This window comes from Eurytemora carolleeae, unplaced genomic scaffold (genome assembly GCF_000591075.1).
Source record: "Eurytemora carolleeae unplaced genomic scaffold, Eaff_2.0 scaffold473, whole genome shotgun sequence".
Taxonomy (NCBI): Eukaryota; Metazoa; Arthropoda; class Copepoda; order Calanoida; family Temoridae; genus Eurytemora; species Eurytemora carolleeae.
In genome coordinates, this window is record NW_019396633.1 from 70,360 (window position 1) to 142,448 (window position 72,089).

General features: G+C 31.3%; 5 protein-coding genes across 5 annotated transcripts in view; 1 reads left to right on the top strand and 4 right to left on the bottom strand.

Moving 5' to 3' along the window:
• Nucleotides 1–2,509: 2,509 nt before the first annotated feature.
• On the bottom strand, nt 2,510–8,560 carry LOC111706630 (uncharacterized). Its single transcript, XM_023479541.1, has 2 exons — nt 8,470–8,560; nt 2,510–3,587 (listed from the first exon to the last, which is right to left on the bottom strand). Exons 1-2 carry the CDS (start codon nt 8,488–8,490, stop codon nt 2,796–2,798), a joined length of 813 nt encoding a protein of 270 aa, XP_023335309.1. The 5' UTR covers nt 8,491–8,560; the 3' UTR covers nt 2,510–2,795.
• A 7,143-nt stretch (nt 8,561–15,703) lies between these two features.
• LOC111706631 (regulator of G-protein signaling rgs-2) lies at nt 15,704–20,534 on the bottom strand. The gene is made up of 7 exons (XM_023479542.1): nt 20,411–20,534; nt 19,226–19,283; nt 17,928–18,005; nt 17,359–17,417; nt 16,244–16,306; nt 16,145–16,185; nt 15,704–15,813 (listed from the first exon to the last, which is right to left on the bottom strand). The coding sequence occupies exons 1-6, from the start codon at nt 20,455–20,457 to the stop codon at nt 16,146–16,148; spliced, it is 345 nt and encodes a 114-aa protein (XP_023335310.1). The 5' UTR covers nt 20,458–20,534; the 3' UTR covers nt 15,704–15,813; nt 16,145.
• A 9,282-nt stretch (nt 20,535–29,816) lies between these two features.
• Nucleotides 29,817–34,758, bottom strand: LOC111706622 (uncharacterized). The gene is made up of 6 exons (XM_023479535.1): nt 34,621–34,758; nt 34,498–34,518; nt 33,679–33,745; nt 33,126–33,202; nt 31,585–31,776; nt 29,817–29,904 (listed from the first exon to the last, which is right to left on the bottom strand). The coding sequence occupies exons 1-6, from the start codon at nt 34,692–34,694 to the stop codon at nt 29,817–29,819; spliced, it is 519 nt and encodes a 172-aa protein (XP_023335303.1). The 5' UTR covers nt 34,695–34,758.
• An 848-nt stretch (nt 34,759–35,606) lies between these two features.
• LOC111706625 (uncharacterized) lies at nt 35,607–42,330 on the bottom strand. The gene is made up of 8 exons (XM_023479538.1): nt 42,225–42,330; nt 41,878–41,951; nt 41,438–41,523; nt 40,946–40,999; nt 39,560–39,631; nt 36,753–36,865; nt 36,306–36,378; nt 35,607–35,745 (listed from the first exon to the last, which is right to left on the bottom strand). Exons 1-8 carry the CDS (start codon nt 42,323–42,325, stop codon nt 35,617–35,619), a joined length of 702 nt encoding a protein of 233 aa, XP_023335306.1. The 5' UTR covers nt 42,326–42,330; the 3' UTR covers nt 35,607–35,616.
• Nucleotides 42,331–66,257: 23,927 nt separating this feature from the next.
• LOC111706623 (histamine H1 receptor) overlaps nt 66,258–72,089 on the top strand; it is a 22,177-nt gene continuing 16,345 nt past the window's right edge. The window contains exons 1-4 of the mRNA XM_023479536.1: nt 66,258–66,326; nt 66,555–66,671; nt 69,071–69,146; nt 70,451–70,498. Of these exons, the coding sequence (XP_023335304.1) occupies nt 66,267–66,326; nt 66,555–66,671; nt 69,071–69,146; nt 70,451–70,498 (301 nt within the window). The 5' untranslated portion in view covers nt 66,258–66,266. The remainder of the gene's footprint in view (nt 66,327–66,554; nt 66,672–69,070; nt 69,147–70,450; nt 70,499–72,089) is intronic.

Sequence of the window (72,089 nt, forward strand, 5' to 3'; positions counted from 1 at the left end):
GAAACTCCTTTACGTAATAATTGAGTTTACTTCTACCAACTAATCCATCTTTGTCTGTAACTCCGGACGAAAGACCGTTCTTTGATTGCATTGTTCCTATTTCTCTTTTAACAAATAGCAAATTGTAAAGTTTCAATTATTTTGAATGATTATTTTGGATAACACGTACGTGCATTATGTTTTTATATTGTTTGCAAAGTGCTAAACTTAACATAAGAATTAAAACTAAGAGAGCTAAAGAAATTGTAACACATTACTTTTCTTTCTTAAAATTATAATCTCTGTGGGTGTTTTTTCTCGAAATTTTTTTATTTCACGGGCAAGCGTTGATAAACAGCGTGACTGACAATGACTATTAATAATAAATAACCTGGGGAACACCAGGCAATTTAGCTAGTTTCAAATATATTTAGTAGGAATCAGAATTAGGGATGGATAGTTTTCACTTTTTTTGAAAAACGGTCGTTTCGTTTTTTTAATGTCAAAGAAAAAACTAAAACGAAACGGTCGTTTTCTCAAAAACGATAGTTTTTAATAACTATCTCGGACGTTTTTGGAAAGGTATCAATTTTGCACAATCAACCCGTTATCCGTTTTGCTTTTAGTTTTAAGCTTTAGCTAACTGTCTAGACTCAGTACTTACACCACACAATACCTCTTAATTCTTAAAATAGTCAATTTGAAATATCTACTGAAACAAACTAACAACCTTTTTAAAGCAAAATGCATTATTTGATCAGGAACCCTTTGGATCAAATATAATCAGGTCAGTTCACTCGACCAATAAAAACAACGAATTAGACAACATTCATAAACTTTTCTCACCTTAAAACAAAACTAATTAAATATCGACAAAATCATATTTATTAGAGAAATTATGTTTTCAGGAACGGTTTTTTTAAAGAAACTATCGTATCGTTGTTTCGTTTCTTGTTTTTCAAAAGTTCAAAACGAATAGTTCGTTCGTTGTGACCCATCGTTCTTTGATCGTTTTGAAAATGATTTAACAACCCTCATGCAGAGAACTATAACAGAGATTATCTAAGATATCTCGGTCAAACCCTGTCACAAATAGTTTAAGCTAGACCTAAAAACTTGTTATCAGTTTAAAATAGTAATTACAAAAAAGTAAATACTGGTTCTAAAGTTAAAACTTTAAATCATGACCACTGGATTACCGTTCGCCTCATTGCTCTCAATGACTATATCTCTTTCAGATATCCGGACATAAACTTGAAATTAGTTTTCCTACATATTAGAAAATGTGAGTTTTAATCTTGATTCATGGATTCAAATAAAACCACGGACTCGGGTCAACTTTTCCTTAATCTCATTCGGTTTCAAGAACTTTATAAAGATTAATTATGTTATAGAGATAAAACAGATAGGGGGATAGATAGACAGATAGATAGATAGATAGATAGATAGATAGATAGATAGATAGATAGATAGAGAGATAGAGAGATAGAGAGATAGAGAGATAGAGAGGTGAATAGAGAGGTGATTAGAGAGGTGATTAGAGAGGTGAATAGAGAGGTGAATAGAGAGGTGAAAAGAGAGGTACATAGAGAGGTGAATTTGTAGAATAGGTAAATGATAGTTAAAAGCGCGGAGGCGAATAGATAGTTAAATATGTTGAATAGGTGAAGAGATAGGTAAATATGTTGAATAGGTAAATGGATAGGTAAAAGCGCGGGATGAAATTCGATTGCATTTAATTTTTTTAATCATAAAACAAAACCAAAATTTGTGTTTTGAACAGCTGTGAGGAAAAAACTGTAGTTTGATCTAGAACCAGATTTATAATGAATAGAGAACCATAGTTGAACTAAGTTGACTTGGTTGAACCACTTCTCTTTAGGTTGACCTGGCGCACTAAGTAGTCTACCCGGTTCAACCATTTCTCTTGTGCGCCAATTCAACCATGTCTCGGTTACAACCGATAAAAACTACAAAATCTTAAATTTCTAAATAAAAAGATGCATAAAGATCAATCATGTTTCACTGTAATTGTGCATATCAAGGATTAAATTATTGATCTTGGTACAGATTTCATTTTCAGTTAATCTTCAAGATCCAGAATTGATTCTAGAACGCTTCTCTCAGAATCTTGAATAGTGCGAATGAATAGTTTTATCATGTCAATCTTTTTCCAGTGTGTGTTCCAACAACTGCAATCCTTGTATATTATTTCCTTTAAACATGTATTCGTTTGTTTTTAATAGTCATAGTTCTGAACAGTGCTGGTGCCCCTTTGATACAGGATGTCTCAATAAATATGGGAATTTAGTGAAAAATTTGAAAGAAATAGCGTTGTATTTTCTTATTTCAAACTTTATAAAATAATCATGTCTGCTTGAATTTATTTTATGAAAACGATGAAAGACTTCAATAGCGTGTCTGTTTAACTGTCTCTGCAAAATGTTTTACACAGTATGCAATTGAAACTAAATTTCATTCTGAACCAAAACAATCCACCCATATTTTTGAATACAACAATTGGCAATTCTAAATTTATCTCCATAATTTATTTTGTAAGAATATTTAAATTTATACAGAACGAATATGTGATACAAGAAGGTACAACACCTCTAACAAACCCAAATTAAAAGTACTAAAAACTAATCATTTCAAAGCGTGTACAAATCCACTCAACATACTGAAATATGACCTTTTTCTGTACTTTTAAAAATCAAGCACGACTTGAATTTCAAAATTGTGTGAACATAGATTTTATCATAAAGCTTAAGAGGTTTTAATATCTCTAATAATTGTGGTCGAATTTAATGCAGAATTTAAATTTGAAGCTCGGCTATTTGAAGTCCGGGGACGGCAGGTACAGGTGTAAGATTAAACAGCTGTAGGTCAGCAGGGTCCTGTGTTCCCAGAGCTGGTTCCTGGAGACCGACAGGTAGACCTGGAACTGCTGGAACGGGTTCCAAGAATAGAATGTTCTCCGGTGTCTGGTTTAATGCATCTCTCAGATCAATTTCTGGGAAATCATTCTTAACAAAGAGGTCATCACCAAGAGGTTTGTTGATGGAATATTCTTGTTCAATATCTAAGAATGGTTCTTCAAGAAAAGATTGCTCAACAAAATCTTCAACAGGAGCTTGAACTTCCTCTGAAAATCCTTCGTTTACTCCGTCAAAGACTTCTCCGTCCTCTCCTTGTGCAACATTAGCTGTTGCATCTAACTCTGGGATATTTTCGTCCTGTACAGGTGGTAGCACAAGATCAGAACTGCTCATTTTAACAGGAAACATTTCTTCTGCTTTTACCGTACTTATCTTTTGTTGTACCGGCATCTGAACCGGTACATATCCCAGCTGTTGAACCGGTTTCTGTACATAGGCCTGGTGATGTACTCTGCCAGAGTTGTATTGAAGTCCTGCAGCCTTGTAATTGTGATGAGAAGGATACCTGGAGTACCCGGATACTCTCACGTAACCTCCAGGGGACCCTGAGCTGTATCCATGATGGGACCCGGAGATATAGGCTGAACCTTGATGAGCATATCGTCTGTAGAATGAATTGTAGGTTGGAGAAGCAAGCACTGAACAGCTAGCACAGCCTAATACGAGAATCTGAAATATTAAACTTAAAAGCTTACACAAAAAAAAATGTATCCAAAATGTTTTTTCTACCACCCCTGTGGAAATCTCCTTAACAAGCAAGTCATTAAAGTAAGAGGTCTATTTTTTTATGACTAAGCCTTGACCAGTTGGAACAGAGGGATATATATCACACTCCCTTATCTCAACACTAAGGGCAAAACCTATAGGGGGGCGTATTTATTTCTAAATGTTTTCAAAAATTAAAATTAACATAGAATGTACTCTTAAACTGAACGTAAAAATTAACTCTCGCATTAAATTTTGTTGATCCCTGCACACAAACTTGTTTTAACTAATAATTTATAAACAACCTAAACACGGTTCTAAAAATTTTATATTTCCGTGCCAAAAAATGCGTTCAATTTAGCTTTTTAAGAGACTCTTGTTCAAACTTGTATGCACAAGTTTAAATATGTATAGCAGCTACAGACCATAAACCATAGATTAATAATAAAATAGATAGAACACAAGGTTTTTTCTTTTAAAGATTTAGGGGTTTTTCGTTCACAATAACCCTAAGTCAGAAGCCCAAAGAAGTTCCGCTCAGGCAGCGCCTGCTCTATCTCTGTCTTGTTATTAAAAGCTGCCTGCGCTGAACTATTTTGGGCTTCTGCCTCTTAGGGTTATTGTGTACGAAAAATCCCTAAATCTTGAAAATACGACATCTAGTGTTCTATTTATGTTATTAATCTATGTCATGAACCAAGAAAATTCGCAATCTGACCATTAACTTGTCTGGTATGTTGACCTTTTAAAATGTTTGATAATTCCACAGATTACAGGCGGCAAATAAATACCAAGCCAACTAAAACTAAAGTTGTATATTTCAGAGAGCTCAGAATACAAAAAGTTGTGTTTTGGACTTGAACTCCACCTTTTCTTAACTTTCAGATGTATCTAAGCTTTATTCGATTTTCCGCATGGTATTCATACCCTGCAGGAATTAAAGAGATTAAGCATTGATTCTCAAATTGGAAGTGCCCATGGTGGATATAGAGATCAAGTGATCGTGGTTATGATTAGCCAACACAAAAGTTAGCAATTAGGGGTTTAATAAATAGAATAACTGTGATTTAAAATTTCTTTATCATAAAATATCCCTTTATTGACAAAAATCCCTGTATAAACAAAAAGCTCTCTATAAAAATCCCTTTATATAGACAAAAATCCCTTGACGAAAAAAAATTTCAAACAAAATTCCTTTAATTAACAAACATCCCTTTATTGAAAAAATTCCCTTGATACACAAAAAATCTAATATTGACAACATTTTTTAGAAAAAAATCCCTTCATTGACAAAATCTCTTTATTGACAAAAATCCATTTGTAAACAAAAATTCTAATATTGACAACATTTTTTAGAAAAAAAACAAAAATCACTTTACTAAGAAAAATCTCATTATTGACAAAAATCCCTCTATAAACAAGAATTCTAATATTGAAAACCATTTTTAGAAGAAACAAAAATTACTTTATTGACAAAAATTCCTTTACAAAATCCCTTAAAACACAAAAATCTCTTAATTGTCAATAATCCTTTTATAATCAAAAATCCCTTTATCATCAAGGATCCTAGCATCTTATACGATTACCCCTCACTCCCCATCTTTAACCAATCTTATCTATTACAAAACCAATGTTTGGTGACCTTTAACACTCCCCTCCACCTTCCCGCGTATACTCTAGTGTATATTCATGCATAAGGCACTATACTCAGCATGGTTCTGGTTTAAATGTCAGTATCATGGTTTATGTTTTGCCCAAGTTTGGATTAGTGCAGGGTGTGCGGGGTAAACAGTAAAGTCATTCAACACATTTTTATATAAAATTTCGTAGTTTTCAATTTAGCTTGAATTTAGATAAATCTCGACCATTTTCTTTCACGTTTTTACTCCGAAAATCTGCAAACGACTTCAAATTTATCCGACATACCCCAAACAGACAGGGTTACCCATAAAGGATGGGACTTTAGAGCCGACTGTAAGGAATTTATTCAGTCTTTATTTTATTCAAGGTTCCTTGTAGCTCTAATGGTAGTTCCAAATCAATAAGTAAGCACAGTTCACCATTCAAAGTCTATATTAAAACTTTAAATCGTCATTAATTCCCCATCCTTTGCGGGAAACCATGTTTATTGATCCTTGCTTCTCTGATAAAGATTTAAAGTTTAATTATAATATGATTTTTATATAGATACACCCTATAATTTAAAGTCTTGGCATGAATTTATCTGATTTTATTAAATAACTTTAGCGTTCCTTGATATGAGTGGGATACAGGTTTAAGGGGAGAACTCAATATATGCTTGGGGAGGGAGTAGGTGGGAGGGATACTTTGGAGTAGGTAGAAGGGATACTTGGGAGTAGGTGGGAGGGATACTTGGGAGTAGGTGGGAGGGATACTTGGGAGTAGGTGGGAGGGATACTTGGGAGTAGGTGGGANAGACATTGAGTAGGTGGGAGGAATACTTGGGAGTAGGTGAGAGGAATACTTGGGAGTGGGTTTGGTAAAAATAAGAATAAAATAAAAGGCAAGAATATTACGAAAAATATTTATAAAAAAGTATTTTTGAAAAATTCACTGAGGTTAAAAATATTTTTAATTTTAAATTGCAAGTTTAATGGAATAGAAGCTAATTTATAAAAAGATTACAGGTCTAAGATAACCAGAGCCGTCCAACAAATTAATAAATTTTTCAAAACCTACAGAAATGAACCTAATTGACCGTTACCACACTTCAGATACCTTTTAATATTGAACATTCCACACAGCTAGGGTTGCGACTAAAAAGCATTATTAAGGCTTTGCTTTTTATCTTTGGTTAACCATAAATAAACTTTGGTTAACCATAAATAAACTTTTGATAACCATAAATAAACTTTAGTTAACCATAAATAAACTGTTGTTAACTATAAATAAACTTTAGTTAACCATAAATAAACTTTTGTTAACCGTAAACAAACTATAGTAAACCAGAAATAATTTATTGAATAACCATAAATAAACTTTAGTTAACCATAAATAAACTTTGGATAACCCTAAATAAACTTTAGTAAACCATAAATAAACTTTGGTTAACCATAAATAAACTTTAGTTAACTATAAATAAACTTTGGTTAACCATAAATAAACATTAGTTAACCATGAATAAACTTTGGTTAACCATAAACAAACTTTAGAAAACCATAAATAATCTTTGGTTAACCATAAATAAACTTTTGATAACCATAAATAAACTTTAGTTAACCATAAATAAACTGTTGTTAACTATAAATAGACTTTAGTGAACCATAAATAAACTTTTGTTAACCGTAAAAAAACTTTAGTAAACCATAAATAATTTATTGGATAACCATAAATAAACTTTAGTTAACCATAAATAAACTTTGGATAACCCTAAATAAACTTTAGTAAACCATAAATAAAATTAGGTTAACCATAAATAAACTTTAGTTAACTATAAATAAACTTTGGTTAACCATAAATAAACTTTAGTTAACCATAAATAAACTTTGGTTAACCATAAATAAACTTTAGTCAACCATAAATAAACTTTGGTTAACCATAAACAAACTTTAGAAAACCATAAATAATCTTTGGTTAACCATAAATAAACTTTTGTTAACTATAAATAAACTTTGGATAACCATAAACAAACTTTAGAAAACCATAAATAATCTTTGGTTAACCATAAATAAACTTTTGTTAACTATAAATAAACTTTGGATAGCCATAAACAAACTTTAGAAAACCATAAATAATCTTTGGTTAACCATAAATAAACTTTTGTTAACTATAAATAAACTTTGGATAACCATAAATAAACTTTAGTTAACCATAAATAAACTTTAGTTAACCATAAATAAACTTTAGTTAACCATAAATAAACTTTGGTTAACCATAAATAAACTTTAGTTAACTATAAATAAACTAAACTTGACGCCTTAATTAAATGGATAGAGTGGAACAAACGATTCAAAAACTTTTAAAGTGAAAATTAATTTTATGAAACGTTTGTGTACTTTTCTTTCAATGACTGTTTCAAGAGCAACTAAGCTTTGAAACAAAGCAGAAGTCAAAAAATAATGTTGATTTCAATTTTATTTTCATTTCAAATAAAAAAAAATGTTTCGAAAATATCCTACATTTTTTGGAGAAAATCCGGGAACCAATCAAAACTTTATAGCACATGTGTTAACATCGAATTTAACGTTATAGCACGATGATTACTTTAAAGCACCTTCATTATGAAATTCACGATGAAGTGAGTAATAATGATAAAGTACACAATAGTTTCATTAAATTTTAATTCCATGCAGGCTCTTATGATAAACAGAAACTTAGATAAGGCAATATGTAAAATTGAATAAACATTTCATGATTCATGAATTTATAAGTAAAATTCAAAAGTATGATTCTAATTTTTTGTGTATACTAAAAAATGTATACCAAACACAGAACATAAGTTTTTAGAAAGGTTGTGTTATATAAAAACAAGCTATGATAGGTGCATCAAGTCTTAAACCATCTATTTTTATCAAAAAAAACTGTTAACAAACAGTTGCCTTGTGCAAAGACGTGTTTTTTTACCAAAACATATTTTTTTCAAGGAATGAAATTTTTTCACACAAATGAAATAACTAATATTTTGTTGATCGAGGATTTTCATTGAAAAAGTTATTTTAGTTTTTATCCTTTTAAGTTTATTTTAGTGCAAGTCAAGTTATTCTAACTCGAGATCTGAGAAAGGGGGGCCTAAGGTGCCTACAGCCTGGGGGGGGGAGGGTTAACCATTTTTAAAAATAAAATATGATAAGGATGCCCCTGAAAGAAAATAAATAAAGTCCCCTACCACTGCTGTGCTCCAGTTCATGGTATCGTCTGTATTCAACTATATCACAACGCGCAGCGCGCGCAACAATTCTTCAACGATGAGACTTTGGATATTCTGAATATACTCGTTAAGCGCTCATAGGTTACGCACCTTACCAATCCTACGCATGACGCAACTCTGAAATTACGCAATATACGCATTATCTCCAGATAAATTACTTTAATTAACTCATAGCAACCCCAAAGTCATTCAACACATTTTTATATAAAATTTCGAACATCTGTTTATATTATTTCCAATTCTGGAATAAATATCTTGATCCATTTTATTTGAATCTAAATTTAATTTGTAAATCGGCAAATGTGGGTTTACATTTAACCTTATAAAGTACAGTCTAGAAGGGGTCGTCCCCCCCCCTCCCAGGAAAAAGGCTTGAAAGAAAAGATATACGGTTACAATGCATGTTCATAGCCTAATTTTTCAAAGTCCACTCATTTAAAATATACTGCTAACTTTAATAGTTAGGGTGCTATGATGGAGGTTTGCAAAAAAAATGTAAAAAAAGGTCGGAAAAATGTAAATATACATTTTTATGTTTTTGACAAATATTAGGCTGTGACACATGTATTTGCATCCATTTTTTAAGGAAAATTTTAATTTTTGATCTTTTATCACAAAATAAAGTAAAGGCTATTTTTATATTTTTTTGGACGGACCGGTCTTTCTACTGTCCAGTATCCTACACTATGCATATGCATTCATTTTTTAAATCTTGTTTGTGCAAATACCCAACGCCTTAGGAAACTGTTTTTTTAACACACTTTCGATTCCTATATTATTTTTCAAATAGCTTTCTGAAAAAAAAATATCATTATAAAGTCAATTAAAAACTCATAAAATAAGAAACATTAAAATCGTAAGTTTATTCTCATGTTTTATCTATTTATCTCCTAAAATAACATTCATCACATGATTCAGGCTAACGCACTGTCTATGTATCTAAATATTTTAACTTTTTAGGGGGGGGATTCCAACCTCCCCCCCCTTGTGTTTTTGCCCTTGTTTAGATAGGGGAGTATGCTGCGCGTATGTATGGTGCATGGTTCTAGTTTTACTTTTCAGGGTTAGTTCATTAAAAAATATGCCTCTAACTTTTATGAAAAGGGATTATGGAGGGCTTTAAAAAATGTGTCAAAAATTTTAAAAATATATATTTTTGTTTTTGCAAAATATTAAGATGTGACAATTTTTAGTACACCCATTTTTCAAGCTGTAGCTAAATTTATAAAAAAAATTAGATTTTTTTTTTCTAAAACTCTGACCCACCGTTTGACCCTACCCTACGCATAAAAAAATTGGCTATATATGTGCCCAGATGCCGAATTTAAAGAATTTGAGCCGATTTTTGGCGGATTATTATTTTGAATTTCTGCTTTGTAACCGGATAAGTTTCATACTTGTAACCGGATAAGTCTCATACTTGTAACCGGATAAGTTTCATACTTGTAACCGGATAAGTTTCATACTTGTAACCGGATAAGTCTCATACTTGTAACCGGATAAGTCTCATACTTGTAACCGGATAAGTCTCAAATCCATGATAGAAGAGCTGTACGTGATCACAAAGTCGAATCAGTAATGTCGCATAAATTTGACCTCCTCCTTTTGTCTAATTCATTATGAAAAATTTCACTTTTACTTTTGAACTCTGGATCAGCGTAGTGAACAGATACAAATCTTTTGAACTCTGGATCAGCGTAGTGAACAGATACAAATGTGAACAGATACAAATCTTTTGAACTCTGGATCAGTGTAGTGAACACATACAAATCTTTTGAACTCTGGATCAGCGTAGTGAACAGATACAAATCTTTTGAGCTCTGGATCAACGTAGTGAAGAGATACAAATCTTTGAACCATGGATCAACGTAGTGAACAGATACAAATCTTTGAACCATGGATCAACGTTGTGAACAGATACAAATGTGAACAGATACAAATATTTTGAACTCTGGATCAGCGAAGTGAACAGATACAAATCTTTTGAACTCTGGATACGCGTAGTGAACAGATACAAATGTGAACAGATACAAATCTTTTGAACTCTATCAACGTAGTGAACAGATACAAATCTTTGAACCATGGATCAACGTAGTGAACAGATACAAATGTGAACAGATACAAATATTTTGAAATCTGGATCAGCGAAGTTAACAGATACAAATCTTTTGAACTCTGGATCAGCGTAGTGAACAGATACAAATGTGAACAGATACAAATCTTTTGAACTCTAGATCAGCGTAATGAACAAATACAAATCTTTTAAACTCTGGATCAGCGTAGTGAACAGATACAAATCTTTTGAACCCTGGATCAGCGTAGTGAACAGATACAAATCTTTTNTCGCAAAGTTGTATCAGTGATGTCCTATATACTAGACAAGCTACGAGGTCGCAAAGTTGTATCAGTGATGTCCTATATACTAGACAAGCTACGAGGTCGCAAAGTTGTATCAGTGATGTCCTATATACTAGACAAGCTACGAGGTCGCAAAGTTGTATCAGTGATGTCCTATATACTAGACAAGCTACGAGGTCGCAAAGTTGTATCAGTGATGTCCTATATACTAGACAAGCTACGAGGTCGCAAAGTTGTATCAGTGATGTCCTATATACTAGACAAGCTACGAGGTCGCAAAGTTGTATCAGTGATGTCCTATATACTAGACAAGCTACGAGGTCGCAAAGTTGTATCAGTGATGTCCTATATACTAGACAAGCTACGAGGTCGCAAAGTTGTATCAGTGATGTCCTATATACTAGACAAGCTACGAGGTCGCAAAGTTGTATCAGTGATGTCCTATATACTAGACAAGCTACGAGGTCGCAAAGTTGTATCAGTGATGTCCTATATACTAGACAAGCTACGAGGTCGCAAAGTTGTATCAGTGATGTCCTATATACTAGACAAGCTACGAGGTCGCAAAGTTGTATCAGTGATGTCCTATATACTAGACAAGCTACGAGGTCGCAAAGTTGTATCAGTGATGTCCTATATACTAGACAAGCTACGAGGTCGCAAAGTTGTATCAGTGATGTCCTATATACTAGACAAGCTACGAGGTCGCAAAGTTGTATCAGTGATGTCCTATATACTAGACAAGCTACGAGGTCGCAAAGTTGTATCAGTGATGTCCTATATACTAGACAAGCTACGAGGTCGCAAAGTTGTATCAGTGATGTCCTATATACTAGACAAGCTACGAGGTCGCAAAGTTGTATCAGTGATGTCCTATATACTAGACAAGCTACGAGGTCGCAAAGTTGTATCAGTGATGTCCTATATACTAGACAAGCTACGAGGTCGCAAAGTTGTATCAGTGATGTCGCATATAATAGACAAGCTACGAGGTCACAAAGTTGTATCAGTGATGTAGATTTGTGCAAGTTGTGCATAAAATAAGCAGAAAACATAGAATGTTAATGTTTAAATATGTCAAACGAGTTAAAATTCAGTGTTAGAAGTTGTAAACTTCATTCCAAACTTAAATTAAAAATATTTTTTTATGCGGGTTTATAGGTATGAATTTGCAAAATCGTAACTCCTCTTGTATATGAAAGAAGCAATATCATTAGGGGTTTAAATAGAGTATTTGTGAGTATATAGTTGAAATTATAATTGACATAAATCAATTTATTAAAACAAAATTGAAAAACAAAATTTTTTTAGAAACATTTAGACAAATAACCAAACACATTATAAAACGGGAAGACAAGAAGATAAATAAATAAATTTTAAAAAACAGAATTGTAAAATATATTAAATTGCTTTAGGATTAAACTCTTACATGTTTTTAGTCGAAAGAACAAAAATGTGTTGAATGTATAATGTGTAAGCGGAAAATGAAAGAGAATCAAGAATAGTACAGGGTGTCCCACGAAACATGAAAGAGAACCAAGAATAGTACAGGGTGTCCCACGAAACATGAAAGAGAACCAAGAATAGTACAGGGTGTCCCACGAAACATGAAAGTTGTTGAATAGTTTAAAATGTCTTCATCCAAAATTAATTAAGTTGTTTAATACCAAAGAGAATTATAGGAATATTTAATGATAGTCATATTAACCCATTAGTGACGAGACCATTAACTATTAGTGAAGTTGTTTTAGAAGGATCTTGTCATAACAAAACTTGATTGTACTCATGAAAAAACGATATTCAATTAAATTTTAAAACTTTTTTTAACAGGGTGACCGTAAAGCATGAAAATCTAATTATCTAATTATCGTCAAAGCTTTAATTTTCATGTTTTAGTTATTTATATCTTTAAAAGAAGTTTCCAAAACTGTCGTTAAATTTTTTCTAGCAAAAAAATTGACAATTTTATAGATTTAAAACTAAATTACAGGGTGTTCTTTTGGTTTTCTTCCAAATTCAAAATCTTTTTTTTGGGGTTTTTTAAAATTGAAAACTTTAAAAAAAAACAATTTTGAAGTTACGTCAAATATAAAGTTTTGAAAACAGGGAATCCTAAGGAAAGCGCAGGAAAAGACAGGACGACATTTAGTTTAAGAATAAAGTCTTTCATATCTATTACAGTATAGGGAAGAAGACATACCAAATGATTTACCAACTGGCATGTTTCGTGGGACACCCTGTATATAATTAAGATGAATATAAAGGATGGTAAACAAAAAAGAGAACCAAGGATAATATATAATAAAGAAGAATATAAAGGATGGTCAATAAAATTGAAAACAAAGTATAATATATAATAAAGATGAATATAATGGATGGTCAATAAAAATGAAAACAAAGGATAATATATAATAAAGATGAATATAATGGATGGTCAATATAAATGAGAACCAATGATATTATGCAATAAAGAAGAATAAAAAGGATGATAAATATAAATGAGAACCAAGGATAATATATAATAAAGAAGAATATAAAGGATGGTCAATAAAATTGAAAACAAAGGATAATATATAATAAAGATGAATATAATGGATGGTCAATAAAAATGAGAACCAAGGATAATATATAATAAAGATGAATATAAAGGATGGTCAATATAAATGAGAACCAATGATAATAAATAATAAAGAAGAATATAAAGGATGGTCAGTATAAATGAGAACCAAGGATAATATATAATAAAGATGAATATAAAGGATGGTCAATATAAATGAGAACCAAGGATAATATATAATTAAGAAGAATATAAAGGATGATCAATATAAATGAGAACCAAGGATAATATATAATAAATAAGAATATAAAAGATGGTCAATATAAAAGAGAACCAAGGATAATATATAATAAAGATGGATATAAAGGATAGTCAATATAAATGAGAACCAAGGATAATATGTAATATAGAAGAATATAGAGGATGGTTAATAAAAATGAAAGAGAACCCAGGATAATATATAATAAAGATGAATATAAAGGATGGTCAATATAAATGAGAACCAATGATATTATGCAATAAAGAAGAATATAAAGGATAATCAATATAAATGAGAACCAAGGATAATATATAATCAAGAAAAAATATAATGGATTGTCAATATAAATGAGAACCAAGGATAATGTGTAATAAAGATGAATATAAAGTATGGTCAATATAAATGAGAACCAAGGATAATATATAATATAGAAAAATATAAAGGATGGTCAATATAAATGAGAACCAAAGATATTATATGATAAAGAAGAATATTAAGGGTGGTCAATATAAATGAGAGCCAAGGAGAATATATAATAAATAAGAATATAAAGGATGGTCAATATAAATGAGAACCAAAGATATTATATGATAAAGAAGAATATTAAGGGAGAACCAAGAATATAAGATAAAAAAGAGAACTGAGGAGAATTCTAAACACATATATCGAATGGCTTTGTGTTTAAAAAATGCTGAACTGTCAAAAGATGATTCGTGAACACGTTCCTTCCATTTAGTTTTTCATGCTCGGGTTTCAATTATTAAAATATCAGTAAATTATTTGTTTAGGTCAGATAGGATTAAAGGATGTAACAAACAATATTTAAAACTTAAGGGACTGAGCGCCATTTCTCATAATTTTAAATAAGGCATTTCCGGTTCGCAAATGACTTTAAACCCTTTGTTTCCGCCAAAAAAAAATATCAATGAATTGATTAATTTTAATGTTGGTTTTGTGAGGAAACAATCGGTATTCAAAACTTTTTTAGGATTAGATAACAAAATATAATTTTCATGGGTTTAAGATAAAAATACTAGCATGAATCTGTCATGCAGCACATGCACTTGAAAGGCATTGAGTTTTCGCCACAAAATTGGATTTTATAATCTCTATATCTTCGTAACCCAATGTTGCAGACCTCAGATATTTCAAACTATAAATTCTGTTTGATCAAATAGTCAAAGTTTGAAAAATCAAAGGTTTACACCATCAGGTTACAGAGATGTAGGGATTAGAAAGTTTGAGTTTGTGAAAGAGACTCAATTCCTTTGAACCAACGATTCAAAGGTAGAAAAGGAAGGATATTTAAATCGGTGGTAAATGGTGGCCAGTTCAAATTCATATAATTTGGTCCCAGGCCTTATAAAAATGCTTATAATGTTAATAAAAAATGAAATATTTAAATTATATTTGAGTGACTTCCTGTAGCGCGGACCTGATTTAAAAATGTCAAGGTTTATATTGGTTTTAAAATGCTTTTATGCAAATAAAAATTTTAATCAAATTGTGAAGATCGATTTCAATATCTACTTACAGAAAACTAATACTCAACCCTGTAAAGGCTGGGGGGTCTGTTACTATGTATAGCCCTAGAAAAAGGCCTTAGAGGATATATATAGGGTTGAAATGCTTGTGCATAGCCAACATCTCTCGGTTCACGCACAACCAGTGTACATTTTTGAATCTCCGAGCTGGGCCAAACTTTGAGGTCCTAGTTTAGACTGTACCGCCAATTTACAATTACTAAAGCGGCAGACCTGCATGGGTTGGCAACTGCAGAACTTTAACTTTAAAGAAAATTAAACCGAGAATTAATGCAAGGTTTTATCTAAATACAATATTATTCTGTTTCCAAATTGATCTAAAAAACTATTTTTGGATTTCTACAGCACAAGCCAAGCACAAAAATAACAAGAGATCCAGTTTCATTCTCCCCAACATTGTGAAGCGACAATAGATATTCACGGTTTTAGTTAAATAAATAAAGAAAAAAGTTTACAAAGTTCATATACAATATATAATATTTATATTTACATATATTTATTAACAATAAAAATTGTAAATAACTGTCACATTAATTTTAATTGAATCCCACAAACATTTTCTCGTACATTCTTTAACCCTTTATCTGAGGTGAATGTAGTGGATACAATTATGTTATGCCATTAATTTAGTTATTCCTCCCTTTAATCCAATTTTGTATCACTCCCTTTAATCCAATTTTGTATCACTCCCTTTAATTCAATTTTGTATCCCTCCCTTTAATCCAATTTTGTATCCCTCCCTTTAATCCAATTTTGTATCACTCCCTTTAATCCAATTTTGTATCACTCCCTTTAATGAAATCCAATTTTGTATCCCTCCCTTTAATCCAATTTTGTATCCCTCCCTTTAATGAAATCAATTTTTTATCACTCCCTTTAATGAAATCAATTTTGTGTCACGCTTTCATTCTCTTCCTTAGCTTTTAAAACTGTTATAGAGCGGAGAAATCAAAAACCTACAAAAAAATATAAAAATTTAAAATTTGAGAATAAAAAATAATTCAATAAAATCACCTTGGATATGAATCCCTGTGCATGAGACTATATATTTTCCCCTGCGCTTCATCAAAAATATCCCTTCAATACAAATATAAATTTTATTAAGTTTAAAGTTTAAAGGTACTCTCCGGCCGAAATTTTCTTTAGGCGTTTAATTGATGGTGTATTTTTCGACCTACGTAAATCCACTATACTACACATCCGACCTACCAGCACGTGGTTTTACAACTGCTATGTGGACTTGTGGCCGCAGCGCCCGGCCGCCTAGCATGTCCTAGCCGCGGCGCTCGGCCCCTTAGCCTGTCATAGCCGCAGCGCTCGGCCCAGAAATCGTTTTTACCCCACCTAACCTTCAAATAATACAAAAATACACAGCTGGCGTAGGTCCAATATTGCAGTAGGTCGGAAAGTTAGTATGTCAGAAGTTCAGTAGGGGGGATGTTGCGTATAGACGATGTAACAATACCGTTTAATTTAAAGAGGCCTTTCATTCAAATAGTTACATTTAATTAAATTTTAATTTAAATTATTAAATAGTTACATGTAGATGTCTCCGATTAACAAATAATAACTATTTATTTCATTATCAAACATCGATATATATTTTTTCATGAAAAATTAAGTTTCATTTTCTTTAAATCCGAAAGTCACCTTTTTAGAGAAAACACCATCTCAATCATTTTTGCGTATGCAAAAGTTTAGAGTTACAGGGTGTCCCACGAAATATGGCAGTTGGTGAACAGATAAAAATGTCTTCTTCCATAATTTGTTAAGTAGTTTGATACCAAAGATGATGATAAGAAATACTAAATGGCAGTAATATTTATAGTAAATTTGATTTCAAACAAATATATATTGGAGTAAAAGATTTGTTTAACGAAATAAACTGAAAAAATTCTTACATAACTAATACAGTATCATGGAAAAAGACATTCACAAACTGTCATGTTTCGTGGGACACTCTGTACCATTGAGAAACGTCCTTCTGTGCAACTTTACATTGGAGGATTACTTGAAAATCCCACATTTTGTACAAATCCTTCAAGGCCCTATTTAAGGAAGACGTATCTATCACAAAGATATGGATAAAATCGAGTTTGAGGCAATTGTTCAGTTATTTTATTTTATACCTGTTTGGAGAACTCCTGTTATTATTTAACTGTTCTTTAACTCGAGAATCCAGGCTTACCTAAACAAAAAAATGCTTGTCAGTCACATCTTTATTAAAATTTTGTCAAAAGAAATTAAAGAATTTAATTTTTTTTGTTGCTAATCAATTGCTAATTTCACCATACAGCCATGTTTTTTACATTGTTTATGGACCTTTGAGTCAGAAACAAGGTTGTGTAAAGTAAGGTTAGAAACTGTTTTTAAAGATTACAGACGGGGAAAATCCTTCCCCCCTGTCACGTCATCTTCCGCCAATAATCAGCTAGTTACGTCAAGAGGGTTAGAGAGTTTTGTGTGGCCATTGATATGAAGACTAGATTTCTAGTACATTGGAGCGCATACAACCTTTACAACCTTGGCCAGAATAAAGCTTAACATCCAGAACACTATTGTAAAAGTCACATTTCCAAACGGAGGTCAATTGAAATGAGATTCTGATTTAATTGGGACCGTAGAGAATTGGAGGCAATTCAGCTGAAACCATTTTTTTGGGACACCCTGTAAATATATATATATATATAGTATCTACCTCATGCGTTGAACTGCTGGTGAGAAACTTGTTAAAAATATCCTCCACAAAGGATTTAAACCTCTCCTCCTCCACAACCTAGGGCAGGGGCATATCTATTTTTGTTTTACATTTTTTTTACTTGTTTATTGTACTTTTTTCTTGTACATGTTGTTTAACATTTTTTTTACTTGTTTATTGTACTTTTTCTTGTACATTTTGTTTTAAATGTTTTGTAATTGCTTCTTGTACATATTTTCTAACACGTTTTGTACTTGTTTATTGTACCATATACAGTACTTGTTTATCGTTATTTTTTCTTGTAAATGTTGTTTAACATGCAAAGCACTTGTTTATTGTACTTTTTTGTACATGTTGTTTAGTTCTTGTACAGTTCTTGTTTATTTTACTTGTTTCCTGTACATATTGTTTAACGTGTGTTTTACTTGTTTATTGTACTTTTTTCTTGTACATGTTGTTTAACATGTTTTGTACTTGTTTATTGCACTTTTTTCTTGTACATGTTGTTTAACATGCTTTGTACTTGTTTATTGTACTTTTTCTTGTACTTTTCGATTTACTTGTTTTGTACTTGTTTATTGTATTTTTTCTTGTATACATTTTGTTTTACATGTTTTGTACTTACTTCTTGTACATATTTTTAACATGTTTTACTTGTTTCCTGTACTTTTTCTTGCATAGGATGTTTAACATGTACAGTTCATTTTTATTTTACTTGTTTCCTGTACATTTTGATTAACATGTACAGTACTTGTTTATTGCACTAATTTAACATGTAAAGTACATGTTTATTGCACTTGTTTCCTACGCATGTTGTTTAAAATGTTTTTTTATGTGTTTCTTGTACATCTTTTTTTACAGATTTTGTACTTGTTTATTGTACTTTTTATTTGTACATGTTGTTTTAGAAAATTTGTACTTGTTTCCTTACAGATTGTTTAAAATATTGGGTATTTTTTTCTTTTACTTATTTTTCTACATGTTTTGTACATGTTTATTGTACTTGCTTCTTGTACATGTTGTTTAACATTTAAAGTACTTGTTTGTGTACTTCTTCCTGTGCAGATTGGTTTTACATGTTCTTCTACTTGTTTCCTGTACATCTTGCTTAACATGTTCTAGTGCTTGTTTCCTGTATATGTTTTGTTTTTGTTTCTGGTACAGGCTGTTTTAGATGGTTTGAACATGTTTTTCTTAAATATTTTTGTACATTTTTTGCACAATTCTTTAATAACATCCTTTATCAATTGTAAAAGTTCCAAAATGAGGAAGCATTTCATATCCATTATATCGCTTACCTTCTTTAGTCTCTCACAAGCAATCCAAAACATAAGGTTCTCATCACTATGCTCCTGCCTAGACAAGGTTGCATGGAGTCAAGATTTAAATCGTTCATGATCATGGTCATATTCAAGGTTGGGGTCATGGTCAAGATTGAGGTCATGTTCAAGGTTTAGGTCATGGTTATGGTTATGGTTAAGGTCATAATCAAGGTTGAGGTCATGGTCAAGGTCATGGTCAAAGTTGAGGACATGGTCACGGTGATGGTCATGGGCAAGGTTGGGTTCATAGTAAAACTTGAGGTCATGGTCAAGGTTAAGGTCATGGTCAAGGAAATAGTCAAGGTTAAGGTCATGGTCAAAAAAACGACCACGGTTGAGGTCATGGTCATGGGCAAGCTTAAGGTCACGGTCAAGGTTAAAGTCATGTTCAAGAATGATGTCATGGTTTAAGGTCATGTTCGAAGTTGAGGTCATGGTCTAAGTCATTGTCAAGCACATGGTCAAGTTTAAGCTCATGGTCAAGTTTAAAGTCATGTTCAAGTTTAAGTTCGTGGTCAAGTTTAAGGTCATGTTAAAGGTTAAGTTCATGGTCAAGTTTGAGTTCATGTTGAAGGTTAAGTTCATGGTCAAGTTTGAGTTCATGTTAAAGGTTAAGTTCATGATCAATTTTGAGTTCATGTTCAAGTTTAAGGTCATCGTCAAGTTTGAGTTCATGTGAAAGATTAAGTTTATGGTTAAGTTTGAGTTCATGTGAAAGATTAAGTTCACGTTAAAGGTTAAGTTCATGTTAAAGGTTAAGTTCATGTTAAAGGTTAAGTTCATGGTCAAGTTTGAGTTCATGGTCAAGATTGAGTTCATGGTCAAGTTTGAGTTCATGGTAAAGTTTAAGGTCATGGTGAAGTTTGAGTTCATTGTCAAGTTTGAGTTCATGGTCAAGCTTTAGTTCGTGGTCAAGTTTGAGTTCATGGTCAAGGTTGAGTTCATCATCAAGTTTAAGGTCATTGTTAAGCTTTAGTTCGTGGTCAAGTTTGAGTTCATGATCAAGGTTAAGTTCATGGTCAAGTTTGAGTGCATGGTCAAGCTTAAGTTCATGGTCAAGTTTGAGTTCAAGGTAAAGGTTGATGTCATGGTCAAGCTTGAGTTAATGGTTAAGGTAAAGGTCCCTGTCATGATTGAAATCAATGTTGAAATAAAGCTTACTTAAGAAACTGTAGGAAGAGTCGTATCCCTGGAGAACTGGAGAGCATGGTTTGGAAACCTACTCCAGGATCAGACCAACTCTGGACCTCTTCTAAACTACGGAACTTTTGTATTATTAATCTTTGCAGAGTCGCAAATTGATTGAATTCATTTTTCTTCTACAGTGTTCGAAATAAACTGATTTCAACCAATGAGAGATCGTTTAAATTTGGCTGTTTTTCACGGATTATGGGATCGATTGAAATTAAAAATTTCCACTGTAAAGAAACGTTGAAAATAACCGCTTTTTATACAAAATTTCTGACCTTTTGAAAATAAAAATTGATACTTTTTAAGAGTGACAATTATTTGTAAACTTTCGTTGACGATAATAGAACAAAACAGAAATTGTCTTTAACTTATGTAATTTTCGATTAATATATAATAAAGCACTTCGTTCATATATATATGTACTAGAATGTTAGTTATAGCTGGCCAAAAATCTTTAAAAAATCGATTTTTCTCAAAATCCTTTTTTTAATTCCACGGGCAACACCGGGCACTCCAGCTAGTAATACATAAAGAGGGTTAAACTACAGGTTACTCACACAAGGTGATAGACTGTAAGCGACATGAAACTTTTTAAATATGAAGGTATTTGTTCTTCCATGTAGTATTAAACTGAGATGGAATTTAAAGAATTTGAGCCGCGGTTTAAATCCGCCAAAACCCGGTTTAAATTAAGCGGTGGCTTAAATCTTGAAACATTTGATATAATTTTAAGTGGAACCAACCATATTTAAGCCCCGGCTTAAATATAAACCGCCGCTCAAATTCTTTAAATTCGGCCACTGGTTTATATAATATAATTGGGCAAATAAAGAAAGTTGAAGCGAATCTTGAAATCATGTAAACAGCAAATTCTATGGGAAGTTGCCGCTTGGGAAATTGCACATTTGGGAAGTTGACACTTGGGAAATTGTCACTTGGGAAGTTGACACTTGGGAAATTGTACATTTGGGAAGTTGACACTTGAGAAATTATCACTTGGTAAGTCACCCTTGGCAAAATGCATTTGGGAAAATACCTAAAACCAAGGTTGTATTGCAAGGAAAGTTAATTGCAGTTGCGTATTCTCTGCGTACATATTGAAACCAGTTCTCTCTGGGCTGAATTTGTAAACAAGAATAGATGCATCAGTGTTCGTTTAGTATCCGAGGAGGTTAAAGCGTTAAATTTTAATAATTTTGATAATTCACATAATAGTTTCCTATGACCAGAATACTTCATTGATTTTTACGTGAAAGATGGATCCCATTGTCAGGCTTCAACATCCGTCTTGTGACAGAGACAGTTCACATCGTACACCTCTGCAATAACTTTCCTTGCATTATAACCTTGCCTAAAACCATCTTGAATGCAAGGAAACAGAAAGTATAATCCCCATACATTCGTCTTAAAATTGCATTCTGTGTGGGTAACCCTCTATAATATATTATTATTGTTAGTATATTCAAACGATAAAGCATGTGTTAACTTATTATTTATAAAAGATAAATAAAGATAAATAAAGATAAATATAGATAAATCTAAAATCTAATATCTAAAGTTATGGTTTCTTTTCAAATATAGAAAATGCCCAACATTGATACAAATATTATTTCATGTTCAGGGATGAACGAATTAACGAAATATTTCAAAAGGAACGAAATTTACAAATAATGAACAAACAAATTCGATCGTTCATATAAAGAAGAAAATGATCGATCGTTTTATCAAAACGTACTAAAAAACGTTTAGTTAAAAAAAGAACAAAAAAAAGAAAATGAACGATTGCTCAGCTAACAAACAAATTTAAATTTTATTGAACGACTGTAAAAAAAACCTGAACAAATTGAAAAACGCCGAACGTGCCCATTTCTAATCATGCTGATAACCCAGCAAACAGGGAGTTTTGCTTTTTACTGAATAAAGAATTTGGAGGAAATTCTCGGGAACTGTTCCCCAAATTCCTTAGAATACTTCTAGAGAAATTCCCAAGAAATTCTTTTACAATAAGTCTCCAAAGATAGGGAATTTCCTCATTTTTGTTTCCTGGATCAGAGTAATTACTTACTGATAACGTTATTATTGCTAGTTTCGTGTTCAACATGAANTGATTCAAATAGTCGTTTGTAATTGATCAATATTGATAAACTATTTATCCGTCAATTTAAAGAAATCGAGTTTATTTCTGTAACGGATTCTACGAAATTAGGTTGCTAACGAAAACAAGCGTAAGACGTACATCTACATACTCGCTTTATCTTATAATTATGATTAATAATAATTATTTTTGCATCATTCATAAATAATACATAAGGATCTTTTCCATCGGTCCAATATAAGTATAATTTTTTTTAGTTCTACCTACGGTGGCATTTTTGTACATGACAGTTAGTTTAAAACCTCTTCTTCCATAATATATTAAGTTGTTTGTTATCCAAAGAGAATAATAATAAATATTTAATGGCATCCATATTATGGTAAAATTGATTTCTAAGTAAAATATATTTGAGTAAAGTTTTTTTAACTAAAGAAACTGCAAAAAGTCTTTAATATCTAATACAGTATACATGGAAGAAGACATTCGAAACTATTCACAAACTGTTATGTTTCGTGGGATATTAAAAAGTAATAGGTTATCCACCATCGTTCGAATTAATTATCTTGTATTATTCTAAAATCATATTTTCTGTTATCATATTGATTCAAAAATACGTTCATCATCAAGTTTAAGGTCATTGTTAAGCTTAATTGGATACAAACAAACAGACAGACAAGCCAAATTTATATATTGATAAAGGTTTAAAGGGCGTGACCGGCAATGTATGGTAGTTGAACTGAGAATGCAATATCGTGCGAGACATTTCTTTGGATTCATTTGAGCCATATAAAACGTTTTGATGATGTATAATCGCTGAGTTTAAGCTAGAAAACGAAGATATATCTTCCAAATTACATATAAGATAAAGGTATAAAGGGTTAAATGTCGGACAGTCCCTTTTAGAGTTATGTTTACAGCTTTTTAACATTCTTCACTGTTGAGTTTAAGATTATTCAAAGTATTCCTATTCCAAGAGTTTTTGCTCAGCATTGAACATCTTTTCTCTAGTATCTCAAAACTTTTTCTTCACAAATATAAAACTCATATTTTTCCGAAATATGTAATATTCTATTTACAAACAATGTCTAATACAAACACTACAGTGTTGAAACAATGCAACGCTCTAGAAACATTATGGTTCCAAATTCTAAATTCTAGCAAAAATTGCGTTGAAATTTTGCAAAATTGTTATTAACAAAAATTTAAAAAAAACGCAAAATAGCGCGTTTTTCTAACAGAATTTATCAAATTTTACTCGATTAATTGCTCTGTAGTTTTGAAACCTTATTTAGAACACACTTTCTACGGATTATGTGAAATGCGATTTTTTTCAATTTTTGTTAAAAATTTAGGAATTGTAAGTACGTAAAGTCAACAAGTTTGTCTTTTCAGATGAGAATGACAATATGATGCCTTGTGGTTCTTGAGGAGTTAACTCTGCAAAATAAAATTTTTTTATTTATCTATTTTTAATTTAAAGAGACTGTAAGCTTAATTTAAAGTGTCCCTCCATGCAAAGATGGCACTCAAACAACCGTACGATTAACATTTTTGTCTGATAAAATATGAATTAGAAGTCAATGTTTTTAAAAACGGAATATTGTTTAATGTGACATTTCTGCTACAGAAAAACCTCTAGGAATTATCAGAATTATGCACTTTTAAACTATGAAACGAAAATAACTATAATTTGATTGGTCAGATAAAGGTTGTGAATCAAGCGTTTTTACCTTTGCATAGATGGCCACTTGAAATTACGCTTACAGTCCCTTTAAATGTATTTATAAAAAGATGGTTTATGTATAAAAACGCTAAATTATTTATTTTTCCTGGAGTTGACTGATGATTTGGCCGGTTTAAGGATTGTTGCTTTGCGTGCATTGTCCTGAAGATAAATATTTACATCAAAAATGTTTTAAAAAATCATTTCTAAATTGTTTCATCCCAATCCTTGTATTTGAAGCTATAGAATTCTGTTGGATATCAAAAAATAGAGATTAGAAAAACTGAATTTACAGTGGAAAAGACTTAACTCCTTTGATTCCAAAAAAATATTTTTTTTTAATTTCAAATTTTATAAATAATTATGCACAGAGGCCGTTCCTTCCATAAACTACATCGGTCGACAACTTGACGTCTCCTATTTTGGTCGTGAAATGTACGGAGAAATATCTATCTATCAGATAAAAATTTAGCACGAGACATCTAGCGGCCAACATATCATCCCCAAAGTACGTGAAATACACGACCACTTTCTATGGAGAGAATGGGCTCAGGTGTGAAAAACTAAATTTTAATTCACAAATACCGTCCTGTACTCCATATCCATACAAAGGTTCATTTGAAACATTAAAGGAACCGTAGACGTAACATTAAGACTCCCTTATAACAGTATACCCTTTAATATTTGTACTGACCAATGTTTTTTTCTTCTTATTTTTCCACGGAAACGTTTGTAAGAACTGTTCTTGTAAGAACTGTTCTTGTCAAAACAGTTCTTTAATATGGGTGAAGCGTTCCATTGAGGGTTTCTTAGAATTTCGCTTACAGTCCCTTTAATATCGGTACAACGTTCCATTGAGGGTTTCTTAGAATTACGCTTACAGTCCCTTTAATACGGGTACAGCGTTCCATTGAGGGTTTCTTAGAATTACGCTTACAGTCCCTTTAATACGGGTACAGCGTTCCATTGAGGGTTTCTTAGAATTACGCTTACAGTCCCTTTAATACGGGTACAGCGTTCCATTGAGGGTTTCTTAGAATTTCGCTTACAGTCCCTTTAATATGGGTACAGCATTCCATTGAGGGTTTCTTAGAATTACGCTTACAGTCCCTTTAATACTGGTACAGCGTTCCATTGAGGGTTTCTTAGAATTACGCTTACAGTCCCTTTATGGTTGCCCAAACAAACGGTATAGTTTTACCAAAATATATTTATCTGTATTTTTAGATTTTATAAAAATCCATTGAATAGAGTAAGGACTGTTATTTGTTATAATATAAAAATACGAAAGAATCTATTATTTATGAAAGAAAGGTTAGAGAAAAGGTTAAAAAAACAATCTATCTAATTTTTTTCTTCAAAAAGAATTTATTTTGCAACGTTTCTATTTGATCTCAATATTTTTTATTAAGAAACAAAAAGCTTTTATTTATTTTTATAGAGAAAAGGTTTATTTGTTATTCTGCTGTTTGTTCTCCCACTATCTTCAAATTGTTAATAATTTACATGCATATTATTAAATCAAGAATTTTGAATTTGTAACGCTTTTTGTGGTTAAACAAAAAAAATTTTCTTTTATATCTTTATGCTTATTTTCAATAACAGTTTTTCCAAATAAAAAAATCACATTAAAACGATTTATTTATCCTTTGGTTGACATCCTTTTCCTTTTTTTAAACATTCCTTTTTATTTTTCATTATTTTTACAATCTGAGACGTTTATCATATTTCAAAATTGAATGCTCTTTAAAGGGAGGTTTCGCGAAAAATGAAAGGGGGTATAGGCTTAATGCGATAAAAAAGCGCATTTGATCGCTGCTAATCTTACTTCTATCTGTTGCGTAAGGAGAAAATTTTAAAAACGACTCATGCTGAAGATTGTAGTGCCATACAAATTCAGAAAGATGCAACATTCAACTGCCCATGCCCATCCCTATCTGTAACTAAAGGATCTGTACCTGGGTACTAGTGGATTCAGATTCAATGTATGAGTCATCCTCCCAGATTTCAGAATGCATGCACCCCATTATTCACATTTTCTAACTCTTATAACACAATATAGGATTACATACTTAATCACAAATGATAAGATCATAAAGACGACCTTAAACTTGACATTTTCAAGGTTAATTTAAGTGTTTAGTCTTTTAATTGTTTTTTTAATGATTCCACAATAAATTTACCTAGTATAAGTTTCCGAACAGTCGTTTCTAAAGTCGCATTATTTATGTTTTGGTAAAGATAACTAATGGGGGTGGGGAGGTGGTAGAAATTGGATTTATGATCAACACCTGTATATTTTGAACATAGGTCTTAATTAATCATTATTAAACTGAACACTTCTTTATTTGAACCCAGCAATAGCCCGTTTATGCCAAAGAGAGTCGCTGCATTCATTATTTAAGAGGGGACACAAGTCTAGAAGGCTAACTGCCATTGATCTTACCATTTAGAATGCAAATATATATATGTGATCTATAATTTAAACTACTTTTTGTATTCAATAACCAGAAAATATGCTTGATTAAATAGTGAAACTAAAAAACCTTCAACAAAAGATAATAGATTTTACAATTTTGCATTTTACAGAGATTTTTTGCACTGACGCTTTTGAACTTAAAAGAGGATTTGCACATTTTCTGTTTTCCTTAAATAAACATTTAGGTTTTGAAAATTTAGCAAATATTTTTGCATATTTTAATTCATTGGTTTAAGGGCTTGTCAAAAAGTATTATTCATGCACTTTATTTTTTTTGCAAATTATTAAAGTAGAGCCCATGTATTAACTTTTATAGATTTGTATCACAATAAGAGACTAGTTTGGGTAAAAGAGATGTCAGCCTGAATCGCTTCAGTAGTTTTTGGAAGATATGTACACAAAACTTAGCCAAAGTAAACTTGTTTCCTTCTTCATTAATATTCAATAATCTGTTTAAAAAAAAGACTTTATTAAAGCAGGTAGACGATCGACCTAATACAACCTGGGGATCGTCATGTTTTAGATCGTCAGTACAGTCTCAACCTTCGTGGGTAGCCCTGTAGATCGATATCAAAATGACTGAATGATTTAAATTGATTTCTTATCAAAACTAAATAGAACATTAAACACTAAACATGCACTATTTACAATCATAATGATTTCACTTTACACTTCCGTTTTCTACTTACACTTCCTTTTTTACATTACAATTCCGTTTTTACTTTACACTTCTGTTTTTACTTAACATTTCCATTTTTCCTTTACACTTCCGGATTATATTTACATTTCCGTTTTCCCTTTACACTTCCGTTTTCTACTTACACTTCCGTTTATATTTACACTTCCGTTTTCACTTTACACTTCGGTTTTTACTTTATATTTCGTTTTCACTTTACGCTCCAGTTTTTACTTTATATTTCGTTTTCACTTTACACTTCCGTTTTCACTTAATATTTCGTTTTCAATTTACACTTCCGTGTTATCCACATAACACTTTCATTCATATGTTTATTCTTGTTATACAGATATGAATAGACATAGATAAAATATAGTATATAGACATGCATGCTTCACATTCATACAAGATGATTTTTTGGCTTTCTTAGGAGTTACTTTTACAATTAAGTAATTAAACCTGAAAGGATAATTGAAAATACTGAATTTCCTTTTGAATTTTTTTAGTCATCTGACTAAACACTTTTATATGACACACAATCTTACGCGACTACATTTTTGACACTGAAATTGTCCTTTTTATTCTCAATGAAAAAATAAAAGATCTGTCTTGTTTTCCCTTGTTTCTTTAAACTATAAAAGTCGGTAATATAGTCTTGTAAAAAGAAAATAAAGAAAATTCTGAAGGCATTTTGATTTATATTTCACAGTTTGGAATTAGCAAAATGTATATTCCGCTTAAAGGGACTGTAAAGGAAAAATTAAAAGGGTATAGGCTGAAAGCTAATCACTTTAGCTCTCGATCGCGACCCATGAAAGTTATATCTGATGTTCCTATCTCTAGAAACTGATATACAACTTTGTCAAATTTATACGAAAATTAATTTAAATACAATTTTGTATGAAAGTAGTGGGTTTAGATAGATCAAATTCAGCAAGTAAGCAACCAATCTTTCATTTTTCCTTTACAGTCCCTTTAAGAGAAACCGAATTAATACAACTTGGGTGTTAAGAAACATTTAATTATTCATATTTGACTTATTCTTTATTTATTCCATTTCTGGTAGAAAAAATAAACTTCTAGTATTACTATTATTCATCTGAACAATTATGTAGAAGATATTTTCGTTTTTCTAGATTTAAATGTGTTAAATTTTGATAAATCTTACATGATTTCCTGTGGTAGAAATGCGGAGAAACCACAATTGAAAATAATCATTAGTATACAACAAAAATAACGATTTTTAAACATTAATATCTAAATCATTCTTAATCAGACAAAGCTTTTAAAGACACCGTTGTGTTTTTTTTCATTTGGAAATGTGCTTTCAGTTCAATCTAGATATATACTTGGCTTGGGTGTGTATGTCCTGTGTTTCCAATAAAGGTCTAAACGGCAGAACAGTTTGGACCCAAATTTTTTGTTTGGGACCTCACATGACCCCGGGGATGGTATATTGATGTTTTGAATTTCAAAAAATTGTATTTTTGAAAAAATATTAATATATCTTGGTATTTTTCTTGTTTTTGTATTTTTTTGTTTTTTATTAGAAGATGTTCAAAGAAACCACAATAAAAGTTTAAACAGAAGAGGGACTCAACACACCGTAAAGCTTATAAGCTAAAAAACAGATATAAAAATAAAAATAAGTTCTAAAAATTTAAAACAAAATAAAATAAATTTTCTAAAATTAATTTTTGTATATTTTAATTCTTAATTTACTTCTTGATTGTTTATTTCTAGTATAAGAAAGCACACAGTATTACTAAGGTCAATTGCCATTAGGATGCAAAGTTATAGGGATTATATAGTTTGAGTTTGTGGTTAATGTAGAACTTATTATAACGCATCTCAAAGACAAGAAAATCACACTGCACCAACTGTATATATAATAATGTATATATTTTTATTATCGTTAAATATTGCACAATTTAAGTAATAACACATTTGCATTTGTCATCTAACCTTATTAAGGATTTTTGAAATTCTGGTTGTGAGAAATTACGGGAAATCGTGTTGGAATTTTCCTTTGAAAATTTTAAGAATCTCCCGAGATATTCAAGAGTATTTAACCCAGTCGATATAATATGGACTTGATTTTCTAGAAATTTCCGAATTTCTCCAAAATTGTTTACTGTGCAGTGTATATGTTAATTATACTATCTAAATAATAGTTTTTGTATTTAAGTTAGCTATAGATGGCCAAATGGCTGGACCGAATTGGCTGAAATTGTTTAGGGAACCCATGGGTACCCTGGGGGTAGCATAGACTAAAAAGAATTTTATTTTGTTTTCATAAATTGTTTTTTTTCATAAATCGATAGATTTTTTTCTTTCAATAATAGTTTTTTTTAAATTCGATCTGGAACATCTGATAGTATAATATATAGTTATATTTATTAATTATGGTTTATAGTTCAACCAGTTTTCTATCTGTGCTTCATCTTGCTTCCTCTCCTGTACAGACTTCAGATCATCAAATCTCTGACGTCTGCAAGGTAAATAAAACATTTTTAACAGCTCCTGTCGGATTTTTTTTTTCGTAATAGGAAAGTTTAAACTACCGGGTTACACAAATATGAATTAGAAAATCAAAGGAATTGAGTCTTTGTCACAAACTCTGATTTTCTAATACCTATATCTTTGCAACCCAATTTCGTAGACCTTAGATGTTTCAAACTATGAGTTCTGTTAGATCAAATAGCCTATTATTGAAATATACCCCGCGCAAAATATTTTTAATGAATTAGCATCAAAAGTGAATATTTTAAGTTCTCAAATTGAAAATACTCATAAAATGTGTAAAGTTATTGATTTAGAACTTTACACTATAAATGTCCGTGGAGGGGGCTCTTTGACTCAACAATTGTATTCCTCCATATTATTCCTAAATCGTGAAGGTATATTAATGTATTCTACAAACTACATACCGCAAACTATCTTAAAAATCAAACCTGAAAAAGGCCCCAAATAAGCCTACTGTCAATGCTCACATAATATATAACAATCCCAATAGTGAAAATACAAGTCGAAAGTAAGTATTATAAGGAAATGATCATTGCTTCTTTTAATTTCAATTTATAGAAACTGACGCACTACGATCTCAAATAAGGAAAATAATATCCATAATATAATGAAATTGCAACCTTAAACAGATCTTAGAAAACTGCTAGAAATTGTTTGCTGGTTTTTAAACGTGTGTGGGGGTCTCTAAAATAATATTTACACATTTTAAAACTTTAAAAATACAATTTCTTTTCCAGAGAATAAGCTGATTTGACCAAACAATTAGTTTTGTACAAATATGACAAATGATACATCATTGGAAAGCGCTCTTGTGCTCTACTTTTAGAATCTGCCAAAAAATTTGCAAATTTGCAAAAATTGAATTTTTTATCGCAATATCAAGTTATATAGTAAAAATGTTTGCAAAAAAGTTTTTTCCAAGAAATGAAAAATTATACATTTTTGAAAAGCCCTTGACCATGCCATTTGAAATATGCAAAAGTTTTTGCAAAATTTTAAATAAACTGATTTTTAATCAAAAAAACTAAAAATGTGCAAATTTCCTTTGACAGGTTGTTTGCAAAAAAATTGCAATTTTTTTTTGCAAAACTTGTGCAATTCGTTTTCTTATGTCAAAGGCTTTCCAAAAAGCTAAATTTTATCAAAATCTAACAAGTGAAAGTGGGTCAAAACAAAGATTTAGTTTGTTACAGGAAAAAGCAGTCATTCAGGCAATGTGCCTGAGGACTCAGGCAGTTAGTATTAAAGCCCGGTTTTAGGCCTAAAGGAAATAGGGTTAATAATTATTTTTTGCACACAACAACAATTGATAAGTAAAGATATTTCATATCTGGCTAATTTTTTAATTATTATTTTTAAACGTATTTCATGACAAGACACTAGAGAAGGCAATAATACTAAGTAGTGCGTAAAATGTAGATAATAAAATGAACACAAGAAAAACTTTCAACAAAGGAAATAAGTTTTTGCCACAAGCTCAAATTTTTCCATCCCTGGATCTATGCAACCTATGTCAAACTATACATTCTATTAGATCAAATAGTCTACGTCTAAAATATCAAAGGTTTGCACCATCATGTTGATTTTAGGAATAGAAATTTGAGTTTGTGACAAAACTTCAATTCTTTCTAGAGGATAGTATTACCTTTTCCCATTATGTTTTGTTACTGCTGGAGGTGGTGGAGGAGGTAAATAGTTTGGTCCTTCTATCTTCTTTCTCCATCTTTCTCTAGTTTCCATCATCTTTATCCTTCCTTCCTTCCTCTTCTTCATTCTCAGCATATATCTTCTAACAAACCTTTGTAGTTTGACCACAGCCCACAGCTTTATTTGTGTCCTAGGAACACCATGATACAGGGGTTTCCACAAAGGATGAGAATTTAAAGACGACATTACTGAATTAACACTCTCTGTTTCCTTATATTTATGATCTGTTTAACTGTGAACAGGTTTCTTTCTTTGTCAGATCATTGAATAAGCCATTATATTACAATATTCAAGGCTGCAGAAGACTTAAATTGACCTTGAGAGTTTCAAGTCGTCTTTACAGATTCATTATTTGTGGGTATCCCTGCATATCATTTCGAACAAAGCATCATCATTTAGAACAACAAAGTTCTGGAAAACAGGGTTTTGGAATTATTAAAAAAACAAATGTTATAGAAAATTTTATTTGTTTTGAAATAAAAAACTTGTTTTGAAATATAAAACTTGTTTTAAAATATAAAACTTGTTTTAAAATATAAAACTTGTTTTGAAATATAAAACTTGTTTTAAAATATAAAACTTGTTTTAAGCTCTATTTGTATAAAGGCTATCAAATTGCATCAAATGGGTTTATAACTAAAAAAATTTAAACTTTCTTATATCTTTTTAAAAGCATAAAAATGGCATTGCTAAGAATTGGATGCGTTTTTGGGTAACAAAAAGTCTTCAAGTGAATGACACATTTATCATAATTCCTTAATAACTGTTTGAAATTTTCCATTCTCCCTTTTCCTTCAGTACAGTTTAGAGGTCACGTGATTTCCGTCTGTGTCACGTGACAACAATACTGCACTGCCATTGGCTGAAGTTCTGTTGACGTAATACGGACTATATGGACTATATGTAATTACACTGTCACTTATATATGTTAAAAATGCAAAATTAAAAATTAAAAATGATAATAGGAGCCAACCTGAGATTCTCAGGTTCCTGTGGGATATCGTCGTTTTCAAATTGGTTGCGTACTTGTTGAATTTGATCTGTTTTATACTAAAGCTTTCATGCAAAATTGCATATATAAGAATTTTTTTTATAAATTTGACACAGTTTTATATCAATTTCTCGAGACAGGAATATCAGATAGATGTTTTATATGTATCGTTTAACGTCTGAGATTTTCAGGTTTCATCCTATATCCCCTTTCATTTTTCCTTTACAGTTCCTTTATCCTATACCCCCTTTCATTTTTCCTTTACAGTTCCTTTATCCTATACCCCCTTTCATTTTTCCTTTACAGTCCCTTTAATCCTATACCCCCTTTCATTTTTCCTTTACAGTCCCTTTAATCCTATACCCCCTTTTATTTTTCCTTTACAGTCTCTTTATCCTATACCCCCTTTCATTTTTCCTTTACAGTCCCTTTATCCTATACCCCCTTTCATTTTACTTTTACAGTCCCTTTAAAGATATTGGTCTGACCTGCCTTTTACAGTGACAACTATCCATGGACTTGAGAAGACGTCAGGGTGGAACTGTTTGGTCTGTGTCTTTGTTATCTAAATATTATTCATAAAGGGACTGTACGTGTTATTAGAGTACCCTCTATCACAAGAGCTGTTCATAATTCACAACAGTACCCAATTGAAACCTTTGTTTTGATCAAAGTTGATGGAGATACCATTTTCATTATATAAGAACTGATAACTTTGTCTTTGAAAGCGACTTTTTAAGGCAAGAGACAAAGAAGGAAATTAACAGAATATAGCCAATATTTTTCTGTCTAGTGTCTAGTTTCTGGTGTCTAGTGTCTAGTGTCTAGTGTCTAGTTTCTGGTGTCTAGTGTCTAGTGTCTAGTGTGTAGTGTCTAGTGTCTAGTGTCTAGTGTCTAGTGTCTAGTGTCTAGTGTCTAGTATCAAGTATCTAGTGTCTAGTGTCTAGGTTCTAGTGTCTAGTGTCTAGTGTCTAGTGTCTAGTGTCTAGTGTCTAGTGTCTAGTGTCTAGTGTCTAGTGTCTAGTGTCTAGTGTCTCTTACCTGAATTGAATCTATTGTATACACAAAGGCATTATTAAGATCCTTCCTGCCTTGCTCAACGTTCGGTCTAAAATTTAAAAAGCGTAATTTTTTTTTATTTTACAATCAAATTTCAAGATACCACTTAAAGGTTTATCCTAAAATCGATAAAATTGTTTTTTAAAGCCGATTTAAGTCTAATCCAATAAAACTTTGCACACTTTTACATATTGTTATATTAAGTATGACCCTCCTCGTTTAAAGTGAAGCATTCCTTATTCACAAAGATACACATCAAATATTCATCTTAAGTTTATTTCTGACAATTTCTTCAATTGTTTCTGTAGTTGAAATTCGCGAGCATCTTATACACAGAAACTACAATTGAAAATAATCTATATTCAAGGTTAAAACTTGCATTCATCAATTATTCTTTATCACACTTCTAGGAGTACCATTGTGAATCGGGTATATGGCTCTATACATGGAGGCGCGCTTTAAAATCACAAGGATTCAATAGTTTGTATTTACCTTTGTACCAGGATGAGACTGTATTAACCTGCGAACCCGGATGAGATTGCATCTACCTGTGTACCCGGATGAGATTATATTTACTTTTGTACCCGGATAATATTGCATTTACCTGTGTGCCCGGATGAGATTGTATTTACCTGTGTGCCCGGATGAGATTGTATTCACCTGTGTACCCGGATGAGAATGTTTTTACCTGTGTACCCGGATGAGACTGTATTTACCTGTGTACCCGGATGAGATTTGTTTTTACCTGAGTACCCGGATGAGATTGCATCAACCTGTGTACGCGGATGAGATTGTATTTACCTGTGTACCCGGATGAGACTGTATTTACCTGATTACCCGGATGAGACTGTATTTACTTGTGTACCTGGATGAGACTGTATTTACCTGTGTATCCAGATGAGACTGTATTTACCTGTGAGACTGGAATTGTCTTGAAAAGGCTCGAAGGTGTTTAGATCCAAGTTGAAATCTCCTCCAACCAACAACGGAATATTCATGTTATTCTTTCTACATAAAAAATCTATTAATCTAGGGTGAACCAAAAAAAAACAGATTTAATTGCTTAACAAAACAATATCAAAACGTTTTGCAGGGTTTGTGTTTTTCAATAAAAATGTTAAAATGAAGTGCGTTAAATGAAAATTTTGTTGTGATCATACAAACTTTTTCATTAAAAAAAAGTTTCTTTTTGGCAGATATCAATTTAAATTCTATTCAAAACTTTATTAAAATATATTGATAAATAAGAGATATGTGACAAAAATCCGCGAAAAATATGAGTACAAATCTGCTGCAAATCTGATCTTTCTTTCAAAGATGGCCAAATAGAACTATCTATTTAAACAATTTTGTTATTCAAACAACAATTTATTTGGAGAATTTAATAATTGCAATTGTTCAAAAAGAAAGTTTCAAACATTCCACCACTCAGGGACATAAAAACAAACAAAAAAGTCGTCTTCATTGTACCACTGTACATGGGAAAAACTTTTTCACAGTAAGGAAAAATAAAAAATGGAGTAATTATACAGTGCAGGTTGGCGATTATATCAATACACACAGACGATTACTAAGCAGAAGTGCTTTGATCCCAAACAACCCTGTTTTCAATTACACGCTTACAAGTAAACGAAGAGAAGGTGATAATTGACTAATTCTCTTTGTTTAGATGTTTATGTGTGTCTGCTGTTTGAAAGCTTGGTATAAATAAAAATTAAAACAGAAAATCGTCTTCGTTAAATTGATATATACGACAACTGAACACCTAAGAGGAGTTTCAATACACTTGCTGTGCCAGGAAATTGCAATAAACGATACATTAGAAAAGTTTGAAAACCCTTGTCGTGCCAGAAGATTGCAATAAACAATACCTTAGAGGAGTTTCAAAACTCTTGCCAGGAGATTGCAATAAACAATACCTTAGAGGAGTTTCAAAACTCTTGTCGTGCCAGAAGATTGCAATAAACAATACCTTAGAGGAGTTTCAAAACTCTTCCCGTGCCAGGAGATTGCAATAAACGATGGATAAACATCTTCAAAAGGTCCAATCTGCATGATTAAAATAAGTCGATATATATCAGAAAAAAGATGTGTTAAGTCAACTTATCAGCTTTATGAATAAAGTCACTATTTTGTAGCTTTGCAGCTTCAGTTGCAAGGAAGCAGAAATTACAATTAAAAATATGCAATTTTCTAAAAAAAATTCCTTTTTTTAAATTATTCCACAAAAAAACAGTTTGACAAAATTGTTTAATACGATTTCTAATTCGTGTTTGATATTTAAACTTAGCATATTTTGCGCATAATGTAAGAAAGGAACTGAATACTGAAAAAATTTTAAAATTGTAAAATTGCTGTGTTATAGCTCCTATTCTCAGATATCGCCATTTATCATGCAAATTGGTACTGTTTTTTGTATTTCTTATTGAAATATTTTTCTAAATTTTTAAAGAAACATTTGCACACTTGCAAAAATAAACTGTTATTTGTATTATCTAGCTAAATTTAAGATAAAAACAGATTAAAAAACGTTGACCCGGAAAAATTAGCTCATCTACTCGTTAGAATGAGTAGATTAAGATTCCTTGGACAATCTCTTTTTTTAATACCTTTGTCTTCGAATCTAGCTTAACGACAGTAATGTTACTGGCTTCAACCCAGGCTGCTAGGTCACCCAATCGACTTAAAATTAAAAAACATCAATACGGTAAAAACAATCCTAATTTTTTGGCTTTTTAAAGAAAAAAAATATGTCGTTCCATCAATGGTTGTGAAATAAGATACACGCCTTTCAGAAAAGAATGAAAAAATCTATTATAGACAATTGATAAACACGATATTTAAGATAAATCTTCGAAAACTTCAAATGTTACAGAACATCATATAAATATCATACAACGTTTTGTAGAATAACAAAACACTCGTTTACCGTTTACAAAGACGATTTCGATTTTCTCACTTAATTTCCATGTTTATTAAGACACCCTACCCTGTATAAAACGTAAGTGTATATATAGTGACAGTGCCCCTCGCCCCCCCTTACGGCCCCCCTGTACCTATCAGTAAGCTGAAGTGGGGTGCCAAAATATTTTGATGAATCCCAGGCTAGAGCAGTGAGCGGAGGTAGAGGTGAAATGTCTTCTTCCGAATTCTTCTTCTTCTTAATATGCTGAATAAAAACTGGATGAAAGGGATTTTTCAGAAATTTGAAAATACAGTAAATGTATCAGTATTTCGGAAAACAGGTGATTGAATGCCCGATTCACAGCGGTACCCTTTAAACTCTGACTGATAAACGATGGCAGAGAACTCCTTGTTTTTATTTCTAAAATGGTTTTTAAACGTGTATTACAGACACCTTAAACTATTACAAAATTACGAAACTATAAAAAACCTTTCTAAGCAAAAAAATTTCTCTTTTAACAAACTTGATATACTAACACTCGTGAATTCTAAAACGATAAAGATTTATTAGTTTGTAGATGTTCTTGCTTTCATTGTTAGATTTCCGAAACAAACTAATAAACAAAATAATATTGGATACAACAAACTAATAAACATAATAATATTGGATACAACAAACTAATAAATACAATAATAAACAGGGTTACACATTAGACTTCAGAGATGACTATATCTATTTCCTTTCTTTATATTTAGGATACGCTGCACCTGCAAACTTGTTTCTTTCGTTACCATTTCAATAAATAGGCCATAAAAAGACCATATTCCAGGCAGCAAACTTAATCTAACCTTGCAATTGTCATATTTTATGAGTTTCAAGTCGTCTTTAGCGTCTCGTCCTTTGTTGGGAAACCCTGTATATTAGAGTTCTAATTTAAAACCAAGTATTTGACAAGATTATATTGTTTCACAGCTTTTCCTAATAAACTTATTGCCAAGCCTTAATTCAGGAAATACCAGGCTACAGAATTAATTCCATGCAATAAACACATAATATCTCTTAAAAAACATTGAATAGTGTAGACCTTTTTGTTGACCTTAGAAATAGTTTGCAGCATTCAACCTGATTTAAGCAATAATCACAGATCGAGTAGCGCTGTCCTACCATTTCCTAAATGTGGTCTGCCATCATTTTTCTTTCATAACTACTGGAGATATGAATGATTTCGTTCAGAATAAGAGATTTTCATGGTTTGTTTTAACAAATTGAAACTTTAACGTAATTTCTTAATATTTTTGAGAACAACAAAATGACAGACCATATTTTGTAGATGGGAGGATTCGGGCTATTCAGGGATTTTGTTCCCTTCAAAAATATTGCTAAATATTGGTAAGTTATTTCATGATTGGTTTTTAGGAGAAGTTTTGGACAAAACAAGGTTGAAAAATTCAAAATAACTTTTCACGGCCTTGCCGGTTTTAATATGGTTTGAATGTTAACAAATAATGCAAGGTTGTGTAATAAGGTTACTTTCTCTTGATGCGGGAAATGTCGTCTTCTAAGTATTGATAGAAAAAATCCTCACATGACGTCACTGATTAAAGAGGCGAGAGTGACATTATTTGAGGATATTTATATATATGCGCATCGAGAGTAAGCAACCTTATTAGACCTCCTTAAAATACTTTTTAAAGTTGATTCTTTTAGCTAAAAGTAAGAAAGGAGACGAAAATGTATTATTCATATTTCGTATAATCATGAGCTATAGATATTTTCAATTTCAGATAAGTTTATTATTTTGTACACCTCAAAATCTGAATTTTTCATGAGTGTGTAGGAGTGTAATAAAAAGCATGGTAAAATGCAAAATTAGATTTTTAATTTTAAGCAGCCCATTCTCCCGCCTGTAGCCACGGTATACGATATACATGCAATTATGATTGTAACTTGTAAGCATGTGCAGAACTTTCTAAAAGAGAGACAGCTACCACTAAAGGGATTCATTTCGCCTACCGTCCCGGTTTGCCTCAAATAGTCTGTATTTGTACTGTACAGCTTGCTCTGACCGGCTAAAAGTCGGCCTGGTACTTGAAATATACCGGAGTTTACATTGCAAAAGGAGGCCGAACTGTCTTTTAACACTTCAATGAAAGTTCATGCTTGATTCGTTTAAATCACTGCATATTTTTTCTAATTTAATTACAGCCTATTAAAATTCTCACTGAACAGAAACTTTAAACAAAATATTTTCCAAATGATCCAATTTGAACTGCGTTTTTTTCCGAGCCTTTAAACCCTTTTCTAAACCAAAATTAATTCGACTTCCTCAGTTTTTTTTTTAATTAAAAATGGATTTTTTTCAATTGTGGTTTCTTTTTTGATTGATTGGGCAAAAACAATGAAGCATACAAATAATTGGGCAAGTTTTTAATAAGAATATATCTTCCATTTTATTAATCTGATAAATGTTTCAAGGCACCGTTGTGAATCGTTGAAAGGTCACTTGAAATTACAAGGACCGTTCCTATTTTACTTTGCCAAAGTATTGGGACTAATTGATTTTACGGCCTTTTGATGATTATGATTACCCCAACAAAGGAAGGTTAGGTTACTTAACGTCCCTTGGGACAGTTATGTAAAATAACCTCCTGCGAAGTTTTTAGGAAAAAATTCGCGCATTTTCATTTCAAAGACGATAAAATTGTATACAACTACTTTTTCGGGAAATTAAAAATTTTACTTAACCACGGGTTCCCTCGACCAATTTTGTCTACAACACACGCCTTGCTGCGGGCTGGATGTTTTGTGGACAAAATTGGTCCTGGCAACCCTTGGTAAAGTAAAATTCTCTGAACTTCCCTGTAAAATGGTTCTAAATAATTATAAAGGGCAGAATTTCTCATTATCAATAGACATTTATATAAATAGTTATAAAGTTAAATCTGTATTTTGATATACCTGAAATTCTAGATCATAAGTATTCGGAGTTTTAGCAAGAAGTTCCTTCATAACATCTTCGTTCAAACTATCCTATAATAAGTTCCTTTCAACATATTTGTGCAAACTATCCTATACGAAGTTTCTTCATGTTCAAACTAACATATAAGAGATTGTTCATGTTCAAACTATTCTTTAAGAAGTTCCTTTCCAACATATTTGTGCAAACTATCCTATAAGAAGTTTATTTATGTTCAAACTATCCTATAAAAAGATTATTCATGTTCAACTATCCTATAAGAAGTTCCTTTCCAACATAGTTGTGCAAAATATCCTATAATTGAAGTTCATTCAGGTTCAAACTATCATATAAGATGTTTATTCATGTTCAAACTTTCCTTTTAACTGGACTCTATATTTGCTGATGCAATGCATGTTATCCAGTAGTCGTTGCACTGTAAGAAGTTCCTTTATGTTCAAAACATCCTATAAGAAGTTCCTTAATGTTCAAAATATCCTATAAGAAGTTTCTTTATGTTCAAAATATCCTATAAGAAGTTCCTTTATGTTCAAAATATCCTATAAGAAGTTCCTTTATGTTCAAAATATCCTATAAGAAGTTCCTTTATGTGCAAAGTATCCGTTACGAAGTTCCATTATGTTCAAAATATCCTATCAACAGTTTCTTCATAATATCTTTGTTAGAACTATCCCATAAGAATAGCCAAAAACTAAAGAAATTTCAAAAATAGTTTTCTTCGAAAAACACTTAGCATTAGAATAATGGACTAGTTGTTCTTGTTAAAGGGCATGGTATATGTATTTTTAAGAGTACCTCCATTTCGAGAGACGTGCACAACTCAAAAAGGTATCCTCTATATATCTGCATATTGGCGCCGGAGATATGTTTGTTTTTCTCGCTTAAAGGAGGTAAATTCCAAGTGTAGTTTAGCGGTAAAATTAACTTGCGGATTTACGCTTCAGTGATAATGAATATTAACAGAATTCAACACATTTCAAAACTAGGATTTCTTCCTATACTGTTGCTCAGATACAGTGAAGGATACCATCGTGAATTTGACATGCCTGTCTAAATTACAGATCGCTAGAAACTGCGTCGAAATGTGTGTTCAAAGAAGATGGATGCTCTTTCTTCTGTGCTTATTTAAACCTTAAAAGAAAATCTGCGAACAATATTTTGAGACCATTTTTTTATTTTAATTTTTACAGAATTGTTTGTGAGATATTATAAAATTTAAAGATTTTTAGTAAATATGTTCCAATCCAATTCGGCAGTGTTTTTCTAGCAAAGGATCGATTCTATTAAATAATATTCAATATAAAAACGTGATATAATTTGCAGGGTTTGCCACATATGTATTTTGATAATAACAAACTATAACTAACCTGAAGAAATATAATATCGGGTTCTGAATCCAAAAATGATGTAATATGATTAATCTAAAAAATAATAAGTTTTTAGAATCAGGCAATAAATTCTGAAAGAAGCTGTACACTAAATTTAAAGAAAAGTGGCATGTCTGATTAAAGGGAGTGACCGGCAATGTGTGGTAGTTGAACTGAGAATGTAGTATTTTGGAGAAATATTATAGGATTCAAGACAAATGAATCGTTTTAATGATGTATAATTACTGAGTTTGAGTGAAAAGTCGACGATCAAAATTATTTATTTAATCATTAATTAATTACATCATTAAAACGTTTTATATGTCTCAATGAATCCTAAAAAAATTCTCCACAATACTTCATTTTCAGTTCAACTACCGTGCATTGCCGGTCAATATTATCTGTGACTGTGTCTGTGACTAGATCTCAGTTTTTAATTTTTTTTTGTAGAAATTTCAAAAAAATTTAGATTTTTAATATTTTGTTTTTTACCTTGTACTGCGGAATGTTTCCCACCAAGGCATGTTTTCCATCCAGGTTCATTGATATACAGTTTACAGACCTTCTTCCCTTCATATCTACAGGGAGACCACAAAAAAGAGTAATTAGGGTTGCTTTGCTTAGAATACAGTTTTCAATTGTAGAGGCTTCATTGGATGACTGTTAAGCCCTGGAAGGTATATTTAAAGCTTGAACAACTGTATTTGAAGAAAGGATGGCATATGCATTTACTAACAATTCATGTATTTAAATGGCAACAATTCTAACCTTAAAAGAATGCACCAACTTCTTGGTATATTATTAAATGAACCAATATTGTATACTTTAAGATTCTTATTTAAACTGCAGAATAGACTAGTGTCTGGTGTTTCAAGAGCGCAAATCTTGTTAAATAAAACTCTTTTTTTATAAAAAAGTGTTTTTCCACTTACTTTCAGGATTTATCATATTTTCGCCACTTTTTCTTTTCTCTACTTCATCAGGTTTACTGGGTACATCTGGTAACCTTTACAACAGGTACAGGTACAGGTACAGGTACAGGTACAGGTACAGGTACAGGTACAGGTACAGGTACAGGTACAGGTACAGGTACAGGTACAGGTACAGGTACAGGTACAGGTACAGGTACAGGTACAGGTACAGGTACAGGTACAGGTACAGGTACTGTGAAGATTAGTTTATGTTTTATTATAGTTGTGAAGAAATTTAGCCAAAAAAATCTTTTTTAGAAAAAAAAGTTCAATCAGGATAGAGTTTAATAATGATGATTATAACCTACTTGGTGCTTGTGGTGCTAGAGGTGCTAGATCTTCTACTTCTACTCTTCTTAGAAATTTCAACTTGTAAGGTATCCGTTTTACTCTTAGTTTTTTGTGACATTTAATCTCTCTAAATTAAATAAAAATAGGTATTGAACCTCTTTCAGTTTCTGAGTTTAAAGGGGTTGTTACTCGTAAACTTATTTAAAAATAAAAATGAATCTAAAATTTTAGAACACTTAGAACTGAGGATTCCAGGAAATAGTTTAACCATTTTGACACTTAAACACACTAATTAAGGTAGTATTTTGTGATGGGAAAACAACTTCCGTTACACTGGACAATTATCAAAATACCACATTTTAAAAACCCTTCCTGTTAAATTAACATGAAGGGAAAAAATATGTAAATTGTCAGTTTTCTCTTTTAATAAATTAAAGTAATGTAATGAACTTAGTATTTTTAAACTGAACTGGACAACATTCGTTTACACGTTTCCAGGGGCAGTTTGAACCATACATGCTTTCTATTCATAGATAGATAGATAGATAGATAGATAGATATATAGATAGATAGATAGATTGATAGAAGGATAGATAGATATGTAGATAGATAGATAGATAGATAGATAGATATAGATATATAGATTGATAGAAGGATAGATAGATATAAAGATAGATACACAAATAGATATAAGACATATATATAACATAGATTGCTATATTTAGATAGAATTATCCTTCTCGTCCTTCCACCTGTCGGAATAAATTATTAATCTGAAATGAATTCTGTTAGAAATTAAATCTTTGAATAGTTAAAGTTGTATATATTATTATTATATTATTATTATTATTATTAGTATTATAGTAATCTCAATTTCTAGCCTAATTTAGGCTTTTGGCCTAATTTTTGTTCTAGGTTCTAGAAATAAAGTTTATTTAAAGAGAAAAAAATGTCAAAATACATAATTTCAAACAACCCTACATGACATTTTTAAAGAGACAATAAAACAATGAAAAAATGACGATACCATTCCTTGAAGTTCTATAACCCTACCCCTATAATTGTGCCCTTTGAGTTGAGATAATGGAGTTTTAAATTACATCAATTTTTCAAGGGCTTTAAAAATATAAAAATTTCAGCCATGTATGCTTAACTGTATTTGTACTGTACTGCATGCCCTGCAGCTAGTTGAAATTCGGCCCAGGACATGGAATGTACCGTGACTTTATGAGTAGTGAGGAGGCTTCACATTTTAATAAAATTTTGCTAGATACATCCAAGGAGTATGAAATAGAAGGGAGAAACAACTGACGCGTCCCGCCCTACCATATGATTATACATGCTTTGCAGACGGTGCTCGATTTGTATGAGAAATTTTTGTCTGATGTACAATTACCGCGTTGCAGACGGTGCTCGATTTGCATGAGAAATATTTGTCTGATGTACAATTACCGCGTATACAATTACCTATTCTGAATATTTCTTATACAAATGTACAGTCTGATAAGCATGTATAACATTATTATTACATACTCCTTGGTTTCATCCCATCTGTGACACTTTGACTGGGACTCTCAGCGCTAGTGCGCTAGTGTGCAGAGACTTTTACGAAGTCAAAATAAAAAATGTTTCAAAATTATTTTGATGCCTCAAGAGGGGATTGTTTATTTAGGTTTATGTTGTCGAGTTACCAATTCTTAATTTAGCCCCTATAGATAAAACAGTAACCAAGTGCAAAAAAAAGTTCTGACATTGCCTTTTTTGTTTAAAAATCTTTCAATAGTAAATAAATTATTTTAAAGATACCGTGCAGGGATCCAGAAATGTTTAAAAATGACTGAATAATTTCCGTACAGTCGTCTCTTAAGTCTCTTGTGATAAATTATATTTGTTTTGTTTGTTTTACCCTGTTTAACTGTGCACTGTTTAACCCTATAAAGGCTGGGGGTCTGAATCTATGTACAGCCCCTTGAAAAAGGCCTCATATAATAGGTATAGGGTTGAAATGCCCAATTTTTCATGGCCAGCTCAAAGATAAAAAAATTAGACCGATAACTTTAATAGTTTGGGGCTAGGGAAGATTGAAAAATGCCTAAAAAGAGTAAAACAAAATGAAAAAAAAATTGTTTGTTTTAAACAAATATCATAATGTGACAGACACATGTTTCTACACACATTTATCAAGGGCTATTCAAAAATATAGTTTTTAGATCTGTAGCCGGTGTCACAAAAAAAAGCTATTTTATATTTTATTTTTCACAGACCGGACTTTTTTCCACCGTGAACCGTACCCTATAAATTAAAAAAAAATATTTTTCACAAAAAATCCTTATTATTACTTAAAAGATACAGGATATAGAAAATTTGAGTTTGTGGCAAATACTCAATTCATTTCTTGGAAGTTAAAAATTAATTTTGGCTATTTTTCCTTCTGCTAAATAATTAAAATTGTTTAATATAATCTATTTCTTCAAATTATATTAAACATGGAATTACATTCTCTATGAAATTGCTCTTAAATTGTTCCTATTTATCTTCAAGATTAAATATTCAATAGAATTAGACCAGAGTTGAGGTTGGAACTATTCAACGATAAGGCTTAACTCTTTACCTTTAATGGAAACTATTAATTGAAAAGATTTAAGGTTTCATCAGAAAAACATCACATATTGGTTGGAACTTTAAAGATATTCAAACCAATAAAATCTTTGAACTGCTAAAAATTTGAATCAGTGATAATTCTGCGAGAATATCCCGGATCATCCATAAAAAATGTTCGACCTCAGATAAAGGAACTAATTCCTCGCCAGGAAATATATTTTTCTAATTTCAAAATTAATATTGATAAATCAAATAGTCAATGTTTTAAAACATATGATCAAACCATCTTTTTAGAGTATTCAGGAACGGTGGTAACAGTTCGCCCATTGAAGGTTCACTCGAAACCCAAATCATTATTTATTTATGAACCATTAGAAAATTATTTTCAAGTATTTTTTGAGTATTACATTTCAGCCTCTCAAGAATTATAATCAATAATTTATATTCCAGTTAACAATCAATTCATCGCATATTCTCTATTTATTCACTATCTATCTCTCTCACATCTCCTGTACTACTTTGAACAAAGATAAGAGAGTTACAGAGAGCGATTAACACCAATAATATTTGATATTTTCCACAGCATGTTCTATTGTGTACAAGTACTGTACACGACCAATCAGGAGACATCTGTATTCAGGGATATTTAAGGATCCTTTGAATAGGAAATACAAAATCTTTAAAAATAGACAATATTCATAAATGTTATGTTTTATGTTTAAAATTGGAGTATTTCTTTAAAAGTTGTAAAACTTAACCCCTGAATGCAACAAGAGGCCGTGAGATGTCAGTCAAAAAACATTTTATGACACCGTAGCATGGCGTGCCGGGACACTATAGGCCTTTTCAGCCTATCCAGAGATGGAATTTAAAGAATTTGAGCCGCGGTTTAAATCCGCCAAAACCCGGTTTAAATTCAGCGCTGGCTTAAATCTTGAAACATTTGATATAATTTTAAGTGGAACCAACCATATTTAAACCGGGGCTTAAATTTAAACCGCCGCTCAAATTCTTTAAATTCGGCCACTGGTAGAGTGTATGAGCTGTCTATGTACTGTGTGAATGCCACCTATCTCATCTAAATCTGAGGATATCCCATGGGATATCCTTACCACTCTTGTACGCTAGAAGTACGTTCTTTATACCAGCAAGCTGGCACTTTCGATCACAATTTATAATTATTAAACAACAGTTTTTTTTTAGCTTTTTCTCTTAAATCTTTTTTGTCGATCGGATGGGTTATAAATAGAAACATAAAAAAAACTCCCTCTCCAACAATCATATAAATGGAAGATTCATCAATAACAAGATTAAATCAAAATTAAAAATTAAAGAAACGGAATGCATCTCGCCATGGCTAGGCCTGGGGAGCTCTGTTCATTTTAGGACCACATGTTTCTCATTTTGAAATGCTTTTGGTAATTCGATGTTATTGGAATATAGTTCCTTTGAGAAATAATTCCATTGGAATATAGTTCCTTTGAGAAATAATTCCTTTGGAATATAGTTCCTTTGGAAAATTAGTTTGGGAAATTGAAAATTTTCTAGAAAACGGTTTCATCAATTGTAAGTTTTGCAATCGAAAAAAGTCAAGTTTACCTTCTTTTTTCTCAGAAAAAAAAACGTGGAAACACACATTTTCAAATTCACTAAAAATAATGCAGAATAGAATAGAATAGAAGTGAAATGGAAGAAATCAACCTTTAACTGTCTCTCTAACTGGTCTTTTCGAACTTTTAAACTTTTCAAATTTTGACTTCGTCAGCTGAGACAGGTGGAACATTATATTTGAAAAGTATTCAAAGTTCATATTTTCTCAAGTTTTCAATTGTTTATTTTGTTGGTTTTATTATCAATCAAAAGTCATGGAAATGTTAGAAATTAAACTATGAACTCTGAGGCCGAATTTAAAGAATTTGAGCCGCGGCTTAAATTTAAGCTGCGGCTCAAATATCACTCATTCCACTTAAAATTGTATTCAATTTTTCAAGAATTAAGCCGGCGCTCAGCTGAAAACGGTTTTTGACAGATTTAAGTCGCGGCTCAAATTCATTAAATTCGGACACTGTTTGCTCAAATAATCTAAGTTTGAAATATTTAAGGTTTGCACCAGGTTGCATATAGATATTATAGATATGGTGATTAGAGTTTGAGACAGGTCTTGATTCTTTTATTTTTCACAAAACTAGAGGAGCTACAAGGATATATCATCGTACCAGTAACGTTGCATGAATTTTACTGTTCTTTCTGTTTGGTTCTGTGTGGACTTGGGTTTCCTGCGAACGAAAATTTCGCGCAAATGTTCTCTCATATTTTGCAGACTTTTTCGCGAAGATTAATTTTGCGAAAGAAAGCGAAAACAAAGCAGAATTTCGTGAAAATGTGTGCAAAAATGCGAAATTTTCGCGAAACGATTTCCCAATTTCGTACTGTATCTTTTGTCTTAAGATTTTTTTTGCAAAATTTCACTGGGCGTGTTTTTATTTTACTAATGAATATTTATCTTGAGATTAAAAATAAAGATCTTGTATGTACAGTAGTGTAAGAAGGTATCCAGGGGCTCGAGGCTTTATCTCTGTTTTAGAAACAATATTCAGGATTATCCACAAAAGTTGAGACTTTAGAAAGGACTGCATGAAGTTAGTTTACTCTATTTTATATTTGTGATTTTTTTATCTTAAAACTATTTTATTTGTATTTGTTTTTAAAAAAAGAAAGTTTAAATTTTATATTTAAAGAGTTTCAGGTCATCATTAACTATCATTAGTTACGTGTAACCCTGCATAGAATCATTATAGTAGATTTTTCCTAGACCAATTCATTACAGCAACAACACCTTCATATTTTTTTGCAATAATTAGGTTTTTAAGATAAATTATAACTTGATGTTTCACATAAAACTAAACTTAATTGAAAATAAGATTTAAATCTTGTTTTAATTCCATAAACTAAGAGAAGTTAATGGAAAAAAATTCCCAAAATAAATAACCAGTAATAATAATCAGGCACCCTACTAGGGAGGGCCCCCGGGAGGGCCCCCCCCCCCCCCAGCCTGAAAAGGGAGGAAGGGGCAAGCCTCACCATTAAGAAGTCTTGCAACCACCCCCCCCCCCCCAAGAAGGGGACAAGAAGTCCTTAACAAAGATGCATATAGTTCCAAAAATAGATTATTTTCTCTAAAATTTGAATAATTTTGACCCAAATTATTTTTTAAACCCTACACTCATTTTGGCCCCAACTCTTCTAGCAAACTTAAATCCATGTTTCAATATTCAAATTACACCATCAGACTAACAGGAGTTGAGTCTTTGTCACAAACTTGAATATTCCATTCACTTTATCTTTGCAACCTGGCGGTGTAAATCTTTTATATTTCAAACTTACATGACATGATCTAACAGAGTTTATAGTTTGAAATATCTAAGATCTACGACATTAGGTGGCAAAGATAGAGGTATTAAAATATCAGAGTGGAAAACTCAATTCCTTTGTCCTCTTTTTCTAACATTTCACGGTTTCTAAGACTGCCACGAAATATTTTTATTTTGCACCTAAATTAATTTTTTTTATCCCTCAAATATTTTATAAATACATCCAACTTTAAAATTTACTGCCGTATCTAAAATTGACCCTAATATTTTTTTAACTAATATTTCAAAATTAAGAAGTTTTGAGCCCAACAATATGATAACCCTTAGATCTAAAAATCCCCTTCATCCCTTTTGATGCACTTTTATAAAAATAAATTGACCCAAAAATATAGATTTAAGATTTCCCATACACAAAATTGCCCAAACTGAAAAAGACCCCAAAAAAATAAAGATTTGTCCATAAAGCAAAGAACTAAGATTTCCACCAACTAAATAAAAATCCCCCATGAAGTATACATTTAGAATTTTTCCCACACAAAATTGCCTCAAGCTCGAAAGAATACTCCCCCACTCCCCTCCCTAGAAATCATCAGGGGGGAAATAATTTTATTAATTTTGCTAAATATTTATTTGCACATAATATATCCAACTAAACTGACGGAGGTTGGATTTAATAAAATGAAGAGTTTTTATAGTTGGACCTCACATTAGCGAATTTGACTTCACTTAATTCTGATATTTATTAATTCCTACCTTTGATTGAAATTCAAGAGTCGGGCTTTTCTGTTCCTTAACTACATTTTTCTCTTCAATAATTGTTTTAGAGTTCGGCCTTAGAAACCATAGAGCGGAGAGTGGGCTCGGGTTGGACGGAGGTAGATGAGAGGGACGGAGAAGAGAGGGTTGGAGAACTGAGTTTCACGGATAGTTTAGATTTATACCCGGATAAGAGAACTCCAAGGTTGGATGGAAGGATCATAAAGTAGTAGAATGTGTACTTAAACATTTAATCTTTTGTTCGACAGACCCAAGGTACTTATGCAAGGAAAGTTAATTGCGGTCGCGTATACTCTGCATACATATTGAAACCAGTTCTCTCTGGGCGGACTTTGTAAACAAGAATAGATGCATCAGTGTTCGTCTAGTATCCGTTAAATATAAAAGCATTTATTTTAATAATTTTGAAAATTCGCATAATAGTTTCCTATCACCAGAATATTTCATATTTGTGAAAATGGATTCAATGTCAGGCTGTGACATCCGTCTTGTGTTTACTTTTCCGCCCAAAGACAGTACAATGCAGTACAAAAAAAGCGCACACCTCTAAAATAACTTTCCTTGCATTAGTACCTTGGACAGACCCAAGCATCCATAGTCGGTGTTAAAACAGCCTTACTTACCTAAGTCTTAACAACTTTACTTATGTCAGTATTATACGTGACAGGTTTGGTAGTCGTAATTTTGTGTGACATTACGTTTAAAGAGGAACATCCCAGATTCACTGCGGTACCGGAACTTCTCCACAAGTATTTCTGATTTAAAAAGACAGTTTAATTTCATGAGCTTAGGCGTACGTTTACACGCACAACACGTTATACTGCATAGGGATATACTAGGAGATACGTTAGGTCTCTTCAGTACAGATTTGCTAGGTATCTTTAGGGATATTCTAGGAGATACGCTGGGTCTCTTCAGTACAGATTTGCTATAGGTATCTTTAGGGATATACTAGGAGATACGTTAGGTCTCTGTAAAGAAATATATCTAGGATAGAATTGTATTTTTTCGTTCTTTTTGTTTGTGAACTGTTTATTGTGTACTGTGTACTTTGTACTTTTCACTGGTGTACTGTGTACTGTTTACTGAGTACTGTGTACTGTGTACTGTGTACTGTGTACTGGGTACTATGTACTGTGTACTGTGTACTGTGTACTGTGTACTGTTTACTGTGTACTGTGTATTGTCTTCTGTGTACTGAGTACTGTGTACTGTGTACTGTGTACTGTTTACTGTTTACTGTTTACTGTTTACTGTTTACTTTTTTCTGTGTACTGTGTACTGTGTACTGTGTACTGTTTACTGTTTACTGTTTACTGTTTACTGTTTACTTTTGTCTGTGTACTGTGCACTGTGACATTTTATCAAGGAAAAATCACACACACTTTTTAGACAGGCTTCGAAAATTGAAAAGACAAATATATTCCTATAAATATTTTGAAAACTCAGACACTGATATATTTGTTATATTTTTAGATTGTTCCCAGTAAAAGCAATTTAAACGTTTTAAATAATCAAACACATTTTCCTTACACCATCAAATTAATTTATCTAAAAAATTCCGTTTTCTATTAATCTTATGTCAAAAGGAACTGATAAACCATAGCAAAATATAATTTTCTCATTCAAATATTATTGTAATTTTTAGCAATGTTTTCCATGCTGTTACCTATTTAATCTATAATAGAATCTAGTTTGATATACCTGAGGTCTAAGTCATCAGGTTGCAATGATAAAAAATCAAAGTTTGAGACGAGTAATCAATTCTTCCACTCCATTGTAGTAGAAGGATATAATAAAGTTAATAAATTAATAAAGTCTTAAAGTTGAAACAGATTCTACACAATATATATATAATATATACGCTATCAAAACTTTCCTGCCCTTTAGTTTCTAGAAACTCAACTCAACTCAACTCCCCAGGGGCTTTCAGAGACTTTCAGGGGCTATCTTATGCATTAGGGGCTTTTAGGGGCTTTTAGGTGCTTTCATGGGCTTTAAGGGGATTTAAGGAGCTTTTAGGGGCTATCAGGGGCTTTCAGGGGCTCTCAGCGGCTTGCAGGTGCAAATACAGCCTGTACATCTATGGTCCCTTGGGACAGTAACTGAGGGGGGAGTCATCAGATTTCAAGTCAAACACCTAAACTTTTTCTTCACAAGATGTTAATATGTAGTCTGTTACTGAGTTATAATCTCAATTTTCAGAAAATGCCACCAAGGGAATTTTCCGCAAATATATATTAAAGATATTTCAGAAATCAAGTGCATTTACAGGTCTAAAATAAAACGTAAATTTCGTTCAAAGACTTTAATTTGCTTCTTCTGGGTTTTTTACAATACTTTTTTAAATGTTAATGTAACTTTTCATGAACAGTCAAAAGACATGTTGTAGTAAAAATCAAATTCCAAAGTCAACTGCCTGACTGACTAAATACGGCCGGAAAAAAGTCTTTTTGCTGTGATTTTTAAAGATTCCACTTCTAAAACCCTTATGTAGGCAGCACTTAAAAAGTCATGAATTTTTGCTAAAACGTGTCTTAAGACTGATAAGGACAACTCACAAAATGTGGAGACCCTGCCATTAGCAGTTCAAAAAAATTCGCAAAAAAAACAGAACCAGTTTAATCAAGTTTTGTACTTGTATTTGTTTTAAGACCAGAAAATGCACTTGATTTCTACAATATTGTAAAAATGAATTTACTCCAAAATCTCTGGATGGCATTTCCTAAAAATTTAGATTATTATTCAGTTAACTGCAATTAATATAATCCAAAGAAAAGGTTTAGGAGTTTTGACTTAAAACGTGATGGTTCATTTTCAGCAGTGTGAACTATTAACTTAAGTCTAAAAGTCAACTTTCTATTCTATAGTTTTCTGCTTATCCCTGTATTTCATTTATTCAACTAATTGATAATATTTGCTTTATTTTGCAAATCTTAAACTATTTTTTTCAAGTTTTTTTACATATATATGTATTAGCATTATATAAATAAAAAATAATTTGTTTCCAGATATCATTGTTCATTTTAAATGCCGTGTTGATGACAGTTCAATGATATGAAATTAAGCAATGAAAAAGATTGAAATTAAGATATGGAAAAGATCAAAAAAAAACAATGAAAAAGATTGTAATAATTCACGAATTTAAGGTAAAAAAAAGCTTTTTTCAGACAGAAAAATCAAAATTTTTCTAAGCAACCCACCGCCTTGTTCACTTCGTTTCACTCATTCCCATTACCTCCCCCCCCTGAGATGAAATGAAGAATTCAGAAAATGTTGGTCCATTTCCATGTTTAGTGAACTACCCAGGGGGGATGATAGTTTTCTACCTGCAGGCTCAGTTAGTTTTACAGTACACTTACAACTGTTTACTAATAATGATGTTTACAATGGTTAGGCCAGAATCTCGATTTCCAGCGAACGAAATGTTTCGCGAAAAAATGCGAGAAAATGTGAAAATTTTCTTGTTTGCGAAATTTTTTTCAGCAAAAATCCTTTCAAGTTACTTGGACATGTTCTAGCCAGAAGGAGAAAGTAAATTTTATACGTTAAGACTGGGAAGACTTAAATTAAAAACATAAAACGTTTTGGTTCCTCTCAAAAGATCTTCCTGCTTCCATTAGAATAGAATTATGATTGAAAACAAGATTTCAATCCTACGTGAAATCTACTTTAGTTCTACGTGTATTACATGCAATTCTATTGTACTTTAACCAACGAGAATTGAATATATACTAGAGTGGAATTTAGTAAATCCCTCGGTATACATTTTTTCAGTCCCTTTCAGCCTGAAAGGGAGTTTAAAGTGTACAAATCATGTAAATGTTCACAAATTATATGCAGTATAGTAATACAGTATGTTCCCTTTACTATCCATTTCAATTTCGAATTTTTTAAAGCTGTTAAATAAGCTTTTTAAAATTAATTAGGTGAATAAAAAATATCATTTGATTTATAGTTATAACGGAAAATCATCGTTTGTAAAGTGAAAGGCATAGAGTCAATGTAAAATGATCATTGGTCAATTATGAAACCAGCCTATTTCATAATTTGGTTTTCTTTTAATATTAATTTTAGATTTTCTACAAAATGATGTTCCAGGGCCCAAAGGGCTATAAAGCACAAATGTGTGAAGTACACCTGCAGTATGGAAACAGTACAACAAAATGGCCGTTTTACACTTTTTTTCTAGCAAATTCCACTCTAATATGTATTCTATTCTCTTTGACTTCAACCCCTCCACCCTTCCTTGCTATTTGTTGCATATCCTTATCTCCTTATATACTGAGTCAGGAATGGGGGGGGGGGGTAGGGTTGACAAGAATAATTGTATATATTTAAGGGTTAATGAGGGGAAAATGGAAGAAAGAGAAGATATACATAATAATAATAATAAATTCTATTAACCAGCATTTCTTGAATCATGGCTCGCTTTATTATCTTATTATTATTGAAAATTGAACAATTCTGATGGTCCATAAACGTCGACATTTTACATTTTGAAATGCACCAATTCAAACGGAAAAATCTTCGAAAAGTAATGTAGTCCCTGCCAATGACTCCTTTTTTCACACATATATCTTTGCAACCTGATGGTGTAAACCTTTGATATTTCAAACTTAGATTATTAATTGTAAGAAATATCGAAGGTCTGTGAAATTGGGTTGTAAAGATATAGAGATACAAAAATCAAAGATTTTTTTTGTTCGGGAGGAGTGTGAGGGCAAACCCTAGTCTAGGTTTGAAATAACAAAGATTTACACCATCAGGTTGCACAGATATAAAAGTTAGAATTTTTGAGGTTGTGGCAATAATTGAAGTACTTAATAAAACTAAATAATGCAGAAAAATGTATTTATAAATTTAATAACTCTAAAACCATGATTCTAATAGAGAAAAGTTAGAAAAGTAATTTTTAAAAATGTGTAACTATGGGAAGGTACTATCCAAGGATTTTAGTGAAAATTGAACTGAAATCAGGAGACCTTAACGGATCCATGAATATGTTTACAGCTTTCTTGGTCTAAATAGTGTATAATTAGGCGCTAATCTACAAGTCATAAATTCTATAACTATTTAGAAAACTTTTAAACTGAAGCGTTTAAAGCCTCAGATTCACTTCCAGAGATATATAAAAGGAATTAATTGAATCAGACAAACTAAAAAAGACATGAAATGTAGTATTTTCTCAAGGAATTAATTCCAGAGTTCTCAACTTAATTGCAGAACCAACAAAAGATTCTTTTTAACAAACAGACACGACAAGAACCTTCCCCTTCCTTTCCCTTCCTTTTTCCTTCCTTTCCTTCCCCTTTCTTTTCCTTCCCAATTCCTTTCCTTTCCCTTTCTTTCCGTTCCTTTCACCTTCTCTTCCTTCCACCTTCCCTTCCTTTCTCTTCCTTTCCCTTCCTTTCCCTTTCTTTCTCTAATCAATTAATTGCTATTGTTAGTTAATATAGCTTACAAAATCATGCTTAGTGGTAGTGGCGTTGACAGTTCACAGGATTGTAGCCGTCTGGATCATGTCCTGTTTGAGACATGGATCAATTAATTGATTGCTATTGTCTGTTGACATAGCTAACAAAATCGAGCCTACTGGTAGTGGCGTTGATAGTTTACGGGATTGAAACCGTGTGGATTGTGTCCTGTTTGAGACATTGATCAATTAATTGATTGCAATTGTCTGTTGACATAGCTTACAAGATTGCGCCTAGTGGTACCGGCATTGATAGTTCACAGGATTGTAGCCGTCTGGATTGTGTCCTCTTTGAGACATTGATTAACTGATTGCTATTGTCTGTTGACATAGCTAACAAAATCATGCTTAGTGGTAGTGGCGTTGATAGTTTACGGAATTGAAGCCGTCTGGATTGTGTCTTCTTTGAGACATTGATTAACTGATTGCTATTGTCTGTTGACATAGCTAACGAAATCATGCTTAGTGGTAGTGGCATTTATAGTTTACGGGATTGAAGCCGTCTGGATTGTGTCCTGTTTGAGACATGGATCAATTAATTGATTGCTATTGTCTGTTGACATAGCTAACGAAATCGCGCCTAGTGGTGTAGGCGTTGATTGTTTACGGGATTGATAGTCAAGAGAATCTGAGTTGAACCCGAATACAAATGTGTTCGAGAAATTGTTATGATGTAGGCGTTTACTACATGAATAATACTGGTCTCAAAATTCTATGATGATGACTACCCATTTTGCACCTTATTAATTTAGATGTTGGAAAATTTGTTGAGATTTTTATTCAATAAAAACAAGAAAATGGCTGAAATTTTAAATATCCTCGTTATTTTTACAGATAGATAGACTTTTTGGAAAGTCGTCTCTTGATTCCAATGTTTACTGGGACACTCTGTATGAAAGAATGCGGAAAAAAGAAAAAAAATAGGATTTATGTAATTTACATACACTGGGGATCCAGGAGGTATTAAAGAATATAGGATTATCAAGGAGGAAAAGTAGTGAGTATGTTTAGAAAGAAATAAATCAATATTCTATAGGGTGCCCTTGGACAAGTTAGGTTATAGAAATTAGGATACGATTGGTTCCAGTTCTACGTGGATTAGATTGGTTCTAGTTCTACGTGGATTAAATTGGTTCTAGTTCAACATGGATTTATAGATTGGTTTTAGTTCTAAGTACGAATTAGATTGGTTCTAGTTCAATGTGAATAAGATTGGTTCTAGTTCTACGTGGATTAGATTGGTTCTAGTTTAACGTGGATTAGATTGGTTCTAGTTCAACGTGGATTAGATTGGTTCTAGTTCTACGTGGATTAGATTGGTTCTAGTTCAACGTGGATTTATAGATTGGTTCTAGTTCTACGTGGATTAGATTGGTTCTAGTTCAACGTGGATTAGATTGGTTCTTGTTCTACGTGGATCAGATTAGTTCTAGTTCTACGTGGATTAGATTGGTTCTAGTTCAGAAGGGGATGGAAGGGAAGGGAAGGGAAGGATTGAGAAATAAATGTATATCTGTCTGGTTTTGACATCTGAATGATGAATATTTTTAAATCTAAATATTTGGAGAATTTATTCTAACCATAATTTGGTTGCAACCCAATCTCATTTAGTTTGTGCAAAATATAGAAAATTATAACAATAGAGTAAAAAATTGATCAATATTTGCAAAATCTAAATATTCTTTAAGCTGTGTTTTACTCCTATCAAAGTAAAAATGGAAATTGATTTCTTTCTGAAGGTGCTTATTTACAGGCAATAGGTGTGGGGGAATTTGGGAGTTTGGGGGGAGTGGAATTAGGAGTAGGTGAAGAGAGGTTTTTCCTTGAAACAATATGTAAACTTAAATTAGATTATACCTCAAAACTTTTGTAAGCTAAGGCTTTTTTGAGTAAACTTTAAATTCTCTTTGATAATCCTAGAGTTTTAGTTTTGTCGAATTCGTGAAGAATGGGTAATTTCCATTCTTGGTCTGAAGGAATCTGATTGTATATCATATTTAGTTTGACACAAACTTTGTTTATATTTGCAATAGATTCAAGATTCAGTTCTTAAATCGTGTTTACTTACTAAAAGTTGAACATAGCTTATAACAATTTGATTGACCGGACTCAAACTGTACAAAACGAGTGTATAAAATTGTTTTAATGAGTAAATATTTATAAATTCTTTTTTGTTTCCAAACAAAAATATTCTATAACATCCCTATAGTCAAAGAAAGTGCGAATAACTCCAATATTAAGAACGAAATTGACTTGTTAAAGTTAAGGCTGGGCACGCTCAGACTTTTATCAATGTGTTAATAAAAGGTTGGATAAATTAACAGAATAGAGGCCGAATTTAAAGAATTTGAGCCGTAGCTTAAATTTAAGACGCGGCTCAAATATGGTTGGTTGTATTTAATGTTTCAAGATTTAGGCCGGCGCTAAATTGAAACCGGTTTTTGGCGGATTTGATGCGCGGCTCAAATTCATTACATTCGGTAAAAATCAATTTTATTTACATAATTTCAGAGCATAAAACTGATGTTTTTTCAAAGGTATTTGTTACTTTTAACGGTTATTTTTTGTCAACAAAATGGAAATTAATGGATTAATGGGAAGTCTCATATCCAGATGAAAACTTGAAAACTATGAGATTATAGATTCTTTCTGAATCAGCAAAACTAACTTCATTCACTCTTTCCCTTTAACACTACTAAGAGAAACAATGTGGTTTTAAAGCCCCNATGGACAATTGAGTTCAAAGCTCTAGATACTTTATATCTATTCTTTCGGACTTGTCCATAATCCCCCCTGTCTGTTTAGAGTTATACTTAATTTAACATGCATGCAATTATAAATTGATAATAAAACGCATCGCTTGTATAATTATACATATATTTATATGTTAGCTAAAGCTTGCCAAACAGCAGGATAAAATTGGCTGAAAGTTTTTTAGGAAATCCATGGATGCCCTGGGAGAACATTGGCTACAAAATGGTGTTTTTTCTTTAAAATAAAAAAAAATTTGACTAGTTTGTTGTTTGTTTACACTGCTTCCTAAAACTGCAGTACATTTTTAAGTAAATAAAATATGAGCCTAGCATTCAGCTTTGGAAAAGTACAAACGATTGAATAATAAAAAATCATAAAATATGCATATTTTGATCAAATACTGGTAGATTTAAGCATTAAACAAGTTGAGTAGAATTTCTAAATATCCAAAATTGTTTTACAATCTAATATTTGAATTGTATTTTCTCCTTAACAAATATAAAAAATATATTTAGTGCTTATTTAAAGCTGACACAAGAGATATCTAAAAATTGGAGGCGAATGCTTAGTCATATTTCGACTGACGTCTGGTTTACAAAAAATTCTATACGTTTTTGGAAAGCCTTTGGATTTGCTTCAGTAATCTGAAGAAAAAAATTTGTACATTTGCAAAATTTCAACTATTTATTGCAAAATCTATTTATTAATTAAAATTGCGACAAATGCGACAATTATACATTTTTGAAAAGCCTTTGACCCAGAGAATTGAAATCTTATTTGCATATCCTAAATCAATATTTAAGAAAAACTGAAGATGGGTAATTCACTGAAAATTCTGTGCAAATTTTCTTTGCAAAAATTGTGCAATCTGCATTCTTTTTGCAACTCCCCCCCCCCCCAATTCATTCAGAATAGGGTTAGAAATTGATGAATTTTTTTAACTGAAAAAAGGACTTTTTAAGGCCGGCTTATATGTCTAAAAAATACTTTTTTCTCGTCACGTCAAGAATTTTTTAGATAGAACTTCATGAGGCCACAGCAAAACCCAACCTTGAGGAAAGCATCCAACGCGACCCTCAACCCTCCCTAGAAATGGCTGATTGATGATTCTTGTGATGTACTGGTCCGTTTTGTTGTCGGCATTTAAAGTACTGCGCCGAGCTAAACCAAGCTGTACATTACAGCCCCCCCCCCCCTTCCCCAAATATTGGTTTACTCCAACTTCAATACTGATTTTCCCTTTTTAATTATATGGAATCCTCTTCAAAAATATTGTATATTTTCTTTGATTCTTTAAATTCCAATACCAGAGAAGAAAACAAATTTTAAATATTTTATATTGAGACCAAATCGGTTTATTGATTTTTACCCCTCGCTATTCAGGTTTTCTCGAAAACCAATTGTATTAATTTGCAAAAACAATTTTAACATAAAAGTTTGAAAATGATAAAATAAATAATGGCAAAAACAGAATACGGAATTTCATTAAATTTTACATGAGACTAATTTTAGAAAACACTTTTAAACCCTATTCCTGCTGGGGGGGGGGTCAATTTGACCCCCCCTGTAGTTTTTTTTAAATAACTCAAAAAGTATTGGTCTGAGGCTGTTGAAATTTTCTGACTTTTCCTACGAACTCAAAGCCCTCCTTTCAGGCCTAAAACCCGGCTTTAATACTAACTGCCTGAGTCCTCAGGCATACTGCGTGAATGACTGCTTTTTCCTGTAACAAATTAAATCTTTGATTTGACCCACTTCCACTTTTCAGATTTTGATAAAATTTAGCTTTTTGGAAAGCCTTTGACATAAGGAAACGAATTGCACAAGTTTTGCGAAAAAAAATTGCAAATTTTTTGCAAACAACCTGTTAAAGGAAATTTGCACATTTTTAGTTTTTCTTGATTAAAAATCAGGTTATTTAAAATTTTGCAAAAATTTTTGCATATTTGAAATGGCATGGTCAAGGGCTTTTCAAAAATGTATAATTTTTATTTTTTGGACAAATTGTTTTTTGCAAACATTTTTGCTATATAACTGGATTTTGCGATAAAAAATTCAATTTTTGCAAATTTGCAAATTTTTTTGCAGATTCTAAAAGTAGAGCACAAGAGCTTTCTAATGATGTATCATTTGTCATATTTGGACATCAAACATGGGATTTAGAGGGGGGGGTCAAATTGACCCCCCCCCCAGCATATCCTGGTTTTCAAGTACCCCAGCAGAGATAGGGTTAAAGGCCGACTATATACAGAAATGATCTACATTTTAAATTTGCGTTTACGATTTCCAATAGTACCTGTAATACATTATTTTAGAGTGACAAACTCCAACAATACCTTCATTACCCATGATCAGACATAGGTTTTAATTGGATACCATTGTGAATTGTATATTTCACTCCAATAAATAGATGTCACTTAAAATTCCCTTTAGCACTCTATTGTACGTTTTCATGAAGGACTTGATATCAAGATTCAAGATTGTATATTTTTATAATAACCGTCTAAATGGTTCTATTTAAGCAGTTGTGGGTGATAAAACAATAAAACTGCTCTTGCACTGGACACCATTTGGATTTGAATTCGTTCTAAGAATATTCAAAAACGAAACGATCGTTTTTGAAAATGATTGAAAACGAAACAAAAAACGATCGTTAAACAATCGTTTTATTAGTACTAGTTTGGTAAAATCCATCTCAAAGGTGTTGTGACACTTCAAAGATAACCCAGTCTTGAAAACTGATGCATTTTTTCAAAGCTGTCTGGATCTATGTGAAGCTGACTCTGGAAAAATTGGAAGAATTGGAGAGGTAGGATCGAATGGAAATATATTCATCAAGAATAGGCCTTGGCAAATAGTTTTTTTTAAACTAGCAGAAAAATTTCAAAAATTACTGTAAAAATTTCTAATTTTCAAATTTTAAGCTATTTTTTAGATGTTTGTGAAAAAGAACCCAAAAAGAAAGATTTGTTCGTTTTTTAAATTGTTAACTATATATTTAAACTTGTGTATCGTTAAGCTTGAGCACTTGATCTCGATATCCAATGTAATCACTTTTAAACTAGAGGATACATGCTTGATCCATAAATTAAATTGTCATTGCAGGTTATGACCACGGCGGGATATTAAGTAGGGAATAAATTAATTTTTAGACCTGCATAAGATAAAAGTTCTTATTTTTGAACATTCAGTTCCTGCAGATTTTAGATTTTAAAAAGGACTATCGTGCCTAGACCTGATTCCACGACAGAAGTTTGAGTTTGAAGAACAGATGCTTCCGGAGAAATTCTTTTTCAAAATTTAAAGTTTTTATAAAATCTCTCAGTTACTATTTCGAGGAAACTGTAAACATCTAAAGAAGATTTAACCAAGTAGTTTCAGGTTTCAGAGTTCCACAGAAATAGGGAACGAGATGGGAGAGAAAGATGTAAAAATTAATAATGGGCAAATGAACTAACCACTCTACTCAAACTTTAATTTTAACACAGTAATAACCAGAAAACTGTAGAATAGGAAGACGACATTAAAGCAATTTGATTTATTACAAACACATAGTAAATGATTACATCACTTATTAAGTGAAATGGGTCTGTTAAACTGCACCATGTCTTCATTGGACATTTTGAAAATTGCAAAAATTCCTTTAAATTACTTTTCCTTAAAAGTCCAATTTCAAATTGATAGTTTCAAAAATGTTAGTGCTATGGCAAAAGAAACTAGAACATATACTTAAATTACGCTATAAATCATGTGCGGAGATAGCTTAACTATATCTATTCTCTCTCAAACGTACCTTAAACTTTAACTGTATGATAAATACTAAATATGATGGTCAAAATCATGAAATATAAATAACATCATGGGAATTGTAACTACGTCAATTCCTGTTAACTTTGTGACATAAGATATTCTAAAGAGTTTGTTCTATAGAGTAACTCCGTACTGTTTACTACGTGAAAGTAAACCTGAAACCCTGAAACTTGTATTCAGGTCGATCGTTACTTTAATTTGAGATAGATACCTAGCTTGTTGATAGCTAGACAGTCGATCGGATCGTCCTCATCATTTGGGATCGATATATAGCTTGTTGGATAGCTAGGCTTGTGTCCTTGTGTGGCATTGAAGCACTGTAGCCCTGTGTTGATATATATAACCAACCAACCAATATATAACATTGATCCTTTTTTTGAAGTAAAATAATCATTTATTTATGAAAAATAACAAAACCATACATCAGTCTAAGGGTGCAATTGTGAATCAGACACGCAAATCTACTACTGGAGGGTTAATTGAAATTATGCCTACAGTCCCTTTGACCGTTGGGTTTGTCTTTAGAAAAATGATTTGAACACAAATTTTAAATTACAACAGATTGAGATCTGCCTTTTTTTCGTTCATAAAACATTGTAAAATTATTTTTTTTTAAATTTGTGAATTCTAAAATGTTTTTTTTCTCTAAATTATTCGCTTGGTGGCTGTTTAGAATTGTAAAAGAAAATAGATAATGCATAAGTCTGTGATGAAAAGTACAGGAAGAGAGAACGGGAATTCTAAGAATAATATTATTCAAATCTAATTAATTATTAATGAGAGGAAAGGGATATGATTCTTGGAGGATAATCCTTATATTATTGTTTCTTCGGTATCCAGGATATTTTAGAGTAAACATGGTGCTCATAGAGTTTAAATATATATAGAGGTATGCACGGCTCATAGAGTTTAATATATATATAGAGCTAGCATACATCTGGGATATTTTAGAGGAAACACGGTGCTCATAGAGTTTAAACATATATAGAGTTATACGCGGCTCATAGAGTTTAATATATATATAGAGCTAGCATACATCTGGGATATTTTAGAGTAAAGATGATAAATAGAGTTTAAACATATACAGAGCTAGCAGATTTATTTCATAGTGTTTAAATATATACATAACTTTCAGATATGTTTCATAGATTTTAAATATATACAGAGATAGCAAATATGTTTTATAGATTTTAAATATATACAGACATAGAAGATATGTTTTATAAATTTTAAATATATAAAGAGCTGTAAGCATTGGTTTCATAAAGTATATATTTTCACAAAGTTAGCAATTCATATTGTTTTAAAAATCAAAATTTGACAAGTTGACATTTTGACATAAATATATGATATTTTTGATATTTTTATATTATTAAACAAGTATAATTTCCATTTTTTCAGAAAATATGTTTGAACAAAGCTTTATAAAGAACAATTGTTCAGGTGACATAAGTTAATATTAAAGTAAAGATACAATAAAAACAAGTAGTACTAGACGCCTGTAACGGGGTAATGAAATTAATGAACGGGTTTTGCGATTAACGATCCCCTCTCAAATAAAACCCACTATATCTTTGGTCAGTGTATTTCAGAGCATAGTTCAGGCATCTACCACTTCATTAAAATATTTAGCAAACGCAGAACAAACATGTTTTGGATAGAAAAAAAACGAACTTTTCTTGCTAACAATTGTCACCAAAAACGACCAAAAAAGAACTGAAAAATATAAAAACTATAAATTATTTTCAAATAATTTATAAAAAACATATTGAAACTTTAAAAATTACCATAAAAATGAAGAATTTTGGTTGAATTAAATTTTCTTTAATAAAACTAAAAAAAATTATAATCATTCATTTCTTTATTGATTTTGAAAGCACAAATAAGGCAGACCACATTTTGGAAATGGAAGACCTGGGGCTATTTTTGATTATCGTTTGATGTTTCTTATTTGTAAAATTAGATTAACAAATGGCTGCCATAAACTTTATAAACCAAAGATGATTGTAAGGTCGTCTGATTTTATTGGTCAAAATATTTTTCGTAATTATCATAGATTAATTAACAATAACAGATAGGACACTAGATGGCGTCTTTAAATATTGTGGCGTTCAATTAACAAGGCAGAGAGAGAGAGAATACGGAGCATATGCGTCACTCCTTGTTATGAACGAGAAATTCCTAAATCTTGAAAAGACGACATCTAGTGTATTTAATCTATGATAATTATAAAGATCTGTGAACATTTCAAAACTGGGTAGGAAAAAATTTGTATTTTTAGAGGATTTGCTGTGTTTACTTGACTGGCTGAATGACACCAGGAAAGTAATAATATAAATATTAATTCCTTAGACTCTTAGCCTAATGTAAAGTGAGCAAAGATGTTTAAATTGTTTATTTTCATTTTCGGTTTCTCTCCCAAAGTTACTTGCGCATTTCTTGTTCACATGAGGCAATGGAGAAACTCACAGAAATAAACCCGTTTTCGTGTCAGAAAAACGACTGTATCTTCCACTTCAGATAAAGGTTTCTAGGCTACCGTTGTAGTTGTAAATCAGTCATAGCAATCTTTGCATGGAGGGTCACTTGAAATTACGCTTACACTCCCTAAACTACGTGTCTCTGTTTATAATTATCCACCTCTATTCTATACTACAGAATTGATAATGTGATAGTGTAAAAGCAGAAGCGCGAACTAATTTAGGGATTAAAGGATATAAAAACTCTGAGCTGAGTGATAGTAAGCTCAAACTCTGAGCCTATTTAATGAAGAAACTGTTCACTTGTCCGAAACTCTAATTTTTAATCCCAAAATCTTTTCATACGATGTAAAAAATGTTGGGGGATCTTACACGATCTCAGGAGAGGTTTATGGAGGGAAAGAATTGATTGAAACTAATTTGCGTTTAAAAAATCTAGAATTTTCAAACTCTACAAAATAAATCATAACAAAGCCAATTAAAAGTTAAAGATGGGCGTGAAGCACCCTGTAAGCCTAGTGAAACAAAATCATCTTACCTTAATAAATGAACACGGTTTTCCATGGGTTTAAAAACGATATCTGTCTTATTTTCCGGTTGCTCTGAGAAAAAAGATCATTTTTTTGGCTCAGTTAAGTGAAAAAATGGTGTTGCATGGTGTTATTTGAGGTTTGAGGTTTGTTGTTAAACATTCAAGATTATATGATTTTGAATTGGCGCCACAACAATCTCTGATGTTTTACCCATTTCAAATTGTATGCAAAATGTATGCAAAATGTATGCCCTGGCAAAAAAAATCGTTTTGATAAATGTTTAAAAAAATAGTTTTGATAATATCTCTGGTCGGAGAAAAATCTTGCTCCAAATTAAAATTTTTACTACTACAAAAATATTTGTTTCCAGATTCTTATAGAGCACCTTTAATTTAAAATTTCGAAGTTTTATGAATATTAAGATGTAATTTTCCAAAAAAATTATTTAAAACAATTCTTTAAAGGGAGTGACCGGCTATGTAGGGGTGGATACGTTTTCAGAATTAGTTTTTAACGACGACATAATGTAAAAAAGTTCTACAATAAACTACAGACATCATGTATAGGAACATGTTGCGAAATTAAAAATTAATCTTATCATCGAAAATAAGTAATCTTGTTCAATTATTAGTTTCTATTTTCTCATTATTCTGGTTTCTAATTACTCACAACTATTTTTTGCTGATTTTCTAGAATTATTATTGAGAAGACGACATTTGAAGAATTTAAAGAAATCTGCGAATAAATTCAAAGAAAATAAGAAATTCAATATAATAATGAAAACGAAATAATCAATTTTAGCATCGATTTATTGACAAATTTACTTTGAGAAATATGTTCCTAACCATCTAATTAGATTACTGAATAATTTTACTTTATTTTTCGTTGTCGTTATTTAATAATTTAAAAAACTAATTCTGAAAACATATCCACCCCCAAAGTAGTAGTTTTGAATGTTGAATTTGCGCTTAAACTCAGGATTTACAGATCTTTAAAAAGTTTAATATGACATAAAATAATCCGAAAGAAGTTTTCCACAACACTGCATACTCAGTTCAACTACCTTACATAGCCGGTCACTCCCTTTAATATTTACACTTTTTGATCTTCTTAAACTTGTTTAAATTAGAAAGATATTTGTCACCAAAAAACGCTTCAAAAATATCTATAGATATAATAAAAGAAATAGCCCCTGCATTTATCTAGGTAAATTCTACAAAATATTATTTTGAGTTTTATATTATTTGTAAATATGTTTTCCTTTTTCATTCTTTGTAAAAGATAAGGACAATTTACTTTGAATGAAATAAAGAAATATCCCTAGAAAAATAAAATAAATATATCGTGTGTTTCTATCATTGTCCCCCCCCCCCTCCACCCCAAATTACGTTTTATTCTTTCATTTATTCAATCAGAGAGTATCAAACACTTCAAGATCGCTAGTATACTATGTTTTCAAACCTTCAGAAGAAATTAATGGTGATACAATATTCGTTATAATATGAAAACGAATAAATTTCTCAAAGTAACCAGAGAAATATGTACGTATAGCTCTTTATACTTTAACACTCTGTGTTGAAAGAAAAATTATTGTATTAATATCATGCAAAGATCCAATTAAAGAACTTAAGAGATATCAATTTTCCACATAGTACTGTCACATACATACCAACAAACGCTTTTTAACAAAAAGTAGACGTTTTTTCCGCTTTCATAAACATTTAAAAAAACGCTTTTTTCCAATAGCTTTTTCTTCAAATTTCATATAAATTATAATATCATTATCTTTTAGTTATGATTATTACATTAAATTATAATATCATTATCTTTAAGTTATGATTATTACATTAAATATTATAATATTATTATCTTTAAGTTATGATTATTTCATTAAATTATAATATTATTATCTTTAAGTTATAATTATTTCATTAAATTATAATATTATTATCTTTAAGTTATAATTATTACATTAAATTATAATATCAATATCTTTAAGTTATAATTATTACATTAAATTATAATATTATTTTTTGAAGTTATGATTATTTCATTAAATTATAGTATCTTTATCTTTAAGTTATGATTATTTCATTAAATTATAATATTATTATCTTTAAGTTATGATTATTTCATTAAATTATAATATTATTATCTTTAAGTTATAATTATTACATTAAATTATAATATTATTATCTTTAAGTTATAATTATTACATTAAATTATAATATTATTTTCTTGAAGTGATTCTGAGAATATGTTTTCCAACACTAGCAGTAAAGAATCAGGGATATCTTTTTATCTAAACCTTTACCAGGTATTCGATCTACAGTACATAAACTTATATGTACAGCCTTTTAGTGTACTGTAATGCAGTACACAGTTCTGCATTGTACTTTAATGTATAGTAAATCACTGCATTTCAGTGTTTCCAGTACTGTACTGTACTGTACTGTACTATACTGTACTGTACTATACTGTACTGTACTGTACTGTACTGTACTGTACTGTACTAATTGTTATCATTATTATTATTATTATTAAGAATGCTGGGTATGGAAGATGGGTGGTCGGATTGGTCCTCTATATTATTAGTTTTCTAACAACTGTTGGAAACGGCCTTGTACTTCATGCTATACGCACAGAGAGGCGTCTACAGACGGTAAGTGTTATCATTGAGCTGGGTAAACATAATGAGAGTTAACAAAAGAAACTGACAACAGAAGTGGGTCGTTTTAAAAAACAATTGAATAACGAAACAAAAAACGATCGTTTTCCAAAACGATTAACAACCCTATCAGTACAGTTTTGTCTTTCAAGTCATATATTCTTTTTGGGTCTTCCTGTAGTTGGCCCATAATTCCCAGATTTTCAAGAGAAACATTTTTTTTCTAGAAACTAATGATAATATAGTTTAGAATTTAACAATGAACATGAAATCAAGTAATAATTAAAGTTTAAAAATTAACGAAAGACTGGGTTTATGTATTTGGCGTATTTTCCCAAAGCCATTTTCCCCAGGGCGACTTTCTAAGGGACAATATCTCAAGTGGCAACTTCTCAAAGGTAAGGTTAGACCGTCTGAGACGCCGCAGGCTACAATAGGGGCCGAGCGCTAAGGCTAGGACAGACTCGGGAAGTTGCCACTTGGGTAAGTTGCACATTTGGGAAGTTGCCACTTTTGAAAATACCCTTGGGAGATTGCCGTTTGGGAAAATGCCTTTGGGAAAGTAACTAACATCATTTATTTGCACGGGACTTTTAAAATTGTGGACAAAGGAATTTATTTTCTAATACCTATATCTTTGCAACCCAATTTTGGTTATCTTAGATATTTCAAACTATAAATTATGTTGGATCAAATGATCTACGTTTGAAATATCAAAAGTTTACTCTATCATTATGTCAAGATGTATGGATTAGAAAATTTAGGTTTGTGACAAAGACTCAATTCCATTAAGCCATGTTATTTGTATATAACGTATAGTTTCCCAAGCAGCTTGAATATTAACTTCTTAATCGTGAAATGGGTCTGTGTTGTTTTATGTTCATTTAGACAGAAATCACTGTCATCTTCTTAGTCCAAAGTTATATAGACCCCACTATATTGCATGCAGGGAATAGGAATATAGGGAAAGGAAATGGCGCTGGTCTGGCATGTTGCAGACGAGTTCGGTATTTTTTACACACACTTTTTTGGTACAGACACACAACATGACTACCGTCAAGGAAGTTGCAGAACAGTGTAGTCAATCATAATTAAACTTGAATAACTTAAATAATAATGAGTAGTTTACTGTCAACTTTAATCAAATTATATTCTTTTAATGAAAATTTGGTTTTATAGTGTTGACTTAAATATGTAAATAATATATTACATGTATACTAAACTTATTTTTAAGTAAACAATTAACAATAAACAAATGTACTCTCCTAGACTGTACAAATGCCGAGATTCTTATGTACTGTATATACCTACAGTACAGGCCTTCGGTTCGGTATTCCTTACACAAACTCTTTTGGTACAGACTCACACACAGGACGTTATCGCCCCCTACTGCATGTTTATTTTTCCTAAAAGCATCTAGCCTTCAGGGACAAATATTAAAGTTTTACTTAGTTAAATTTGAAAAGTAATGCGCAATGCGACAGAACACTGACAGAATTTTCATCCTTGTTTTATTTATAATAAATCTAAATCCTTGATGGCACGAAATAATAAATATTTACACCTTCAAGTTTCCCAGCACAACAGTTTCAATGTACACGATTTTTGTATTTCGGTATTATCATTTAGCTGTCTATTTATTCCACTTTATTCTGAGGATCACGGTACAATAGAAAAGTTGAAGAAAACAATATAAAAAACTTTTAATTGTTCTAAAACATTTTAAAAAAAGTCTCTTACATTTTGAGACCAATTTAACTCTAATAAATCCTTAAAACTATAAATTCACTTAAAAGAAAAGGATCATATCGATTCCTGATAAATTTCTTGCATGCAACAAACTTTAATTTTTCTTTTTCTTTCAACAAACTTTAATTTTTCTTATCCCCTTAAACCAGTTTCGTCGACTTTTGATATTTCAAAGCATCACAGGTTTACACCATCAGGTTGCAAAGATACGGCTTTAAGAAAATTTTATTTGATGTTCACTAAAACTAAATTACAGATTGATACAATTTTCTATTTTCCTATATCTTTGCAACCTGATGTCGTAGACATTTTTTATTTTAATATATGTAGATATGTGTGAATTATTTGTTAGAGCAAACAGTAAAACTTTACAATATCAAAGGTATACGTCATTAAGATGCAAATAAATAGGAAATAGAAAATTATAGTATGTGGAGAATATTCATTTCCTCTTTATCAAATTCTCTGTATTCTGATATAGCTCTGTAAGCCTGTTTCAGCTCTTATTACAATAATGTAATCCTTTAAAAGGTTTTCACATATGCTTAGAAGCAAAAGCTTTTGCATGAGATATCGCTAAACGCGGGAATTTTAGTTTAAAGGATTAATAAAACAAAAGTTGCAATCCCTGTTTAAATGTTTAGGTGTCAAATATGTTTATCATGAGTCTGGCGATTGCAGATCTTATTGTAGGAACGGAGCATAAAAACATTATTTCTGGCATTAAAGCAGTATTTTAACAGGTATATACAGATATATACAGATATATCCAGATATATTCAGATTTATCCAGATATATGCAGATATATCCAGGTATATCTAGGTATATCCAGGTATATCCAGATATATCCAGGTATATACAGATATATCCAGTTATATACAGATATATCCAGGTATATCCAGGTATATCCAGATATATTCAGATATTTTCAGATATATCCAGGTATATCCAGGTATATCCAGATATATACAGATATATCCAGATATATCCAGATATATTCAGATATATTCAGATATCCAGGTATATCCAGATATATCCAGATATATTCAGATATATTCAGATATATCCTGATATATCCAGATATATCCAGGTATATCCAGGTATATCCAGATATATCCAGGTATATACAGATATATCCAGGTATATCCAGATATATCCAGATATATCCAGATATATTCAGATATATTCAGGTATATCCAGGTATATACAAATATATCAACATACATGCGGATAGATGCTGATATATATCCAGATAGATATCCTAAAATACTGCAAAGAAATTATGTATTCACCACCTTGTTGCAAACATTAGAAATTGAGTTTGTGGCAAAGTCACAATTCCTTTCAAATCATTGAAACACAACGAAATCCTGCTTAATACTGGTTGTTAATGTATCTTATATATAAATTTAATAAATATATAAGATTTATATTTAAGATTTTTCAATACTACATAGAAACATTCATATCACGGTAAGTTAAAGTAAATTTTAATCATTAATTGCACGTCAAAAATATAAATCTTTTATGTTTTAATCATAACTTATAAAATTAAAGAGTTATTGAGAAGAACAAAGATTAGAATTGTTTACATGAAACCAAATAATTTTTATACTTGTGCATAAAATTAAAACTAGAGGTCACAAAGTTGTAGCAGTAATGTCGCATTAATTTACTATCTCATTCTGTCTAGTTTGCAGTTCTGTTTAGTTTGCAGTTCTGTATAGTTTGCAGTTCTGTCTAGTTTGCAGTTCTGTCTAGTTTGCAGTTCTGTCTAGTTAAAAAAAAGATAATAATCATGGTAAAAAAATATTATTTTTTGGCTAGTTATATTTTTGGTCAAACTATGGTTATATTTTTGCTGGTTATATGTTTAGCACTTATATATCTGGTCAAACTATGGTTATTCTTTTGGTATTTATATTTTTGGCTGTTTTATTAATCGCGTTATATTTTCCACGGCCATCATTGTTCTAACCGCAAATTGTGAATAAATTGTAAAAATGTTTTTATGCTCCTACAGGCCTTATTGTTATTCCTATCAGTGCAACGGCTTTCATCTTAGGTCCAGGTAACATAGACATACAAGATGAATACTTAAAGAAAATATGACATTTTATACGAATACTAAAAGATATTATGACATTTTATAAGAATACTAAGAGATATTATGACGTTTACAATGAATACTGAAAGATATTATGACGTTTACAATGAATACTGAAAGATATTATGATGTTTACAATGAATACTGAAAGATATTATGACGTTTACAATGAATACTAAAAGATAGCATGACGTGTACAATGAATACTAAAAGATATTATGAAAAACGATGAAAACTAAACGATAATAAGACGTGTAAGATGAATAATCTAAAAAAATAAGACATGTAAGATGAATAATCTAAGATAATAAGACGTGTAAGATGAATAGTCTAAGAAAATAAGACGTTTAAGATGAATAATCAAAGATAATAAGACGAGTAAGATGAATAATCTAAGATAATAAGACGTGTAAGATGAAAACTAAAAGATAATTTTGACGTGTAAGATGAATAATCAAAGATAATAAGACGTGTAATATGAATAATCTAAGATAAAAAGACGTGTAAGATGAATAATCTATGATAATAAGACGTGTAAGATGAATAATCTAAGATAATAAGACGTGTAAGATGAATAATCTAAGATAATAAGACGTGTAAGATGAATAATCTAAGAAAATAAGACGGGTAAGATGAATAATCTAAGAATATAAGATATGTAAGATAAATAATCTGAGAAAATTAGACGGGTAAGATGAATAATCTAAGATAATAAGACGGGTTAGATGAATAATCTTAGATAATAAGACGTGTAAGATGAATAATCTAAGATAATAAGACGTGTAAGATGAATAATCTAAGATAATAAGACGGGTAAGATGAATAATCTAAGAAAATAAGACGGTTAAGATGAATAATCTAATATAATAAGACGTGTAAGATGAATAGTCTAAGAAAATAAGACGTGTAAAATGAATAATCTAAGAAAATAAGACGGGTAAGATGAATAATCTAAGATAATAAGACATGTAAGATGAATAATCTAAGATATTAAGAAGTGTAAAATGAATAATCTAAGATAATAAGACGTGTAAAAAAAAAATACTATAAATGAATACAAAAACAAGACATTCGTATATATGTTCCCTATACCGGCCAAACGGCTGGACCGAATGGGCTGAAATTTTTAGAGGGATACAAACATCAAGGATAAAAGGCAAATAATATAATTACTGTAAATGATGAAGACATGTACTATATGGAAAAGCAAGAAAAAAAGACGAAAGGTCTGAAAATTCTTCTAGTTTCCATTGAACTCTAAATCTGATCTGACAGTGGAGATAGACAAACCTTTCCAGTTGACAGATCAAAATTCAAATATTTTAAGGAATTCTGAATTATTAAAACTGAAATAACGCTTTATAAAAAATAATATATGATTTGTTCAAGATCATGGACTGATATCTTCTATAAAGAAAATTGTAAATTTTGGTGACTATTCTATTTAAGAGAGTTCGCTTCAGAACGGTATTATTGTAACCTCTGTTTCACATTTACTATCTTGGAAAGTGTTTAAATTGTACAATTAACCTTATATTTTCGACATTGCATCCAA

Bases quoted from the DNA above. Each gene is read 5' to 3' on its own strand.
- LOC111706631 (XM_023479542.1), bottom strand. From the start codon at position 20,457: ATGCTCTCCAGTTCTCCAGGGATACGACTCTTCCTACAGTTTCTTAA. The intron at 19,284-20,410 runs GTAAGCTTTATT...AACCTTGTCTAG, and splicing joins CTCTTCCTACAGTTTCTTAA to GCAGGAGCATAGTGATGAGA. The intron at 16,186-16,243 runs GTGATTTTATTG...ATTTTTTTGTAG, and splicing joins CACAGGGATTCATATCCAAG to GTTTTTGATTTCTCCGCTCT.
- LOC111706622 (XM_023479535.1), bottom strand. From the start codon at position 34,694: ATGAATATTCCGTTGTTGGTTGGAGGAGATTTCAACTTGGATCTAAAC. The intron at 33,746-34,497 runs GTAAATACAATC...TTTAAATTTTAG, and splicing joins AGTCTCATCCGGGTACACAG to ACCGAACGTTGAGCAAGGCA. The intron at 29,905-31,584 runs GTAATACTATCC...TTTACCTTGCAG, and splicing joins ACAAAACATAATGGGAAAAG to ACGTCAGAGATTTGATGATC.
- LOC111706625 (XM_023479538.1), bottom strand. From the start codon at position 42,325: ATGTCACAAAAAACTAAGAGTAAAACGGATACCTTACAAGTTGAAATT. The intron at 41,524-41,877 runs GTAAGTGGAAAA...GTCTCCCTGTAG, and splicing joins AAATATGATAAATCCTGAAA to ATATGAAGGGAAGAAGGTCT. The intron at 35,746-36,305 runs GTATTAAAAAAA...TTAATCATGCAG, and splicing joins AGCTAGATTCGAAGACAAAG to ATTGGACCTTTTGAAGATGT.
- LOC111706630 (XM_023479541.1), bottom strand. From the start codon at position 8,490: ATGAACTGGAGCACAGCAGTG. The intron at 3,588-8,469 runs GTAGGGGACTTT...TTAATATTTCAG, and splicing joins TGAACTGGAGCACAGCAGTG to ATTCTCGTATTAGGCTGTGC.